The sequence below is a fragment of the Oratosquilla oratoria genome, chromosome 33 (assembly GCF_046742065.1).
Source record: "Oratosquilla oratoria isolate Oo_2021 chromosome 33, ASM4674206v1, whole genome shotgun sequence".
NCBI classification, from domain to species: domain Eukaryota; kingdom Metazoa; phylum Arthropoda; class Malacostraca; order Stomatopoda; family Squillidae; genus Oratosquilla; species Oratosquilla oratoria.
In genome coordinates this window covers 8153118-8213381 of record NC_134809.1, presented here as the reverse complement: position 1 = coordinate 8213381, position 60264 = coordinate 8153118, and the positions used below count along the sequence as shown (strand labels likewise).

Genomic DNA, 60264 nt, shown 5'->3' with positions numbered 1-60264 from the left:
AGAGGATTGGGCATGCACTACAACATAAATGCTAAACTGGTGATCACAGTATATTAGGACTTCTACTTTCATCAGGCCTTTCTGCCATCTCCTTTTCCACTCCCGCTCTCCTCCTCGTTTCTCGCTCTATCCAGCCAAATGACCCCTACATACCTCTCAGGCATTTCATCTCAAACACATTTAAACTTTTCCTCTCTTTAATTCCAAGTCTCTGTCCCACACAATGTCGTCGACACAATCACCCCTTCATACAATCTCCTCTTTGCATCCATTCCCAGATCCCTATTTCTCATAACACTTTTAATCCCTCAAGGCGTTTACTTGCTTCTCTCATTCTACAATTGACCTCTAACTCCACTCCTCCCTTTCCTGCCACCTCAAATACCTAAAGCTATCCACTTCCTCCAGCCTCTCTCCTTTTAGACTTCTAACTTGCTGTCATTCTCTACCCTTGTACATATCATAGCCTTGTTTTACCCACATTTACCTTCATTTTTTCCTATCGCATATCTTCCCAAACACCAGAAGCTCAGCGTTATCAGCAAAGTGGCTCACCTCCCACTTCTCTACATTTTCTTTAACCATCTCCAGTCCCCTGCCCATTACCATCTATTTCCCACACCATCCCATATATGTACATTTGAACAGCCATGGCGACATGACACAGCCCTGATGCAGCCCCACCTTTACCTCAAGCCACTCACTCTCTCCATTCCCCATCCTAACACAGGCTCTACTACTCTCACAGAAACTCTTGACACATGGAAAGAATAAGTGATAAAAGATTAGTAAAAGAGGTGTGGAAGGCAGAGGTGGAGGGAGTGAACTTGAGGGGATGAGTGAGGATGAGATGGATGGATGGGGTGAAAGGGACATTGAGTAAGAGGTGTCTATTGAGCAAGGAAGGGAGAAGGCAGGAGATAGGGATGAGTGGAGAATGACTGTGTATACATAGATGATACTGTTATGCAAGGAAGGGAGAGGCGGGGTAGGAGGTGCTTGAGTGTGAAGGGATTTCTCCCCGCCGTCTTCTCTTTTTCTGCATGAGAGAATGTAGAGAGGAAGTCACAGATTAAATGAAGCGGCCTTGCTGTGGGTGTACTGTGCCTTGTTGTATTACTTCTAACCCTGGGCAATGGATGGGTTACTAGAATGACCCCGTCATCCATGAGGAACTAAGTTGAGAGTGGGGAAAGAGTGGTGGATAGGACAGGAATGGGTGGGAGGAGGTACGTGCTTTTGACTTGGTTGCCTCCCTTATAAGAGGGAAAAGGCTCTCGGTATGTAGATCAAACTTCTACTTCTACTACCACTATTTAAAGATGATAATGACCACCAATCTTGTGAAAGTGTGTTAAAAATGTCAATTTTATTTTTCACAGATACATTTCATTGTAAGTGAGGAGATAGGTAAACAGGTAGTGGAGTGGAAGGAGGTTTCCTCAAGGATAATGTGGATGAAGGTGAAACTGGGAAAGGAGATGTGGGTCTTTGTAAGTGCATATGGGCCTGGCAGTGAGAAGAGCGTGGAAGAAAGGGAGGCCTTTTGGATAGATTTAAATGAGTGCATAGAGGGTTTAGGAAGAAATGTCAATGTAATAGTACTGGGAGACCTTAATGCTAGGGTGGGAAATGGTCCAATCGATGGAGTGGTTGGGAAGTGTGGAGTTCCAGGAAAGAATCGTAGTGGAGAGTTGATGGTGGAAATGTGTCTAGAAAGAGAGTTGATGATAGCAAATACAGTGCTTCGGAAGAAAGTCAAGCATAAGTACACATGGGAGAGGGTGGTGGAGGGAAGGGTGGTAGATAGAGCGCTAATGGATTATGTAGTGGTAAATAGGATTATGATAGGAAGAGTTAAAGATGTACATGTGCTAAGGGGAGAGGGTGGGGGAATATCAGATCATTTTTTGGTGGAAGGTAAGCTGAGAGTGGAGGATAGATGGAGAAAGAGGAAAGGGACAAAAGGTAGGGAGGTTCTTAGAGTGAACTCCTTGAATGAAAAGGAAAAGGAGAAGGAGTACGAAAAGAAGCTGAAGGAGGAGTGGGAGGGAGTAAAGGATAGAGCAGAGATGGGTGTGGAGGAGGAATGGGGATGGTTCAAGAAGGGAGTCTTAAAGTGTGCAAGGATGGTGTGTGGAACAAGAAGGACAGGGGGAAATAGAAGAAAGGGTAGTGAATGGTGGGATGAGGAAACAAAGAAGGTTGTAGAAGAGAAGAAGCGAGCATTCACAGATTGGTTACAAAACAGGACGGGGGAGTCATATGAGACGTACAAAGAAAAGAAAAGAGAAGTAAAGCAAAAGGTAAAGGAGGCAAAGAGGAGAGCAGATGTGAAATGGGGTAAAAGTATGACAGAAAATTTTGAAAGTAATAAAAAGATGTTTTGGAAAGAAATTAAGAGAGGAAGAGGAGGCGAATCAAGTAGGGAAGAAAAGGTAAAAGGTACAGATGGAGAGATGATAATGGAAGAGATGGCAGTAAGGGGAAGATGGGCAGAATATTTTAGGGAGTTGCTAAATGTGAAGGAGGATAGGGAAGGAAAGATAGCTGCAGTGGGAAATGCGAAGAAAATGAGAGTGATGAGTGAGGAGAATGGAGGAGAAATAAGGAAGGATGAGGTGAAGGCAGTTGTAAAGATGATGAAAGCAGGTAAGGCACCTGGTCTGGATGGATGCCATGCAGAATGTCTGAAAAAGGGAGGTTCAGTGATGGTGGACTGGTTGGTGAGATTATTTAATGTTTGCTGGAGAGAGGGTAGAGTACCGGAGGACTGGAGAAGTGCCTGTATAGTTCCTCTTTACAAGGGAAAAGGGGACAAGTGTGAATGTAGTAGTTTCAGAGGGATTAGCCTGTTAAGTGTAGTAGGGAAGGCTTATGGGAGGATCTTAATTGAGAGGATTAGGAGAGGAACAGGAGTAATTGGTGAGGAACAGTGTGGATTTAGGACAGGTAGAGGTTGTGTAGATCAGATCTTTGTGGTAAGACAGATATGTGAGAAAGCTATAGGAAAGGGGAAGGATGTTTTTTGGGCTTTTATGGATCTGGAAAAGGCTTATGATAGGGTAGACAGAAAGGCACTGTGGGAGGTTATGCAGATTTATGGGATAGGAGGAAAGCTTTTGGGAGCTGTCAAGAGTTTTTATGATAGTAGAGCATGTGTCAGGATTAGAAATGGAGAGAGTGAGTGGTTTGAAGTAAAGGTGGGACTTCGTCAAAGATGCGTTATGTCGCCCTGGCTGTTCAACTTATACATGGATGGGGTGGTGCGAGAGGTGAATGCTAGGGTAGTGGGTCAGGGATTGGAGATGGTTAAAGAAAATGGAGAAAAGTGGGAGGTGAGCCAGCTGTTGTTTGCGGACGACACTGCGCTTGTGGCAGGGTCAGAGGAGGGATTGAGGAAGCTGGTGGCAGAGTTTGGGAGAGTATGTGATAGAAGAAAGCTAAAGATAAATGTGGGTAAAAGTAAGGTGATGAGATGTACAAGGGGTGAAAGTGGCAGTAGACTGGAAGTGAACATTAAGGGAGAGCGACTGGAGGAAGTGGATAGTTTTAGATACTTGGGTGCAAGTGTAGCAGGAAAAGGTGGAGTGAAGGTGGAGGTAGAATGTAGATTGAGAGAAGCGAGTAAATGCCTTGGTGGATTAAAGAGTGTAATGAGGAATAGACATTTGGGAATGGATGCGAAGAGGAGACTGTATGAAGGAGTGATTGTGCCAACAGCACTGTATGGGGCAGAAACGTGGAACATAAGAGAAGAAGAGACAAGGAGTTTGAATGTGTTTGAGATGAGGTGTCTGAGAAGTATGGTGGGGGTTACTAGGCTAGATAGAGTGAGAAATGAGGAGGTGAGGAGGAGAACAGGGGTGAAAAAGGATTTGGGAGAGAGGGTTGATGAAAGAATATTAGGATGGTTTGGACACATGGAAAGAATGAGTGAAGAAAGACTAGTAAAAGAGGTATGGAAGGCAGATGTGGAGGGAGTGAACATGAGGGGACGTCCTAGGATGAGATAGATGGATGGGGTGAAGGGGGCTTTGGGGAAGAGGGGAATGTCTGTTGAGGAAGGAAGGGAGAGGACGGAAGACAGAGGTGAGTGGAGAATGGTTGTATATGGATGATGTTGTGATTGCATGAGGAGGAATGGGCGGGGGGGTGGGGGTGAGGTAGTATGTGTGAGTAAATTTTGACGCAGCCCGAAGGGATTTCTCCCCGTCCTCGCCTTATATGCAAAGGGGGACGGAGAGGGGGGGTCGCCGATTAAATGAAGCGGCCTTGCTGTGGATGTACTGTGTCTTGCGACACTGCTTCTGACCCAGGGCGGTGGGCAGGGTGCAGGGATGACCCGTCATCCAGGAGGTGCTCAGATGGGAGGGAGGGTGGGAGGGGTGTGGAGTGTATTTAGGGATGAAATGGGTGGGAGTGTTTTTATGCCTTTCCCTTTTTGGCTACCTCCCTTGTAAGGGGGAAAAAGCCTTGGTATATGTATGTACATTTCATTGATACCCAAATATACAAATGACTGGTCATAAACAATTGTCTTTATTAATCCTCCAACGTTTTCTTGCATTATATTCCCTTTAATTCATTTTTTATCAGATCAGCTGTCAAATACTGTCTGCTCAAAGTTGATGTCCCCTATGTTTTGTTGGTTCTGGGGAAGAGGACTTGCTACCTTTCAGATATCAAATCAAGAGCTAATCATAGAAGTAAGAATGAGAGTTTACACCCCCATTCAAACCATTATACAAATACTACTCTTTAGTTGCTCTTTGTGTTTTTTTTTCGCTAATATTAATCCTACAAATCGAATGCAAAATGTTTTTAATCTAAAACCCATTACCCTTGATATCGTGAAGATTGTAGGAGTGAATAAGAAGGGGTCCATTTTCTACCTGGTCTTAATTTTTTTCATGCATGTTCATTCACAAGATGCCTCAACATCCGAGTCTCTGCCAGGGACCATAGGATAATAAAAAAAAAAAAATGTATTTTACAGGATGCCACAAGCAAGCTAGTTGAAGATCCACACCCTTCTGGATGATTCCCTCAGATAGGAACTTGTCTAGGTCTCTTATTCTCTTTACAAGGCAATGAAAGTACTCTAGACCTGGGGAAATGGAACATCCGGGCCATCAATGGTCTTGCGATTTGGTTTCCTCTTACCCACTTGCTTTGATCTTATAGCACTTTTGATGAATTCCTCTTTAATATAGCCGTCCAACATTACATCAACTCTCATTATGTGTTCTCAAAATTGGTGTCACATTGTGTATAAAGACCTCAGCATAGTCACCAAATGTATGACACTCATGAGTATTTCCATGTGTCTGGATAAGTGCACATCCACCAGTCAACACACAGGTCATCATGTCAGCAACTGGAACCTCTTTAGGTATACTTATTCCTGATATCAAGATACTGACAAGGTCTGCTTTTGGGGTTGAGTTCATCTGAGCTTCAGGCTTAGCCAAGGGCAGGGAAACAGCGAACAGCTAATGCTTGAGAATAGATGCCATTTCCATTGATTCACCTGCAGTTGCAGCATTCAGTAACCGCTCCAACAGCTTTCTGTCAGCCTAGATATATTTCTGCACACACTGCCGAATGGAAATGGCTACTTTGTACATATCTGCTAGTTTTTGACCGGTGCGTTCTGAAAGTCGCATGAAACTGTACACTTCCATCAATGAGACATTAAAATTAGCTATGATATGCTGCTTGCCTCGATCCTCAATTTTGAGACCAGTAACCACATCTAATGGTGCAATGTCTTTGGTTACAGGAGGTATTTTTCTCCTCCGATTCATCTTCTCCTCCTTCTTCGTTTAATGTGCTGTGTAGCCTGAAAACTTTGAATCTTTCCAGTTCCTTTGCAAACTTCTTCACATTATCAACATCATCCTCTGTGTATGATGCATGGTTATCAGAACGGGTTAAAAGGGTTTTTTCCCCGTTGTTAGTAGTCCTCACTCTTGATCCTCACCTCTTCTCTGCCCACGACATTTGACCTCCAGCCCCCCCTCCCCCAAGGGAATCGTTCGTGGGGCCAGCCGGATGACTAACCAGTGCCACATGAGGTACCACAAAGCCCTTTTGAAGGAACTCACGTACGATACCCACCTCATACCCTCCGTCTACGTGAGTCAGCGGCCTAAGAACGTTTTGCGTCCGACTTACTTCGCCTCACACTTGACCTCACGCCAATTAGAAGCACGGGTCATGACCTGCCCATGCCTAAAAAGGATGGACCAGCGCTGAAGATTCAGATCGTCCCGGAGCAGCATACGTGAGCCTGGCTCGCTACTCCTGCATTCTTACCGCCTCCTCCACCCTTGCTCCATCGTCAGCAGATCGCCGGAGACACGACTTGAAACACAGTCGCCACCTTCATCTCGCCTCCCCCCCCCAACTGGCGCCCAACATTCATTGTTCATTAAACCAACTCTCCACCAGAGTTTGCCTTCAACCAACATTTGGCTGCCTAACCTGGGCCAAGACTACCAGCCTAACTGGCTGACCAACGCTTGGGGCCCCCGAACCCGCTCTGCCAATCGACAGCCGCCAGTTGATCTTCCAGATCATCTACCACCAATGTCTGCCACTCGACTGCTGCCAGCCGCCATGTATCTGCCAGATCGACTGCCGCCACGTGTCTGCCAGATCGATTGCCGCCACTGCCTTTCAGTTCGCCTACCAGGTCTTCCAGCTCACCTGCCCACCGCTACTTGTCTGCCAGATCGACTGCCGCCACTCGTCTGCCAGATAGACTGCCGCCACTTGTCTGCCAGATCGGCTGCCACTTGTCTGCCACCGCTATTCACCAGCTCAATAGCTGCCGCTCCCTGCCACTGCCTACCACCGCCAGCACTAGATCATTTTGCGAACTAGAGCTGTGCGCATCCCCACTTTGACCCTCACGCTCAACGGAGATAACAAGGGCCCGTACCTTGACTCCGGTAAAGCTAATGACTAGCAACCTCGACTGTCAGGTCCATCACGCCCTGGGTGGCCTAACGTCCCACTCACTAACCACGACTATTTTCAAGTGCATCTTTTCAGGATGATGTAACCACACTCCAATGCCACCATACGACGTGATCCCAGTACACGTTCCAGGTACGAGATCCCGAGTTGATTCCCAAGATGCACCAACCTTTTTTTGCATCCGACCTAGATATGGATCAAAAGGTCTCCTGTCGGCATGCTCCGCCTTTGTAATCCTTTTTTGTAAACTCCGGTCCCACGGGGGTAGTCGAGCGCCCCGAGGCTTGCTACTCTATGGCAAACGGACCGCCACCTGCTGCTACTACTACATTCTGAGGGCCAGCTTCACCCCCGCCTTCAAGTTCCGACCCAGTCGTGAGGACAACTCCCTTGACGATTTCATGTCGAGGCTCCACACGACTTCACTCCAGCCTCGACTTCCGTGGGGGCGTGTTAGTAGTCCTCACCCCTGATCTTCACCTCTTCTCTGTCCACATTTGACCTCCAAGCCCCCACCCCCAAGGGAATCGTTCGTGGGGGCAGCCGGATGACTAACCAGTGCCACATGAGGTACCACAAAGCCCTTTTGAAGGAACTCGCATGAGATACCCACCTCATATCCTCCGTCTACGTGAGTCAGCGGCCTGAGAACGTTTTGCGTTCGACTTAGCTCGCCTCACACTTGACCTCACGCCAATTAGGACCACGGGTCATGACTTGTCCGTGTATATAAAAGATGGACCAACGCCGAAGATTCAGATCACCCCGGAGCAGCAAACATGAGCCTGGTTCGCGGCTCCTGCATTCTCACCACCTCCCCCACCCTTGCTCCCTCGCCAGCAGATCGCAGGAGACACTTAAAACCCAGTCGTCACCTCCTTCGCCGTCTCGTTCCTCCCCTTCCCCCCACCCAACTGGCGCCCAACATTCATTGTTAAATAAACCAACTCTCCACCAGAGTTTGCCTTCAACCAGCCTAACTGGCTGCCCAACGTGAGGCACACTACCAGCCTAACACTCATCTTCCAAACTAAAAAGATATCTGGTGTCCTGTAATGTGCATGATTATTCTGGCCATGCAATACAAAACATGTCTCTGGCTTGGTTGTTCCTTGTGATGCCTACGATGCCATTCTGCAAATTTTGTTCACCTACTCAGTGGCCTGATCTACAGAAACTTGATTGAATCACTTTCCTGTTCTCTTTACAACAAAATTCCCAATCATGAATTCAGCATACACTTCTGGTGCTGTCGTCTCAAGTGTTCTTATATCTCCAAGATAAACAGGTCCCCATCTTGCATAATTTGTGAGGTCATAGAAAATCAGCCATGGCAGCATTGCACCAAATACCTCAAAGTGCAAATTCCAATTACCACCCCTCATGGCCCTGATGAACTCCAGCAAAATTTGTACCATGTTCATGTATGCTGACTACAACCTGAAATTTGTGTTGTCTGAGTGTTTTCTCAAGCTCTTCCAAAAGATCTTGAAACCTTTTATCACACTGAATTTCTGACAGCTGGTTTACTGTATCTTGGAGGTCTTCTCTAAGACTGTCACTCTTATTATCCTTGATCAACTCTGCAACACTTTGAGCAAGTTTTTACATTTACATCATGTGTCCCACTGCCATCTATGATTCAAACAGTGACCACTTCATCAGCCACAGAGCTTCAGAGGTCATCTGGTGTCCTCTCACAGCATTATAGTAATCTTTCCCATCCAACATTACCTCTGTAGTGTTTGTGGCAAAAACACCAACTTCTTTCCAAAGTTCATCTGTCCTGCACTTTCCACGTGCTGTCCAATGCCTTTCAGGAAGTTGAAGCAGATGTGGAGTCCTCCCATTAGAAAGATAATATTCTCAAACTAGGAATCTACCCAAACTAACTCCTTGCCTCTCCCATATCGTGGTTAATCAGCTGTGATTATTGTGTGATTCTGGCCTACATTATTTGATACATCCACAAAGCAATTGATTGCAATGATGAGTGTTACCATCTGCTGGTGCCTAGAGTATAGGAACCATCACTGCTACTGTTAGGGGGGGGGTCATGGATGTTTATAGCTTCATTCAGTGCTTTCCAACCAGGTACAGATGATCATCTACATCATCATTTATGCAAGACACAACCCATGGCCTGCCTTTGGTATGGGCCTTCTGTCTTTCATCATCCTGAGTATCACTGAACCATTTCATCTCAACCTTCTTGTATCCACTGAATAATGAAGGTTTCTGGCACGTTGGTAAGGTAGCCTGTTCAAACTTTTGAAATTCCTGTAGAGCATCAGCCCTGATCAGTGGTTCCCAAACTGGGGGAAATTTGAACCTACCAGGGGGGAAATAATTACACTACCTACTAACTAAAAAAATCTCAGATGAATTTTCTCATGTCTGAGAGAGAGAGAGAGAGAGAGAGAGAGAGAGAGAATGCCTGTTTATCAGTATATATGTACATTTGAAAAATAAAATAGTAAATAGTCACAGTGTGTTTTAACTACTCTTTCCCTCATACACATGAAAGGGGGAAATCTGGATGGTTGAACTGGGTGTAAGGGGGAAATGACAGAAAAAAGTTTGGGAACCACTGCTCTAGATCTTATGAGTTTCTTGCCAGTTACAGCTTGTCCTTGCTGGGGAGGTGGACCTCTCTGCTGTGGAATGTATATTTGCCATTAAGGGTTGCTTCAAGCACATCTATGTTGTTACATGATCAGTGGATCATCCAATCTTTCATAATGTTGTCTGAAACAAAAACATAGCCATTCTTGAGGAACATGTCTGGGATATAATCAATTATACTTGTGTCAAATCTGCAGAGTGCCAATACCTATGATATGATTGGCTGCATGGAACAGTTCAACTAGAGCTTCAGAGCATGTAGCCTGGTGAAGAGTAAGACCCAGACCAATAGGCTTTGGTGTCAGCTTCCTTTTGTTACCCCATACACAATATCCTGGGCAATACTACACAGTCTATTTGATGCTCTCTTCTTCATTGGTCTCATCATAGTTTCTCTACACCCCCAAAAAGCAAGTGAAGAAACAGATACAGGCTGTTTGGGACCACTTGATCAGCATGCTCTTGATCAAGTCCATACCATATGCTTGAATGGCCAGGGGTGTCAAGGAGAACCACATGTACTATCTCTTGCAAGATGTGACCTTATGCAAACCCTAATGTACCACCACCTTCATCTTCAGATGATTCAGAATCTGTTGAAAAGATCTCATCTTTCATTGACTTTGTTGATGTTTTAGAGATCAAGAAATCTGGTTTGTCTCCAGGTTACATCAGGAGTGATCCTTTTGAAAGAGGTTTCTCATAGCTAGCCTTTACTCCAACCAGCTTTTGGACCACTTTATAAAACGTTCCTCTCCTAGACTGATAACTCAGGGGCACACGTACCTTTTTCTCTATATATACTTTTACATCTTTCAAAGATCACTCATATCATACATACTACCACAAGCCAAACCTATACACAATTCTCTACACAGTTTCATCATGACCTCAACCTCAAGAGCTTCCTGTGATTCTGCAGCTGATGCAAGTATTGTTGAGCATCACTGAAATGATACCAGGCATGCAAAATAACAACCTTTGCCTACAATTAAGTCATTGATTCCTAAGAGCCTTGTACCCATCACTGGGTCAAGTTTAGAATGTTCAATCAATTCTGCAGACTATTCTAGAGTTTCAACTCTGTGGACTTTTCTTTTGCTTCCTTTTGGTAAAAGATATACAAAGACCACTTCATTGGTGTTTAGGAGCTAAGTCTTGTAGGTGCTGAACTAGTGTTGGATCAGAACTATGGTGGGGTGATGTCTCTTCTGATGGCTTGTGATTCTTGCTCAGTCTACACAGCTTACTTTCAGAAGTGAAAGTAGAGTAACAATATTTGCACCATCTCAGTTCTAAGGCACTAAATTCTTCCTCCAAGAAGACCTCAAGTCTCTCAAGAATGTCCACATAGATGACACCACCGTTGATCACCAACAATACTTTTTTGGCCCTTCCTTCCTCTAATGCTGCATGAAGTTCATTTACACTACTCTGACAGAAGAAGCCCAGTTTGTCAATGCCATGACTATCTAATTTATGCTTGATTACTGCAACAGGGTACATGGTGATTGTGTTATCATTTGGTCAATGGAAGGTTATGGATCTGAAAAGACAGAATTAGTTATGCATTAAAAATATGCACATTTTTTGTTTAACTGTGTTTTTATAAACATCTTTAATCATAGAGGGCCCTATTACAATAAAAAATTAGGGAAAAAAAAACATGTTTTGAACCAATGACCTTGATGACCTTCAAAATGAACTTTCAATTAAAATTATGAGACAGCATCCACCCACATCTTTTTTTACCTCCCCATACTGAAAAAGATTCCACATAGATGCTTGCTATTAACATGTGATACCCCTTAAAAAAGACTTGGCTGATCCACTATAGGTTAATGAATCCCCATTGCTCAGAATAACATCCAAATTCACTTGACAAGTACTGAGGTCCATTATCCAGGATTACAGTATCAGGGTAACTATCACACAAAATGGTGCTTCAAACTGGTTATTACAGCTTCAGATGTTGTCTCTGGCAGATAAAGTAAATTTGAAAAAACTGACTAAAACAGCCTACCTGTAATGGTAAAAATATCTGTCCCAACACTCTGCCAAGGGTGACACAGAATGTCATGGAGATGCAAAAGTTCACCAGGCTGTTTGAATATGAAGCACATACATTACATACTTCGACATATTCACAAATTTTAGCAGTGATATCTGGCCAATAAATCAGTTCCCAGACATGACAAAGACAGGAATTTATACCAGTATAGTTGGCCTGAACATTCATTTTCATCTCGATGTGTATTGATGTGAGAATGACAATACTCTCCCCATGCAGTACAATGCAATCTTATATGGACAATTCATCTCAATAGCTGAAGTATGGTGTGTGTGGAATTGGGGCAAAAATATTTAGTTTTGCTACCAACTCACTATAATTACCTGCTTTAAAGTCCTCACAGTGTCATATAACTGCATCTTCATCTGTGTTATATCTAAACAAGATGCCTTGAAAGATGTACATAAATTATTGAATTACACTACTTCTTCACCCTTTGAATCATCAACAGGAGCTTGTGGCAAAGCATCAGCTATGGGAATGTCTTTTCCAGATTTGTATATTGCTCCAGTTATATTCTTGGGTATGCAGGAGCTTGAAGTTGTTTAGGAGCATGCATAATCCTCCTCCTCCTCTATGGACACAATGGGTTTGTGATATGTCACTAATGTTTGCAGCCATATGTAAAATTATAGAATTTGTTCATATCATAAATTACTACAAGCATTTCCTTTTCAATTTGAGCACAGTTTCCTTTAGTGCTGGTTAAAGAGTAACCACTTTGTAAATACATACATAATCACGTAGAACCCACAGTTGGAATAAAAGGAAACTTCGAAGAAAGTATAACTTCTATATTTCGGCTAATAGCTACAGGTATAGCCCTCTTCAGAAAAGTATTTTCCTGAAGAGGGCTATAGCTATTAGCCGAAATATAGAAGTTATACTTTCTTCGAAGTTTCCTTTTATTCTGACTGTGGGCTCTTCGTGATTATTTTTACAAATGTGCCACTACATTTTGTCCAAGTTACCTACATATATATATATACATACATACCAAGGGCTTTTCCCCTTACAAGGGAGGTAGACAAAGTCAAGACATAATTTCACTCCCACCCATTTCATCCCCACCCACTCCACTCCCATTCACCACCCCTCCCTCCCTCCTTCTTTTCTTGGCTCCTCCCGGATGACAGATCATCCCTGCATCTTGCCCATTACCCTGGGTCAGAAGCAAATAAAAGAAGTTTAATTTTACCAGAATTGTTTTTTAGTACTTACCAAAGTCAATAACAGCTAAATTAATTAAACAAACACTAATTTTTCTTATTTATTGCAATTTGGAATCACTGATCCTATCCCCAAAATGTTGTTTGCTTCAGCCATTCTCCTAAAACCTACTCATGGTGCCACCTATTCTGCACTGACATCATAGATTGTGTTCATTCTTCCTGCACTGTCATTGTATTTGATGAAAGGTAATCATGTTGAGTGCCACATGCTATTTGATATAAAACTGAGGAATTATGAATATGAAGAAAGAACTACTGAAGAATATACAATTAGGATGAAAAGAATAAGAGAAAAGAGGCAGAGAATAATATATTAATAACATATAGAACTCAGAGAAAGGTAGGTGCTTATGATAACTGCCCAGCAACTATTATATTATTCATGTACAGAACATACATGGGGAGCTTAATGATGGGGTTAGATTCTCTTACAATTATATTAATGGCCTATCTCTAAGTATATGCCAAATAAATTATAAGAGCTATTGTTTTTGGAATTTCTTATCAAATTGATCAGATAGCTTAGAAAAATAAGACAAGGACAAATTATAAGTGAATAACAATGAAATTACATACAGAATAAACATAAAAGAAAAAGACAGAAGATAAGTTAATTAGGAAAACAGGGGTGTTCAAACAGGGCTGCCATGTCCATAAAGTCAGGGCTTCCAACATCACTAATAATTACATGATTCAAGTTATGTATAACCACGTTCTCTTACAGGCAGGCACAAACAGTTTAACTTTCTATATATTTTTCAAACTACAGAAATTAGAAACTGAATTAATAGAAACAATAAAGACTAAATAATATATGAAACAGCAATTTTCTTTTATTAGACCTATATTGGAACTTAATTTCAGTTTTATGATATGTTCACTATTATCACAGTTTAGCAGCTGGCTTAATAAGGGTGATTATAGGAATAAATGCAAAAAATACTTGTCATTTGCTGGAATGCATTGGTATGTCCTTAGTGATACTTGTAGAGAAGCTTTCATTTTTCATACAGCATAATGTATTGTATTATCTTCTGGTTTAGGTGTTAACACTATGGCCTGTTTGGGGACCCACCACCTTATATATGGTGAAAAGTGTACACAGTCTAAAATAATGTGTTTAACTTGTTGTGTAAAGGATAATTAGTTTTATCTAGTAGTAACAAATCCCCATAATTAACCTTTTTACTGGCACACTAGGGCCAAAATGAAGATTTTTTTTTTTTTATTAGATTGTAGAAATAATTGCTTACAAAGCTTGTGCCATCCAGGAGGTGTAGTGTGAATGTGCTGCAGTTTGTGTTGAAGCACATTGCAAAAATATGTCACATATACTAACCTTGCCTTCTTGAGTATCCAAAGACAGCATTGTACAACCAACATGTACACAGGTAAGCACCAATGATGCACTAATATGAAAACTTCTTCAGAGAGATATTCTGGTTCAAACTATAAGCCCATTACTATGCTGTATATCCACATATCTTGGCTGTTGTTGTTGTTGTTGTCGTTCCCTAGACTGTCTGTCCGAGCAGTCCCGTCTCCCCAAGGAATGCCATAGCCGAAACTGGGTTTTCCCACAAATCCTTTATAGAGCGTATGTTGTGTTGTTTGCGTGCATGATTGTGTATAATGCAGTCTTCCATTATGTGTTGTATGGTATGGGGTGAAGTGTTACATCCTGGGCAGCTGTTCACAATGTGGTCATCCAGCCTCTTCTGGTAGCTTAGAAGTGCTGGGTGGTGACCGCACCGAAGTCTGGCCAAGTGGACTTGTCAAGAGGTATTTAGGGAGTCAAGACTACTTTCAAAAGATGATGAAAAACTCTCAATATCACTGAAGGAATTGTCAGTTTCACCACAGGATGCTTGAGTGGGTACACAAGTCATGACATCATCAAAACTAATTACAAGAGTAAGCTTGTAAGGCGTAAACTATATTTTAGTATGCAAATTAGCAGACAATGAATATTTTTGTCAAAAAGTCCTTCAAATAGTACTTTTGAGATAAGATATTTGTTTTAAACATGGTTCTCTTTTGAAAATATATAACATTACAAAGGAAAAAATACATCGTTGTACTTGGGATTGGTGGTTACTCTTTTAAATTTGGGTTGAACAGAAATAGATACACACCTATCAGGTATAAGAGGTTGAACATCATCTCTTATATCTAATTCGTATTTGCTCCATAAATTTTTCTGAGTGGAGGGGGGGGGGGGTTTAGGTCACCATATACTGAAGTGAAAAGGGTAAACCAACTCCATCTGTTAGGCCCTACTATAGAGGTAATGAGTCTTGCTGCACTGCCATTGACTCCAAGCAGTATGACAGGTGACTAGGCTGACCCTTCAACCATGGAGTGCAAAGATGCGAGAGAAAATGAATGTATTTTGAATGGGTGAGACATGTGTGGGATGGATCTATGCTTTGACTCAATATGTATATGTTTCATTCTATGGTAATTACTTCCCATCTATGCAACTTTACATATCTGCTTATAGTGAAAGTTTTAAAAATTAATCAATAAATCAATGCAAGGATAAAGTAATTTGCAACTGTGTAAGAGAACAATAATATTAATATCCATAACAGAAACAACAGTAATAAAAATATCAACATCAATAAAAAATTACAAGACTATGTATCCCCTATGATGGTGCACACACATTAAAATCTATGATTCACAAACAATAGAAATCTTCTTTACATTATAATGTACAGGTATTTCAGCTTACCAGTTGTTATTCACTTATAAATGTTGCATATATTTACAATACTTGTGCAAAGGTTCTCTTATGTATCAGTGCATACACAAGCCTCCTAAATTCATAATTATGAAGACATGTGTATACATATATAAAAAAAATTCAAGTTTTGAAATAATTTGTGAACTGATGGAATAATTTCTCTCTTCTTCATCCAAGTGCAACATCTAATATCATCATCACAATGAATCCAGCAATGCACCAACCAGAAGCGATTCTACCATTGCCCCTGAATTGAAGAAAAAAAATGATTAGTTAAACATTAAGGGACATATTAAAAAATGGAATTCAAACATGCATCTATAAAAATGATTGTGAGAGCTTGTCGAGTTCACATACATACATACAATACATATACCAAAGGCATTTTTTCCCTTACAAGGGAGGTAGCCAAAAAACAATGGTGTAAAATCCACTCCCACCCATTTCATCCCCACATACTCCACTCCCATTCATCCCCCTCCCTCCCTCTTATCTTGGCTCCTCCTGGATGACAGGTCATCCCTGCATCTCACCCACTGCCCTGGGTCAGAAGCAGTGTAGCAAGACACAGCACATCCACAGCAAGGCCGCTTCATTTAATTGGTGACTCCCCCTCTCTGTCCCCTCATGTAAAAAAAGAGAAGACAGGGACAAATCCCTTCAGGCTGTGTCAATTTATCATTCACACATATTCAGCACTCACTCATCCCTCACCCCCTACTCAGTCCCTTCCATGGATCACAGCACCATTTATACACAGCCATTTTCCATTCACCCCTATCTTCTGTCTTCTCCCTTCCTTCTTCAATGAACATTCCCCTCTTTCCATTCACCCTTATCTTCTGTCTTTTCCCTTCCTTCCTCAACAGACATTCCCCTCTTTCCCAATGCCCCTTTTATCCCATCCATCCATCTCATCCTTGGTCAACCCCTCATGTTCACTCCTTCCACAACTCTTTTACTAAGCAAAGGCAGACTTCACACAAAAAAAAAAAGACATCTTTTTCAATTAGAATTTTTTACTTTACTCACTGCCACACTAGGTGGCACTTTTCATTTTCTTCTGACAGCCACTGGAGATTTTATTCATCATTGTGGCAATCCCCCACGGTGGTGAACAGGATATAGCTTTTATCAATGAGCCCCTTAATGGCTGTCACTTTCCCTATTATTATGGCAGGCACCAAGAAATTTTCTTCATCTATGCAGCATTCCCCCCTCAATGAGGCAGACACACAATAATTAATTCTTATTCTGCTGCAATTTTCCTTTTTTTTTTACTCCAATAAATTGTTTACTGATAAAAACATTTTTATTCTAAATCCTCAGTTATGTAGAGCACAGTTTCATGCTTAGAGAAACATATGATTAATAATAAACACTGTAGCTGGGATGTCCAACATCTGTTCCTACCCTCTCAGGGTAGTAATGATATAATCCTACCTGCTAGGAAATTGAATAATTAAGAAGAGTATATCCAGTAATAGATTAACATACAAAGAGCAAGATCATTAGTACCATCACTCAGTCCCATTCAGTTGCCTTTTAAGACACACGGCAGATAATTTCTTTTCTCTCCTGTGATAGAAAAGGAGATACAACAACAAACAATACTGGATGCAGAAGAACCACAGCATCCTGGAAATTAGCAACAGCCCTGAGGCCACTTAAAGAAAAGATATTGTATTGTTGTCTGGGGATTGTTAATGTGGGGCAATGTAGAAGGGGGTGTTGTGTCTTTTGTATGGTGGCTGCAATTGAGGCATCTTGAATCTGTGGCCAGGACTATTTATCTGTAACGTCTTAATGCTGGATGGTGTTCCAGAGCACAGATGTGCTAGTGAAGTTCTTGTCAAGCATGGGAAGGTTTTCTCTGTGGGGATTATATCTGAGGGCTGTTGTTGAAGTAGTGAGTCTGGTGCTTTCTTGAAGGGTTTGTGTTTGAAGGGTGTGGTAGATTATTATAGATATTTGAGTAGTATGCTACTGGTGTTAATATGTTTGTTGCATCGAGTTGGTGGTGCTATAATGAGGGGCAAAAAAAATCCAAAAAATTTAACACAGATGAGAGCAAATGACTAGTAATCCCAAATGGCACTTCGTTCCTCAGTCTGTCACTGCATGAGAGGATATTCCCCTGCTGTGTTCACCAACAGTTCTTTGTATTACCACTATTATTATTATAAAAAAAAAAAAAAAAAAAAAAAATGAATGTACAAGAACAAGCACTGCCAGCATCATCACCACAAGATGTCAAGACCATTGTAAACCAAGGACTCCCTGTAGGATGAAAATGTGGTACTTAGGGTTCTGGTGTAGAACTGGGTTTCTCCCATTTTCATGTCATGTGGTGCTGCTGTGTCTGATCAGCAAGAGGCTGCACTGCTGGAGTCCTTGGGCAGCCACAATGTGTCCAAGAAGTCCATGAGCACATACACAATTATCCCCATCTCCCCAATCCCCAAGGAGATGTAACCCTAAGGGGCCAGCACCTGGTCTCTGGACTGGGCCAGAAAGTCACCTTATATACTCACACACTACTCCCTCCACTATACCCCTATTTTTTCATACAAAGAGGTTTGTACACCATCAGCAGCCCACATATTTCTCCAATTAGCCAGTGACATATTAGCCAACCCAGGTCCCTACACTTGTTCCCCCTACACTAAACACATTAACTATGCATACACACTTATCAAATTCCACAAAACTATATATCTATATACCAAGAGTTTCTTCACCCTTTTAAGGGAGGTAGCCAAGTCAAAATGCATGCACCCACTCCCACCCATTCTACCCCATACACCACCCTTTCCTCCCTCTCATTTTAGATCTTTGTGGATGGAGGGACATTTTTGTCTCCTGCCCACTGCCCTGGGTCAGAGGCAATGCAGCAAGACACAGTATATCCACAGCAAGGCCACTTAATTTAATCAGTGAGCCCCCTCTCCGCCCCCTCACAGAGGAAAGAGTGAAGATAGGGAGAAATTTCTTCAGGCTGCATGAAAATATCATTCACACACAACCATTCCCTATTTCCCCCCATTCCCCACCACAAATGGTTCTATTTAAAATGTACAACACAAACAAATATACACAAAACTGGAGCTGTAAGCATCCATACATACATGTACCAAGGGAGGTAGCTATAAAGGAAAAGGCATAAAATCATTCCCACCCATTCCATCCCTGAATACACTTCACACCCCTCCACCCTCCCTCTTATCTTAGCGAGCTGTAAGCAACACAAGATAACCTTCACACCCAGAAACACATCGCAACAGACAACTTACACATACTACGGACAAAGATAAATGGACTCACTAACAAACACACACAATTGCTCCAGTTCCTACAGGCCCACAACATACACATTGCACATATACAAGTAACAAAAGTGACATCATAAATAACACTTCCCTTATTAACAGATTACACAACAATAAGAGAAGACAACACAAGACACAAAGGTGGACTCATAAGACAAGTCCACAAAAGCATACCCTTCTTCAATAAAACATGAGAAAACAGATAATCAATCACAGAAACCATCACTGAAATAATAACAATAAAAAATATAGATAAATAAAACAATGTACAAAATCACAAACATACATATTCCTTTAACTACATCAACCCCACAGATCCAACATCTAAACTAAATAACAAACCACTGGCAGGTGCTTTGAATGTGCACCATCCAAACTGGCTTGTCACATAAACAGATCAAAGAGGACAAAATTCTTAAACAACTTCATAACCTAAAGATAATTAAATCCAGCAGTAACCCCATTAGAGAACCTACCACAACAACCAACTTCACCTGACATAATATGTTCACCCTTCATTCATAAACAAACCACATGGGAAACCATACAAGACTTATCAACTGATCATTTCCCAATTAAGATCACCACAGAACTGGAAGAGAAATCACAACCCATGACCAAAAGGACTTTTATAAACTACCACAAAGCTCAGGTCATCACTGAAACTTTCCATGGAGTATGAGTTGCTCCAAGCTAAGATCAAAGTGATGGAGTATTAGTGTAATAGTGGTGCAGGATAATTCTGAAATATTACCAGAAGATGACATACAATCTCTACGATGTAGAATTGTAGCCTAAGAGGAGACTGTTATAAGAGGAGAATAATTCTTCACTCTAAGGCCCAAAACATGGACGTCATTCAGAAATCAGACGATGGTGTGAGGAAAAAGGTGACCAGCAAAGAACAAAGAGATGGAAGAAAGCCTTCACCAAGCCCACTTGAGAGTAAGAACTCACAGGACTGCAGCAGAAGGCAGTGGAGGTCAACCAGCAAAGGACAATGGAGGTGTAAGAGGTCAAGAAGAGGAGGGCTGTCACTAAACCTCTGCCCACAGGTAAAATCCTATTTGTAGGGGATAGCCAGGCAAGATACCTAGAGAGAGCCTTCTGTGATAAAGATGTGAAGCATTGGACACTGGTGTGTTTTCCTGGCATGGGAATAAGTGATGTTAGAGATCCAAGGCATACATGGTTGGCAAAGGGATCAGCCCCAACATCATGTCAGAGCACAGGAAAGAATAACATAGGTAAGTTAAGACAATGAGGAATTGTTTGCATAGGTCCAGGGAGCATTGGATAAGGTTAGGGAAAAGGGTGGGGTTCCTGTTGTGTGTGGTATCTTTGAAGCAGCTGGCAATATGTGGCATTCCAGGGCTATTGCAATGAATTCCAGGTTGCTAATCATTAAAGCTAATGGGTAGGCCTTTGTCAACAATTGGTATCACTTTTATGGCAAGGACATAACATTACAAACATAACATTACATTGGACAGGATGTACTTGTTACCCATAGGATTTTGGCTTCTAGCTAATCCCTTGAGCAAGAAGTAAGCATCCTGAAGGATTTTTTGGTAGAGGGGACTGTAAAAAAAATCACATAAACAGGAGTCATGAGGATAATCTCAATGCTTACTATACGAACAGCAAAACATCACAAATAAAATAGATTTGTTGAGAGGTAAAACTTGTGGAGGTATTTGACATAATAGCTATTACTGAATCCTGGATCAATATGGCTGATAGACATTTCTGTCTTAATTAAGGATGAGGTGGTCATGGAATCAATTTTGGTAGAGCTGACTGACAGGAAGGAGAAACTTACAAATGAGGTTCTCCTAACCTGAATATAGAAGATCCCTGTTGCAAGAAATCTGCTGGGTATTGCAGTACAAATATATAGTGATCATGGGTGACTTAGCTATAGGAACATTGATTGGAACAATTTAGTAGATCAAGAAGCACAATTTGTTTTAAATGTGGTACAAGATAATTTCTTAAAGCAATTGATTACCGAACTTATGAGGGAAGAGAATACTTTGGACTTACTTTTAACAAAGACAATATAATAAGAAAAGTATTAACCCCTTCCATACGGTGCCGCACACGTAGGCGTCATGGACTTAGATCTCGGTGGCAGCAGCCAATGCCAGCCGTACGACGTGTCGTAATAATACTCGCATCATAAAATATAGTCACCGCTTATATTGATCGTTCTCTCTTCACCCGTGAATTCTGATAACCATAGAAAATGCGATTACAAAAGAATTAGAAAGAATGTCATTATGGAGGGGCGACTACAATATATATAATCAAGACGCCGATATGGCAGCCTCGCGAATACACTCGCTCCCCATGACGCCTACGTGTGCGGCACCGTATGGAAGGAGTTAATGGGTGATAGGCTAAGTACTAGAGATCAAGATACAAGATTTACATTTAGAAAGGCTGATTTTGAGGGAATGAGGAAATACCTGAGTAAGCTTGGTACCACACCAGGGGATAATAGATCTGACCTAGGTCATGACACATTAGAAGTAGGGGAACTCCCAAGTGAGATCACTATCAAAGTCAGCCCAGAGGTCACAAACAGGGTCACAGGTCTAGAAGAATTTTACAAAACCCAAACTGCTAGAATTCAGATGAGCCAATGAAAATTTACACCCTCCAGGAAAATTAGACTGCAAACTAATATACCTAATAATATGACAGATAGGTTGGAAAATGAGATTGTAATAAAATGAGGGCTTTATTTTAGAATCAAAAGGGAGAAACACACCTTAGAACTACGTATAATGAAATTGCTAGACTTGTTAAAAAGAACATGCACAGACTCGGTATACTGAAATGGCTTGACAGGTTAAAAAGAACATGCACATAGTGATATGTAACTACAAAATTAAGGCTGCCGGAGAAGTGGAATCTAACCCCAAGGGTTTCTTTCTTCTCTACAGAACTAAAATTAAGGAAAAGATAGACCCAATTAAATCTGATGAGGATGTCTTCATAGATACAGAGGAAATATGAGTGAGGCATTTTATACATATTTACTCTCAGTACAGTATCTACAAAAGAGAAGTATCTGAATGCAACCCAATCTTCAGTGGGGAAGAGATAGACTAACTAGCATTAGCAGGGAAGATGTAGTCAAACAGATATACTTAAAGCTACAAAATCTATGGGTCCAGAAAAATCTATTCAAAGAGTACTAAAAGAATGCATATTTGAAACCTATAAACAGTTAAAGGAAGTATCTAGTAGGTCAGTTGACACTGGATTCATGCCTATTTCTTGGGGGCAGGCAAACATTGCTCCTGTATTCAAAAAGGGTGACAAATCTTCTATGCACAACTACAGACCAAACAGTATGGCATTGGTTATAGGTAAAATGGTGGAATTATTAATAGCAAACAATATCAAGGATCATATTGAGAGGCATACTCTCATTTGTGGTTCACAGCATGGGTTCACCAAGAGAAAGTCATGTTTAACTTATCTTTTATCCTTTTACCACTGTCTACAAAGTGGCAGATAACAATGATAGTTATAAAATTATATACCTCAACTTTAGTAAAGTGTTCAACAAGGTGCCCCACCAGAAACTACTAAATAATTAAAGCCCATGGCATAGGAGGAAAAGTGTAAGTTTGTAAGTTTGTAGACGATACTAAATTGAAATGCCATATTAACTTGGTGGAAGATGCTGGGATACTGTAGCAGGATCTTAACAAATTGTTTGCATGGTCAGAGAAATGGCAAACAGACTTAAATATCTCAAAGTGCAGTGTGTTCAACATAAGATTACACAACCCAGCTAAAAGATATAGCTTAGATAACACCATATCAAAGAAAGCAGAATGTGAAAAGGACTTAGAAATGTTAGTGAATCTGGACCTTAAATCCAGGAAACAAGTGCATTAGTGCAAGTTTTAGGGCTAACAGGGCATTAGAATTTATTGCTAGGACAGTTACAAACAAAAGTGCAGAGGTAATCATCAAACTCTACCTGGTGATATTTAGACCCATCCTTGACTACGTGATACAGTTTTGGTCTCCATCCTATAGAATGGATATTATTTCATTAGAATAAGTACAGAGAAGAATGACCAAGGACTTAATAATTTGTCATATGAAGATAGGATTAGGCACATTAACTTTCTCTGGAAAGACAAGGAGTGCAGGATGATCTAATAGAGGTATTCAAATGGATCAAGGACATTAAACAAGGGTGATGCAGGCAAGGTCATTATATCAAGATGGCAGGGCAGGATTCATAGTACTGGATTTACATCTGGACAAATTTAGGTTGAAGGAAATAGGCAAGAACTGGTTTACCAACAGTGGTTGACAAATGGAATAGACTTAGTAACCATCTAGTAGTGAGTACTGAAACAATGGATTGTTTTAAAAAAAGATTAGATAACTTTAATGATAGAGATAATAGGTGGTAATGGACATGAGACTGCCAAGCATAGGCCTTCTGGTCTCCTGCAGCATCCCTAATTTCTATGTTCTTACATTTAAACTGACAAGATTACTCATAAGACATTAAAAAAACTAGAACACTTTGAAATAGACCAATTCCCATCACTGGATAAAACAGTAAACAAAATAGTAACTATCATCTAGAAAATAAGTAAAATGCACAAAACCAGAGACTGAGAGAGATAGAGAGAGAGAGAGAGAGAGAGATAGAGAGAGAGAATCAACCGCAACTTCACACACAAGATAGCCTCATAAAAGAGAAAAAGGAATAACTCAAAAAATGAAACCTCACATAACAAGAAGAATAAATGAAACAATTCAATATTAATATTACAATCAGTGTATAGGCACTGCAGAACTGCAGCACCCTCCAGTTTCACTCAATATTATCAATAGCATTCAATAACTTTTCTTTGTTTCTTTATGCTTATAATTTATATAATTCTTAAGCTTAGTCAGTAGCCATCCCCTAGTTCATAAAAAATAAAAGTTAATCCAGGGATATTTTGACGATAAATCAATTTTGCATCTACATTAGGTTCTCATCTGAAGAATCACTTACAAACCAGTAGTCTCAAAGGTGTTTCTAAGACCATTTAGAATGAGATACTTGACTATCTGCTACAAATATGCCATGAGGAGATATGCACAGAAATTAGAAAAGCTTTCTTTGTAATTGTCATGGCTAATGGCACAACAGATGTTTTGAAACACACTCAAATGGTCATTGTTCTATGGCACATATTGAATTGAGAAATAATTGAATGTGCTTTGGGATTCTTTATTCCAGAAAATCAAACTGCAAAAGGTATCTCTAAACATTTTCTAGAACAATTAGACATAATAATTGAATGTGCTTTGGGATTCTTTATTCCAGAAAATCAAACTGCAAATAGCATCTCTAAACATTTTCTAGAACAATTAGACATAATCCTTCATGGAAATGGAAAAAAAAAAAGTTCTAGCAAAAATAAAAGCAATTAATCCACATTTCATTCACTATTATGCATATAAACTTAATTTAATAATGATAAATGTGGCAAGTATTACATGGAATGCAAGAATATTTTTCTCTAACATTTTGGCTATTTCGACATTCTTCTCTAGGTCACTGCAATATGTATCCATCCTCAAGAAGCAAATGGAGCTCAGCATTCCACAACCATCCTCTACAAGGTGGAACTTTAACATACAGAGCACAAAGTTCATGAAAATTTGGAACCTTTAAAAGGCTGCCTTACTGAAATTCAGTCAACACCAAATGCAGATTAAACCATTGCAGAAGGAAGAGAAATCTTAAAATACATGGAATCACCTAAACACAAAACTCCACCATATGAAAATTCCAAGGTACAAAAAGGAAAAAGTGGGGAAAATTTTCTCTATACATTTGATGGTACGAAAAGAATGAAAAAAATATGAAAATACTATACAGAACCAAGTTTATCACATGAGTGATTGCCACACCAGTCTCATGTATGGCAATGAAAGTAACTAAATTTTCAATTTGTTCAAATAAACAGACTTAAAAACAGACTTATCCTTAGTCTGTTCCTAGTCACAACAACTGTTATGTGTTCATTTCTTGCCATCTCATTATTTACATACTTTTTGTAAAGCCTCCCATGTGCTAGCATCATCATCATCATGCTTCACTCACTCAACATGCATCATCCCAGGATACTCAAATAATTGGTCCAGTGTCATTCCAGACTCTACCAGTAAATTGCCTTGCCTCACCTATCTCATCCTAGAATTCAGAATAGGCAAGCTGAAGAGTTGTCAGTCACATAACAACCCACCTCTCCTCCCTCACCCCAGCAACGTGCAGTGCAGTGTCACATGCCTCCAAACAGTTGTTTATTTGTTTGATCTTTTATACACTATTTTTGAGTAAATAGCAGTTGGAAGTTCATTTCTCTTTTATTGACATTACAGCTGAAGATGGAATGGGTGGGAATGGTTTTTATGCCTTTATTTTTTGGCTACTTCCCTTGTAAGGGGGAAAAAGCCTTTGGTATATGTATGTATGTACAACTGTAGATTTAAGATCTTTACTATCTGTCTAGTACTTATTCTAGGGTTACTGGTGGGGGCTCATGGAACAATCTCCACATTTTCTTAGCCCTTATGGGATAAATTGCTTTAATATACAAATTATCAAAACACAAGTGTTTAAAGGTACGTATTCCTTTTGTATATAGGGGATTTCCTGTAACTGAATAATGATTATTCAATGGTTTAGTTAGAGTTTTTTCATCAGATTATACATACATACATATACCAAGGCTTTTTCCCCCTTACAAGGGAGGTAGCCAAAAAGTAAAAGGCATAAAATCATTTCCACCCATTCCATCCCTGAATACACTCCACACCCCTCCACCTTCCCTCCCATCCCAGCACCTCCCGGATGACGGGCCACCCCTGCACCCCGCCCACTGCCCTGGGTCAGAAGCAGTGCCGCAAGACACAGCACATCCACAGCAAGGCCGCTTCATTAAATCGGCGACCCCCCCTCTCCGTCCCCCCATTGCATAAAAGGAGAAGACGGTGAGAAATCCCTTCGGGCTGCGTCAAATTTTGCTCACACATACTACCTCAACCCCATTCCACCTCATGCAATCACAACATCATCCATATACAACCATTCTCCATTCACCCGTCTTCTGTCCCCTCCCGTCCTTCCTCAACAGACATTCCCCTCTTCCCCAAAGCCCCCTTAACCCCATCCATCCACCTCATCCCAGGACGTCCCCTCACATTCACTACCCCCACATCTGCCTTCCACACCTCTCCCACCAGTCTCCCCCCACTCATTCTTTCCATGTGTCCAAACCATCCCAACATTCAGATTATGCTTCATTGAAATAATTTATAACCAAATACAATCTCAAGAAATTAATGTGTCCAAATTCAATGAATATATAACAGATTTAAAAATGATATTTCAGATATAATAAATTCAATACACTGTGAGAATCCTTCAGAAACACTCATGGCAGAAGTAAAGGAAGTTTGTGACTGTATCTATGTTGTTATAATGGATAGATATTCTTTCACTAATATATAACTGGTAAACCCCATATGGCACAAGTTGTATGCAATGGCGGGGGGAGGCCACTGGAAAAACCAGAGGTGCAAAACAATAACAATAAATATAACACATTTGTTATCATCCAAAATCAACAATTATCATGAGTATGTGGCTATACAAGGCTATCGTTTCTGCCCGTCTTTGGTTAAGAACATGTCAAATAAAATAATGATCACCTTGCTGGATGTTAATGAATGCATTATGTTTTATTGTGGTTTTACACAGCTGAATTTTCCAATGGCTCTCCTCACTGTTGCATACACCTTATGCCACATGCAGTTTACCAGTGATATGTTTATATTCAGCTTTAAACATGTCCTTGCCACAAATAATGTGAGTCACATTATTCATATCAAAATTATGTTCAGTCCTGTCCTGATTACTGTATAGTAATAAAGATGAATGGGGACCTGGTGGAAACAATTGTGAAGGTGTAATACAGTATGGGCAGGTGGTAGATATCATTTAAGTAATTGAATCATGATATTCGGAAGGCTATGACTACCACCCTGGGCAGCATTTCAGCACATGACGTCACTGATTGGTATGCTTTTCATACATACATATACCAAAGGCTTTTTTCCCCCTTACAAGGGAGGTGGCCAAAATACAAAGGCATAAAAAAACACTCCCACCCATTCCATCCCTATTACATTCCACTCCCCTCCACCCTCCTCCCTCCCTCTTATCTTGGCACCTCCTGGATGACGGGTCATCCCTGTACCTTGTCCACTGCCCTGGGTCAAAAGCAGTGTCGCAAGGCTCAGCATATCCACAGCAAGGCCGCTTCATTAAATCGGCAAACCCCCCTCTCCATCCCCTCATGCAGAAAAGGAGAAGATGGGGAGAAATCCCTTCGGGCTGTATCAAATAATTTCTCACACATACTCCCCAACCCCCATCCACCACCCATTCCATCTCATCCATCACAGCACGAAATATATCTAATAAACAGTGTATACATTAGGCCTATGCAATTTGAATTTAGTTGTTTATATATACATATACCAAGGGCCTTTTTCCCCTTGCAAAGGAGGTGGCCAAAGTCAAAGGCATAAATCCACTTGTTTTATTCTATGAATTGTTTATGAATATTCATTTATATGATAAAAATTTTGATAGGAGTACATGGCTTTAAAATTTTGCCCAATATGCTTGTAGCCCAATCTGGCAACTCTCATCCTCTCCATTGCAATTTATCACCTCCACCATCATCATTTCTCTCTCTCACTCCAAAAATAACTGTATTTTTGCTTACTGAAATATATAATTAAAGTGGAGGTAAAATGTAGATTGAGAGAAGCGAGTAAATGCCTTGGTGGATTAAAAAGTGTAATGAGGAATAGACATTTGGGAATGGATGCTAAGAGGAGACTGTATGAAGGAGTGATTGTGCCAACAACACTGTATGGGGCAGAAACATGGAACATAAGAGAAGAAGAGAGAAGGAGTTTGAATGTGTTTGAGATGAGGTGTCTGAGAAGTATGATGGGGGTTACTAGGCTAGAGTGAGAAATGAGAAGGTGAGGAGGAGAACAGGGGTGGAAAAGGAGTTGGGAGATAGGGTTGATGAAACAATATTAGGATGGTTTGGACACATGGAAAGAATGAATGAAGAAAGACTAGTAAAAGAGGTATGGAAGTCAGATGTGGAGGGAGTGAACATGAGGGGACGTCCTAGGATGAGGTGGATGGATGGGGTGAAGGGAGCTTTGGGGAAGAGGGGAATGTCTGTTGAGGAAGGACGGGAGAGGACAGAAGACAGGGGTGAATGGAGAATGGTTGTATATGGATGATGTTGTGATTGCATGAGGTGGAATGGGCGGGGGGATGGGGGGTGAGGTAGTATGTGTGAGCAAAATTTGACGCAGCCCAAAGGGATTTCTCACCGTCTTCTCCTTTTATGCATGTGGGGACAGAGAGGGGGGGTCGCCGATTTAATGAAGCAGCCTTGCTGTGGATGTGCTGTGTCTTGTGACACTGCTTCTGGCCCAGGGCAGTGGGCGGGGTGCAGGGATGACCCATCATCCAGGAGGTGCTAACATAAGAGGGAGGGTGGAGGGGTGTGGAGTGTATTCAGGGATGGAATGGGTGGAAATTATTTTATGCCTTTTCCTTTTTGGCTACCTCTCTTGTAAGGGGGAGAAAGCCTTGGTATATGTATGTACATTTATCATACATGTGGAGTAAGGTGATGAGATGTACAAGGGGTGAGGATGGCAGCAAATTGGAAGTGAGTATTAAGAGTGAGAGGCTGGAGGAAGTGGATAGTTTTAGATACTTGGATAGAATGAGAAACAAGGAGGTGAGGAGGAGAGCAGGAGTGGAAAGAGAGTTGGGAGACAGGATTGATGAAAGTATTAGGATGGTTTGGACACATGGAAAGAATGAAGAAAGATTAGTAAAAGAAGTGTGGAAAGCAGAGGTGGATGGAGTGAGCAGAAGGGGGCATCTGAGGATGAGATGGATGGATGGGGTAAAAGGGGCACTGAGAAAGAGAGGGATGTCTGTTGAGGAAAGGAAGGGAGAAAACAGAAGATAGGGGTGAGCGGAGATTGGTTGTATGAATGATATTTTGACACAGCCTATAGGGATTTCTCTCCATCTTCTCTTTTCCTGCAAGAAAGGATGGAGAAGGGGGGAGTCACCGATTAATTGAAGTGGCCTTGCTGTGGATTTGTTGAGTCTTGCTGCATTGGTTTTGACCCAGGGCAATGGGCAAAATGCAGGGATGACCCAATATCCAGGAGGAGCCAAGAAAAGTGGGTGGGAGGGAGGGAGGGAGGGAGGGAGGGGTGGTGAATGGTTGTGGAGTGGGTGGGAGTGAAGTTATGCCTTTGGATTTTGGCAACCTCCCTTGTAAGTGGGAAAAAGCCATTGATATATGTATGTATAGAGGTAGGCCATGGAGTGGGGGAGGCAGGTGAATTCTTGAAGGATGTCAAGAGAAATAAACATCTGGGAATGGATGCAAAGAGATTATATGAAGAGGTAATTGTAACTACAACACTTGGAATTTGAGAGAGGAATTTGAGAGAGGCAGAAAGGAGAAGTTTAAATGTGTTTGAGATGAGATGGCTACGGGGCATAGTAGGGGTTACAAAATGGGATAGAGAGAAATGAGGAGATAAGGAGGATAGTGGGGTTAAAAAGGGAGCTGGCAGATAGGGCTGATGATACATTATTTGGATGGTTTGGGCATATGGAAAGAATAATTTAAGAAAGATTAGCAAAATGAGTGTGGAAAGAAGTGGTAGATAGAGTGAACTTTAGGGGATGATCAAAAATGAGATGGATGAATGGTGTTAAAGTGGCTTTGAGCAAGAGGGGAATGTCTGTGCACCAAGGGAGGGAGAAGGCAGGAGACAGGTGTGAGTGGAGAATGGTTGTGTATGAATATTTTGAGACTGCCCAAAGGTTTTTCTCCCCCATCCTCTCTATTTTCCACATGATAAGACAAGGAGGGAAAGCCATTGTGTAAATGAAGCAGCTCACTTGTGGATGTACTGTGTCTTCCTTCACTGCTTCTGATGAGGGCAGTAGGAAAGAGACAGGGATGATCCTTCATCCAAGAGGAGCTAAGATAGGGAAACAATGGGTGATGGAAGTGGAATGGGTGGGAGTGGGTGTGGGCCTTGGCTGGCTACCTCCCTTATACAGGAGAAGAGGACCTTGGTATATAGATGAATAAAAATTCTAGCAGTTCACCTTTCAGACCAAACAAATATCATAAAACTTTTTTTCAAAACTTAATTGAAACAGGTGAGGAACTCTTTACTCACCCAGTGTGTGCTTCTGGTATTATGTCATCTATTACCACAAAAATCATGGCTCCTGCCGCAAAGGCAAGAGCATAAGGCAATATTGGTTCACATAAGGTCACAGTGGCAGCACCAAGTAGTCCCGCAAAGGGTTCAACCATTCCACTCAACTGTCCATACCTAATCAGCAAGGTAATATTTTTTCTTTTTATCAAGGATATTCATCATTATTAATTGACATATTTCTTTTATACACTTGGGAAAACTGGCAAAACATGATCAAAAATCTTCGGAGTTGAGCTTGTCTTTGACTTAAATATCAATAGCCATGATTTGAATGGCTGAACATTTTAGAACAGTTCAGTTTTCCTTAGCTTTCTCTTACATCCTCTTATCTGATAAAAGATGATGTTCATAGTACATACCAAAATGCCCAAAGTGGAGAGTAACCAGCACCCCGTAGTGGCAAGCTGACCGCCATACCTTCTGGAAAGTTTTGTATGCCAATACCAATTGCCAGATTTCTATGTACGAGAAAGTAATAGAATGATTAGTTAAATTACAAATATATATTCATGTATATTACAAAGAATTAAAATATGTATAATACAAATGTGACCAGTGCCAAATTATATAGCATATCAAGAATATTGGTAAAAATATAGGAAAAAAAGTGAATATACAATGTAATCACAAAGTATCATACAAGCAGTTTTTCAAAACCACACTTAAATTATGCAATAATGTCAATGTGCACTGTTTTTTAACAGTACATGACTGGTATTTCATATTTTAACAATACATAAATGGCATACAATTACATACATACATATACATATACCAAGGCTTTTTCCCCCTTACAAGGGAGGTAGCCAAAAAGGAAAAGGCATAAAATCATTCCCACCCATTCCATCCCTGAATACACTCCACACCCCTTCACCCTCCCTCTCATCTTAGCACCTCCTGGATGACGGGTCATCCCTGCACCTTGTCCACTGCCCTGGTTCAGAAGTAGTGTTGCAAGACACAGCACATCCACAGCAATGCCGCTCATTACATTGCCGACCCCCCCTCTCCGTCCCCCCATGCATAAAAGGAGAAGACGGGGAGAAATCCCTTTGGGCTGCATCAAATTTTGCTCACACATACTACCTCACCCCCCATCCCCCCGCCCATTCCACCTCATGCATCACAACATCATTCATATACAACCATTCTCCATTCACCCGTCTTCTGTCCTCTCCCGTCCTTCCTCAACAGACATTCCCCTCTTCCCCAAAGCCCCCTTCACCCCATCCATCCATCTCATCCTAGGACGTCCCCTCATGTTCACTCCCTCCACATCTGCCTTCCATACCTCTTTTACTAGTCTTTCTTCACTCATTCTTTCCATGTGTCCAAACCATCCTAATACTCTTTCATCAACCCTATCTCCCAACTCCTTTTCCACCCCTGTTCTCCTCCTCACCTCCTCATTTCTCACTCTATCTAGCCTAGTGACCCCCATCATACTTCTCAGACACCTCATCTCAAACACATTCAAACTCCTTCTCTCTTCTTCTCTTATGTTCCATGTTTCTGCCCCATACAGTGCTGTTTGGCACAATCACTCCTTCATACAGTCTCCTCTTAGCATCCATTCCCAAATGTCTATTCCTCATTACACTCTTTAATCCACCAAGGCATTTACTTGCTTCTCTCAATCTACATTCTACCTCCACCTTCACTCCACCTTTTCCTGCCACATTTGCACCCAAGTATCTAAAACTATCCACTTCCTCCAGTCACTCTCCCTTAACCACTTCCATACGGTGACGCCTACGTAGGCAGCATGAGGAGCAAGTGGGTACTCGATGATGCCGACGTCGCCATCTTGATTATATTTATTGTAGTCATACCTACGTAATTTCCATTCTCTCTAAACTGGCTTTATCAATTTTCTATGGTTATCAAAATACACGGGTGAAAGAGAACAAACGACTGAGCACTGACTTTATTTTTTATAATGTGATTATTATGATGCAACATCGCACGTCGGGCAGCTAATGCTGCCAGACGTGCGATGTGCCCCGGAGTGAAGAGGTTAATGCTCACTTCCAGTCTACTGCCACTTTCACTCCTTGTACATCTCATCACCTTACTCTTACAAAACCACATTTATCTTTAGCTTTCTTCTATCACATACTCTCCCAAACTCTGTCACCAACTTCCTCAATCCCTCCTCCAATCCTGCCACAAGCGCAGTGTCGTCTGCAAACAACAGCTGGCTCACCTCCCACTTTTCTCCATTTTCTTTAACCATCTCCAATCCTTGACCCACTACCCTTGCATACAGTTGAGTAGTTAAATTAGAGTAAAACATAAAAAAAGGAGGTACAGTGATGGTGGACTGGCTGGTGAGGTTATTTAATGTTTGCTGGAGAGAGGGTAGAGTGCCGGAGGACTGGAGGAGTGCCTGTATAGTTCCACTTTACAAGGGAAAAGGGGACAGTAGTAGTTTCAGAGGGATTAGCTTGTTAAGTGTAGTTGGGAAGGCTTATGGGAGGATCCTGATTGAGAGGATTAGGAGAGGAACAGAGGGAGTAATTGGTGAGGAACAGTGTGGATTTAGGACAGGTAGAGGTTGTGTAGATCAGATTTTTGTGGTAAGACAGATATGTGACAAAGCTATAGGAAAGGGGAAGGATGTTTTTTGGGCCTTTATGGATCTGGAAAAGGTGTACGACAGGGTAGATCTCTTTTGTACATTTTGTCCCCCTACGTCACAGTGATTCACACCAGCCTCCCGTCGTTCATTGACATTATGTCCGGCATCCCTTCCTAAAATTATATTTTGTCCTCCAGTGACATTATATCCTACTGTGATATTTTTCCTCCACTATAATTACATCCCATTGTGATCTTTTGTCTTCCACTGTCATTACATCCCATCATGATATTTTGGCCTTCACTGACATTCTGTCCGGTATCCCTTCCTAAAATTATATTTTGTCCTCCACTGACCTTATATCCTACCGTGATATTTTCTCCTCCATTATCATTACATCCTATCATGATATTTTGTCCTCCACTATCATTACTTCCCATCATGATCTTTTGTCCTCCACTGTCATTACATCCCATTGCAACATTTTGTCCTATGACATTACATCCTAATGTAACATTTCGTCCTCTACCGACATTATATCCTAAAATCATATTTTGTCCTATACTGGCACATTGTTCTACATTAATGCTATACTCTACACTGTTTTCCCATGTACATTCTATTTCCCCTTCTCTTTGGGCTTCTACCCTAAAAAAGGAGCTAGTTCATTACAAACTCCCACAATGAGGTTTGTAAGAACATCTTTGCCTCTGCGGGTAAGGTGGATCCCATCAGAAGCGTAAAGATCATGGCACCTAGAAAAGAGATACCAAGGATCAAGAAATGTAATTTTCGCAGGAAAATTAATTTTTCCCTGATACAAACCTGAGGTACTCCTTACACTAGGATACTCTCACGTAGCGCGAATATTTCTACTGCGAAATTAAAATCCTCACTCTGTGGGTCTGGGCAACGCTTATCCTCAGTAAGGGGCCCCATTGGGGCAAGGGGGGGGGCCCTTGCCCTCCACCACAAGTCTCGCACACTATAACCATTCTCTGAGCCAGGTATGAATTAAGCACAAGGTTTGTCAGGCAAGGAGAAGGAACTGTTTAGAGGGGTGGTTGAGGAGGGCCATTAAAGGTAAGGAGTACCTCAGGTTTGTATCAGGGAAAAATTAATTTTCCTGCGAAAATTACATTTGTTCCGAAGAATACAAACTCTTCGGTACTCCTTACACTAGGAGACTCAGACTTAGGAGGGAAGGAAGTTGTTATTTAGCCTGGGAAACCACTGTAAGGAAAATCTAGTGTGCTAAGACTATGTTGACCAGACCCCTATACATTCCCCTCACTTTGAAGTGCACCCCTTTCTGTTCCCTGGAGTGGAGACAGAAAGGTTATAATCACTTTTGTACCACTGAAGGGCTTGAATTGATTCCCTTGGAATGCTAGAGAGCCCGCGGGTGAGGTAAGGGAATGTAAGAGTATGAGAAGGACTTTAGAAAGTTATCCCTGCAGTTGCCGAGCCAGAACCTGGATGAGTTGTCAGGGTCGGCTGTGTGCTCTTGAGGAGGGGTATATCATTTTCAGGACTTCTTGGGCGGCCACTATGGGGCCCAAAGATAAGTTCCCTAAAGATTCCCGCATAACTTCTTTGAGGTAAAAGGAAGTGAACGTATTCTGGCTCTTCCATATACCTGCTTGAAGAACCTGGTTGACTGACAGATTCTTTCTGATGACTAGGGAGGTCCCTACTGCCCTCAGGTCATGGGCAATCTGTGTGGTTCATGTCGCAGGCTCTGCGGATGACTTCCATTGTCCAGTAAGAAATGGAATTCTTAGTGATGGGCTACCTTTAGTAGAGATGAACAACCTCTTTAATTCTGGTCGAAAATGTTCGGTTCTCTTGAGGTAGGTCCGGATGGCTTGTACCGGGCATAGAACTGTTTCAGTCTATTCTCCCCCTGCAAATTCGTCTAAGGATGGAACACTAAAGGCCCAGAATCTAGGGTCGGATTTGGCAGGATCTTGGTTTTTGGCAATGAATTGAGGCATGAAAGTGAAGGAGACCTCTTTCCATCCTTTGGAATGGGCGACTCTATAAGAGATGGCATGTAACTCCCCTACTCTCTTGGAAGATGCCAGGGCTAGCAGAAAAAACTGTCCTCTAGGAGAGGTCCTTCAGATGTGCCTCTCGGAGAGGTTCGTAAGGGGGACCCCTCAGAGAGTTCAGGACTAATGCCACATCCCACGGAGGAGAACTGATTTCCCTGGGGGGGGGGCATGATCTTTGAAGTGCCTGAAGAGCATGGAAATTTCCTGTGAAAGGGCTAGGACCATGCCCTTCAGAGAAAACACCTGATTTAGAGCTGCCCTATAGCTTTGTACTGCCGAGAGGGAGATCTTCTTGGACTTCCTGAGGAAGTGGAAGGAGGCGATCTCAGGAATGGTGGCTCGAACTGGGACTAACTTCCTGGAGTGGCACCATTTTGCAAAGGCGCATTTCCCTTGATAAAGGTTAGCTGAGGAAGAGCGAATAGGAGCGGACATGTCCTCAACCACTTCTCTGGGAAAACCCTTCTTTAGGAGGATCTGGACCATAGTCTGAACGCGTGAAGATTGAGTGCTGAAGGGTTCTTGTGCCAAGGCCCGTTGATGGGTGGATACAGAAGATCTGGTCTTCCCTGAAGGGCCAGAGGCTCTTCTACTGCTAGCTCGAGGGCGTCCGGAAACCATGGGGCTTCGGGCCACCAAGGAGCGATCAAAGTCATCCGAAGGTAGGATGCGTGTCTTGCTCTGAGGAGTACCTTCTGGAGCAAGGGAAATGGTGGGAAAGCGTAGGAGTCCAGGTTGTCCCAACTTTGCAGAAGAGCGTCTTCTCCTGCTGTCAGAGGATCCAGGAAAGGGCTGAAATATATTGGGAGTTGGTGATTCCATCTCATTGCAAAAAGGTCCACTAGAGGGGAGCCCCATTTGCTGAGGATGAAGTTCGCTACCTCTCAATAGAGGGACCATTCTGTGTTGATTATCTGATTCTTCCTGCCGAGGTGGTCCGCCCAGACATTCCTCTTCCCCGGGATGTAGCAGGCTTTGAGTGACACCTGGAGATTCTTGGCTAGGTTGAGGATGTCCATCATCAGAAGGCATAGTTCCTGGGAGACTGTGCCCCCCTTGCTCGTTCAGGTAGGCTACTACCGAGGAATTGTCCGACATTATGCCCACTACTTTTCCTGAGACTTGATCCTTGAAGTGACGGAGAGCCAGGAGTACTGCTTTCAACTCAAGCCAATTGATATGGGCTGTCCGCTCGAGTGTGGACCAGGAACCGCTGATGTGATCGTCGTTGAGGTGGGCTCCCCAGCCCTCCTTGGAGGCATCGGAGAACAGGAGGACTTCGGGGGGAGATGGGCCGAGGGACATCCCCATGAGAAGGTTGCATGGGCCTTCCACCAGAGAAGAGAATCCTTGACTTCTTCGGTGAGGGAGATGTGTTGTAGGGGTTCTCCCTCTTGCGGGGCCCACTGAGACTTGAGGAGCCACTGTAGCGGTCGCATTCTTTGTCTACTCCTGGGGATTAATTTCTCTATGGAGGCCATATGGCCCAGGAGGATTTGGCATTGTGTAGCTGTCAGGAACCTGGTCGATAGTGCCTGTGCAACTAGAGAAGCAAGATTCGGGATCCCCTTTCCTACTGGGAAGGATTCCATTAGGGAGGAGTCCAGGACCATACCCAGGTACGTGACTCTCTGTTCTGGTAAGAAATCTGACTTTTCTGGGTTGACTACTGTGCCCAATTTCAGGACAAAGGTTAGGACCATTCTCAGGTGTTCTTGGCATAGCTGGGCGGAATGCATCTTGGAGGTCCAGCGACACCATGAAGTTCCCTTCCCTGATAGACGCCCTTACGGACTCTGGGGTGGCCATTCGGAACTTCGTCAGGGAAAGGAACTTGTTGAGTGGAGACAAATAGATGACTGGTCTCCACACCCCTGTTGTCTTTTCTACTAGGAATAGCCTTGAGAAGAACCCTGGGTCCGGAGTCGAGACTTCCTCTAAAGTTCCTGTCTGGAGCAGAACGGAGGATTCCTCCGCTAGGGCCCGCCCGCGAGCCGAATCCGGGTGGAAGCTGCTGACTTGGATGGGATAGAGGGAGAGGTTTGGGACAGTGGAAAAGGGAGACAATAGCCCGTCTTAATGACTTAGTAGGTCCAGTCTTCCGCCCCGGCCTCTTCCCATGCTCTCCAGTAGAGGGAGAGGCAACCCCCTATCTTGTGCGGAGGGGCTGGCGAATTCCTAGGAGTCCTGTGGGGGAGTCCGGAGCCTCTATAATGTTTGCGTCTAGGATCTCGGAGTCCACCAAATCCGGGGGAATCAGCGTGTGGGTGAGCATAAATCTCCCTGAGGAGGGGTTACTGGGGTCCCCGAGGATGGTGTCTCTCCTGCGGGACTCGTAGTTGGCCCAGGACGTTGAGAGACAGGAAACCTGATGCTTCAGGGCTCTGCTCGCGCTTGCCAAAAAGCCTGGAGGTCGCATTCTTCCTGGGGTTGTAGTGCGGGTAAGAACTCCCACGCCGAGGCAAGGAGGCGTTCTAGCTAGGAGTTCACCGCCAGGGACAGAGCCAGTGATTGAAGGTGGTCGCTGACTTCCCTGCCAGAGAGGAGGACGTTTCGTCTGCGCAGCGACTCGGCGTCCGCCTAACCAGCTCTGGTAACCTCGCCGGGATCGAGGCTGCTCCGAGGGTTGACCCCGATGGGGTGTAGAAGCGCTTCTGGTGTTCCAATGGGACCGGAAGCCAACGCGTCTTCTCGGTCGTCCTTGTTGCGAGAGCGTCGGAGGCCTGGGCCATGGCTCTCGCCGTCTGCGTACTCCATGGAAGGTGGAGGGGAGGAGGCTGGGCTTTCTGAGAGTTGGCCGTCATGAAGATGTCAGACTCGAATGTGGCTTCCTCTTCTTTCGGGTGGCCCAGTCGATTCGCCCTCCGAACCCTCGCGAGGACGTCCGAGAAGGAAGGTGGGACCACCATCGAGGATTCCGACTGGGAAACGGGAGGGGAAAGGGAGCGTGGCCCCCCCCCCCCTACGGAGCTGTGGACATCGTCGTCGGCGTAGGAGGGGTCGGCACGGGCAGAGAGGAACCTCACGCTACCATCCCTGTCACTGATGGGTACAGAGGGGGGCCGAGCAAGTGGAAGATGGTCGAGGGGGGCCCTTGGGGGCGGTGACTCCTCACGAGCTTCCGTGCGGTGCACGAACCGCGCTTGAGAAGCGCGGAAAAATTCCCGTTGGGCCTCCATCTGTTCCTTCAACGTAGTGACGAGTGAACAGAGAGTGGGGAGGAGGTCCGGGGAATGTCCGCTTGATGAGTCCCGCCTGGGTGCGGATGGTCCGGGAGACGCCAAGGGGAGACTGCCTTCTCTGGACGAAGCTGAGTCACCTACGACGAACGCGCGCTTTGGCACATCTCGGGCTTCCTGCCCACCGGGCATAGAAAGGGTTCCGGCGATGACCCGGCTCGTCTGACGACGGGTGGAAGGTGGATGTGGGGGCCACCCGAGGAGGAGAGGCCGACGCGCTCCGAATCTCCGAACTCGGCTCCTTTGTCCGTGGGGGGGCGGAGCCGCCGGCAGCGTCGCGGGGCCGGCGGACGCATCCGGGAAAAATCTCGTACCCGGGGGGGTTCGCGGGGGCCAGAGGCGCGTGCCCGTCGAAGCTAACCACCCTGTGGGAAGGAACAGGAGACAATTGGCCTGAGACTGACTCGGGGCGGCTATTGTACAACCTTTCCGTTTACTACGCTTAGGAGGGGGGAGACAACTGCCCGCGTCCTCCGCCGACGTAGCATGCCTTCTCTTTGTGTCGGGTGAGGGGGGAAGCCATCTACCCTGCCCTCGTACTGTGGACGTCGTCGCCGTCGTAGCTGGCGCCTGTCCGGTCAGCGAGAAACACCGCGTCTGCAACCTCGTCCCTGATCTCTGTCCCTGTGAGCAAAGGGCATGGAAAGGTCACCGTTGATCACCCGGCTCTTCCTACGGTGGGTGTTGTGCGTACTGCGGGATTCCTGAGTAGCAGAGACTAAGGGGCTCTTTGCCCCCCCCCCCCTTTGTCCGTGCCGGGGTCGAGTTTCGGGGGCAGCCACAAGCGACCACATCCGGGAAAAATGTCATACAGGAACGGTAGCTAGCGGTGGCCTGAGGCGCATGTCCGTCTACGCTAACCGTCCTGGTTGAAGGAAGAGGACAACTTGGCCTGAGAATGACTCGAAGTGGACGTTGTACCACCTTCCTGGCGACTGTCGAGTTTCTGGGATGGGTCGAGGGCAAGCCGTATGCGACCTCATCCGGGAAAAAGCTCGTACAGGAACGGTAGCTAGAGGTGGCCTGAGGCGCATGTCCGTCTACGCTAACCGTCCTGGTTAAAGGAATAAAGGACAACTTGGCTTCCTGTCTACTACGCCGTGGAGGAGGGAGAGAATTGCTCGTCTCCTCTGAAGCCGTAGGCCGCCTTCTCTTGTTTTTGGGGGGTGAAGAGGGAAGCCATTTTCTATGCTTGCGCACCTTTCCCCTTATCTCCCTTCGGCGAAACCACAACAATACTGGAACCAGATTCCATACTTACAGTGAAGGGTAGGATACCCGGTGGCGGTTAAGGGAATAATACAGGAAATGGAGAAGCACTTAATAATTCCAGGACACAGGATGGCGTAGGGAAAACCCCGATGAAATTGAAGGACGACGAACTCCTTAGCATCCTTAGAGTGAGCTGGCGACAATCGAAGCGGATTGCTTGATTTTCGGCACCGATGTAAACATAGAACCGCTGAGTAATTAACGGTTCGCTGCCGCGCTAATAATGGAGTTTGACTGAGAATTGGCCCATTAAGGGGGAAACAGATAAAAACTAAACATGTATAGTAGAGAGATGTTAACGCGGTCACTACTGCGAAGAGAATGGTTATAGTGTGCGAGACTTGTGGTGGAGGGCAAGGGCCCCCCCCCCTTGCCCCAATGGGGCCCCTTACTGAGGATAAGCGTTGCCCAGACCCACAGAATGAGGATTTTAATTTCGCAGTAGAAATATTCGCGCTACGCGAGAGTATCCTAGTGTAAGGAGTACCGAAGAGTTTGTATTCTTCGGAACAAAGTGGTATCCCAATTGTGTGCACAACTGCAATATCCTATCATTGATCCCTATGGCTCTACTATTCCAACACGAGCCTGCGTAGATCCTCGGGAGGATCCCACAGACTACGTGACGGCTCCCACGTTCCTTCATCTCCTGAAGGAGGCCCTTGTAATTCCGAACAAGTTCCTCTGATCTCACCCTACCTACATCGTTACTTCCTGTATGAACAATTGTAACCGTGTTCTTCCGTCCTTGCTCCCTGATGGACTGGGTGCAATCAGCGATCCCATGGCCCGGTTGACATACAAGCTTGCAACGTCGCTTAGTCTTCCTCTGCAGGATGTTGTCATAGCCTCGCAACATGGAGTCCCCCATCACCAAGAACTCCTGGTTTTCAGCCACTTCATCCTCCAGTAGAGCAAAACGATTGGCTAGAGTCAGCGGTTGCTCCACAGGGCACACGTCTACCAAATGCGGGCTCAACAAACGGGACCCCTTGGAGCGCCACTCGCTCACGGCAGTGACAGTAGCGGAAGAAGTGGAACGCTCTTTGGGTTGTGGGGAGGGTTCACTCTTCTCACAGAGCGCACTCCTGAGAAGACGAATTTCCTCCTCACACATCCTGAGATGGACCTCTAGGTTCACGCAACCTTCACAAGCCATTTCGCTCCTCCTTTAGCAATAAAAACGGCAAAGAGAAAATACAAATCAATGACAACAAAAAAACAAAAAAACAAAGCGGTCTCTAATAAACTAAATACGTGAAGCTTACTCTGCTTACCTTATACTATTTCTCCTACCTTTTGAGTACAGTAACAGAAAACTGTTTTGAATTTAAATAGAACACTGCACTTTATCTTAAATCTGTAACTGTATAGCGCTATACGTATACAATTACAAAAAACACAACACAATTACTTAACACTATTCGGAGATATAGATTTCACAGGTATTCGCTAGCTGGTGTCTGTGCAGAAAAACGAGCTCTCTAGCTGAGGTCACAAAATATCAGCAACATTCATCGGTACCAGATGAGCTTGTTACTGTAATCACGTAGGATATTTCGGTCACAGCTGAAGTGTGTAATGTACTGCTAACTTGCTTTAAAGATTACATGCTTAAATGCACTAAAAAAAATTTTTCCTAAATATGCCCGTGCATTTTATATGCCATAAAACGTTGTAGTGCACAAATGAGAAAGTAGTGTTATTGTGTGATACAACACTCCATGAACATGAACCTACTTTGCTTTGTTAAAGGTTGCAAGGGGTGTCTTTCCAACTGCGCCAAAACCAACTCCAACAGCAAGCCCCTCTGAGAATAAACAGTTTATATATTACTATATCATTATATATTTGATAACCTGAAAATAAAATATATACAAGTACTGATAATTATTTATAACCTGAAGACATCAATATAAGCATAAATAATTATAGTCAAAATCATCATCAGCAGTCCTTGTGGAACAGTATGAAAAATTCCTGCCTACAAAGTGGGAGGCCCATGTTCAATTCAATTGAGGTGCCAGGAAACTGTTTAAGTCACATTTTCATGGTTTCCTAACCCCTCTCTGAAATGATGAGCATCAGAAGTGCAATATACTAGTGTCACATTGCAATACTGGCACCTAATGATTATAATCAAGCTGCCTACACTGGTTTCACATAACCATAGCCATTCCAATATGCTGAACACATCACACCATCCATACAATCTTACCAAGCCAGATTAAGCCACTCCCATCATGGGAGAATGTGGTTACAATGGACTTCCAAATCTAAAGTCCCACACTGGAGGACTGGAGGAGTGCATGTATAGTTTCGCTTTACAAGGGAAAAGGGGACAAGCGTGAGTGTTGATAGTTTCAGAGGGATCATTTTTTGTTAAGTGTAGTTGGGAAGGCTTATGGGAAGGTCCTGATTGAGAGAATTTGGAGAGGAACAGAGGGAGTAACTAGTGAGGAACAGTGTGGGTTTAGGAAAGGTAGGGGTTGCGTGGATCAGATTTTTGTGATAAGGAAAAGCTAAGAATGTTTTTTTGGGCCTTTATGGATTTGGAAAAGGCTTATGACTAGGTAGATAAGAAGGCACTGTGGGAGGTATTGCATATATATGGAATAGGAGGATTGCTGTTAAGAGCAGTCAAGAGTTTTTTACAAGAGTAGTAGAGCCTAAGTTAGAATTAGAAATGGAGAGGTAAAGATGGGACTTCGCCAGGGATGTGTTATGTCATAACGACTGTTCAATTTATACATGTATAGAGTGATGTGAGAAGTAAGTGCAAGGGTAATGGGCCAGGGGTTGGAGATGGTTAAAAAAAAATGGAGAAAAGTGGAAGGTAAGCCAGTTGTTGTTTGCTGATGACACTGCACTTGTGGTAGGGTCAGAGGAGGGATTAACCCCTTCCATACGGTGCCGCACACGTAGGCGTCATGGACTTAGATCTCGGTGGCAGCAGCCAATGCCAGCCGTACGACGTGTCGTAATAATAATCGCATCATAAAATATAGTCACCGCTTATATCGATCGTTCTCTCTTCACCCGTGAATTTTGGTAACCATAGAAAATGCGATTACAAAAGAATTAGAAAGAATGTCATTATGGAGGGGCGACTACAATAAATATAATCAAGACGCCGATATGGCAGCCTCGCGAATACACTCGCTCCCCATGACGCCTACGTGTGCGGCCCCGTATGGAAGGGGTTAAAGAAGTTAGTGATAAAGTTTGGGAAGATCTGTGAAAGAAGAAAGTTAAAGATAAATGTGGGTAAAAGTAAGGTGATGAGATGACAGCAAATTGGAACCGAGTATTAACCACTTCAGTACAATGACACCTACATAAGCATCATGGGGCACGAGTAGGTACACGAGGATGCCGGCATCAGCATCTTTATTATATATTTTCTTGTAGTTGTGCATGAGTTACCCCCGAATTCTATGAACTGGTTTGATCACTATTTCTGTGTTTATCATTACTCAGAGTAAAAGAGAATGAGTAATGCAGCAGTGATTTTATATTTTATAATGCAAGTAGTGTGATACAAAGTACATATGGCAGCCAATGCTGCATGTGAGAATTTGAGTTGCAATGAAGTGGTTAAGGGAGAAAGACTAGAGGAAGTGGATAGCTTTATATACTTGGGTGCAAATGTGGTGGGAATGGGAGAAGTGGAGGTGGAATGTAGATTGAGAAAAGCAAGTAAATGCCTTGGGGGATAAAAAGTGTAATGAGAAATAGACATTTGGGAATGGATGCTAAGAGGATATTGTATGAAAGGGTTATTGTACTGACAGCACTGTATGTGCCAGAAACATGGAAGAGTTTAAATGTATTTGAGATAAAATGCCTGAGAAGTATGGTTGGGGTAACTAGGCTGGATAGAGTGAGAAATGAAGAGGTGAGGAGGAGAGCAGGAGTGGAGAGGGAGTTGGGACATAGGGTTGATGAAAGTATTAGGATGGTTTGGACACATGGAAAGAATGAGTGAAGAAAGATTAGTAAAAGAGGTGTGGAAGGCAGGGGTGGGGGGAGTGAATATGAGCGGGTGACCAAGGATGAGATGGATGCATAGAATAAAAGGAGCATTGGGAAAAAAGGGGATGTCTGTTGAGGAAGGAAGAGAGATGACAGAAGATAGGGGTGAGTGGAGAATGGTTGTGTATGGATGATGCTCTGATGCATAGAAGGGAGTGGATGGGGGATAGGGTGGGTGAGGGAGTATGTATGAATGATATTTTAATGCAGCATGAAGGGATTTCTCCCTGTTTTCTCTTTCTCTACATGAGAGGAGAGTGGGAGTCGCCAATTAAATGAAGCAGCCCTGTTGTTGATGTGCTGTGTCTTGCTGCATTGCCTCTGACCCAGGGCAGTGGGCAAGATGCGGGGATGACCCATCATCTAGAAGGAGACAAGAAAAGAGGGAGGGAGGGATCATGAAATGGGTGGGAGTGGATTTATGCCTTTGACTTTGGCTACCTCCCTTGTAAGGGGGAAAAAGCCCTTGGTATATGTATGTATGTTGTTGTTGTCATTCCCTAGACTGTCTGTCCGAGCAGTCCCGTCTCCCCAAGGAAGGCCACAGCCGAAACTGGGTTTTCCCACAAATCCTTTATAGAGTGTATGTTGGGTTGTTTGCGTGCATGATTGTGTATAATGCAGTCTTCCATTATGTGTTGTATGGTATGGGGTGAAGTGTTACATCCTGGGCAGTTGTTCACAACACGGTCGTCCAGCCTCTTCTGGTAGCTTAGAAGTGCTGGGTGGTGACCGCATCGCAGTCTGGCCAAGTGGACTCTGTCCTTACGTGGGATAGAGGATTCAGAAGGGTGGATATCAGGGGGTCTGGCATGCAGCAGTGTGTTGTCTTTCAGTGTGTTAATGGAGCGGTGAGTGATATGATTATGAATATGTTTCCGGAGGCTGGTATTTGGTGGTTGTGGAGGAAGAGAAGAGAGTATCTGTGTGTAATAAAGGTCTATGGGTGTAGTTTTAATGTTTCTTGGTGTGTGTGGGTGTTCTGCTATGTAGTGTAGCGGGTGTGATGTGTTTGTGGTGGCTGCAGCAAGTGTTTGTGTGCCTCTCATGTCGAGGTGGTCCTTGACTTTGAGGACTTTTGTTTCATGGTGTAAATGGTCTGTAGGTGATGTATTTGTGCAGCCTGTAATTGTTTTTAGGGCTTTGTTTTGTATGATTTGAAGGGTGTTGTGGTGTGTCTCACTGAGATTAGGAGCCCATGCAGGACTCGCATAATTCATCACTGAGCGTATGCATTGTTTGTATATTGTTATATTAGTTTCTTTGTTTTGTCCAAATGTTGTTCCAGTGATTGACTTAAGTGCGTTAAGTCTAGGAGTGCATTTGTTTTTTATGTTTGTGAGGTGTTGTTTGAAAGACATGGATGTATCGTATGTTACACCAAGAATTTTCGGTGTGTTTGTGTGTGGTATTAGAGTGTTGTTGATGTAGAGATGAGGTATGTATTTGTGTTCTTTTGTCCAGTTGGTGAGAAGTGTTGCTGTAGATTTGGTTGGAGCTATTTTGAGTCTGTTCGTGATGAACCATGTGTTGAGTGTGTCAAGGTAAGGCTGTATGTATGTAGATAGGGCTTAGTGTATATATCATGCAATGCATAATGAAATGAGTTTATGATACAGTATAGATAAATGGTATAAAAAATTCAAAGGAAAAAAAATAATTAAATTAATACATGTAATTTTTTCACAAAATGACAATGAATTCCAGCCCCAGGCAACATTTTCATACACTACACTTTTGAACCAAGTCATATAGGGTATTGACCATGTCTCCTGAAAGTTTCCTATTGACTGATATAGTCATTTTGCTGTAATGGTGCTGGCTGACAAATACATGCAAACAAAATTGACCAAAGTCAACCCTCAATGTATGATTTGAAACAAAAGATATGTAATCCATAACACATTCATGATGTGGGTTGCATTACTACTTATATATTTAGATATGTACCATGCAATTCCACCCTGCAGAAAAATCATTACAGTGATTATAAAATTACCATTTGCATGACCAGAAAAAAGTGGCTTACCTGGAATATTATGCATTGTTATGGCAACAATGAGAAGTAAAATTCTTCTCCACTGCTGACTCACAAATATTCTATGATTCTCCATCCCTTCTTCTTCATCTCCTACATTTGTTTCCAGTCTTTGTTGTAAACCTGAGAGGTGAACATCATGACATATTATTAAGTTCTTTTTAACTAAATTTCTAGGAACTGGTTTGTTATGTATATTAGTAACATACACATATACAGTACATATACCAATGGCTTTTTCCCCTTTACAAGGGAGGCAGCCAAAAAACAAAGGCATAAAATCCACTGCCACCCATTCCATCCCCACAGACTCCACTTCCATTCGTCATCCCTGCATCTCACCCACTACCCTGGGTCAGAAGCAGTGTTGCAAGACACAGCACATCCACAGCAAGGCCACTTCATTAAATTGGCAACTCCCCCTTTCCATCCCCTCATGCTAACAATAACGATAATTGCTGCCTTGAGCTTCACTGACAAGAAACTCACAGCTCATAGTGGCTGACATGCTGTAGTTGGCTAGATATGCCTATAGCTACTCACAAGAGGTGGGCCCCATCAGTCTGGCCCAATCAGAAAAATTACTTTTATAAACAGTTCATAAGAACCACCCTAAAATACAACTCGACAGCATGGTTTCCAACAATCAGCAAATGTTTCTCACAGCTGCACCTTCAGATGGAGGTGGGGGTGTTGACAGGCTTTGAAAAGGGGCAGCTTTGTTGTCCGTCTTGTGAGGACCATCACATGCAGGTACCTGTCATTGGTCCCTGCAGAGCCAGTAAAGCCCCAATCACACATTCATGATTCTTGTCAAATGTTATGAATTTGAAAAGCAGCAAGACAACTTCACTTGCAGTACTCTAGACTTACCTAAGGACAATTCAACAATGTGTCTAATATTCATATATGTTTATCTTCTCTTAGTTTGTCATTTAGCTTCTCAATATATGATGCAAAGGTGATTTAATATTTGGAGATTTGAAAAATAAAATATTGTAAATAATGTTGTTTCTACTCAAACAAATTCACTTGAGTTGCATATGAGTGACCATTGCTTTAAAGAAAGGAAGTGGAACTGGGTAGGAAAGTTAGTGCGAAAGAATGATGGGAGATGGAGCAAGTGCATCATTTTGTGGATGCTGCAGGATGGAAACTGTGGAAGAGGGAGAGTTCAGACAGAAGTTTGCAGGAATGACATGCCAGAAGTTGGCACAGTCATGTGAGTCATGGAATGATACCAGAGCCCTTTCTTCAGCAGAAGACTTGAAAGGGTTGATTCTAGGATTGATAGAAACTTTTATATATTCATTCAATGACATGCACATATACATAACTCAAACACATAATTGCTTACCTTTATCATTATTAATATAAACAGGATGAGTGAATGGTAACTTAGCATCAGTCTTCTTCTCCAAAGCTGTAAATGAGAGAAGCAAATTATCAATTTCTCTACCTGTATGAAAGATGTAAATATAGAAGAGATATAACAAGGGAATATGTTCTCAGTGTGCTGAACAATCTGGACATTTGCTCCACTGGGATGGGGTCAAGGTCCTACATACAGGATTAAAAAGGGACATGAGAAAAATGGTTGTAGCTGCCTGTATTAACTCTTATGAAAATAACAATGACAGGGAAGCTTTCGTATGTTTATCGAAGGCAGTAAGCAAATTGATAATAAATGCAATTGGGAAACATATACATGCTACGGGAATAGGAATCCCCAGACAGCCAGCGGGATGACCTGTCTGTGTCCCCATCTTCGAGTGTAAATTTTAAGGTTCAAGATGTTTGTAGACAGCTTACTGAAGAAGACTGAGTTGGTCAAAACGTATAAACAATAAAGGAGTTCCAGCTCATCTTCACTTATTCTTCCATCACCCACACTCTCATCTGTCTAGACCATTCATCCAATATATATATATATATATATTATATATATATATATATATATATATATATACATACATACATATATACACATATACATTTATATGTGTACATGAGAATAGTTGTGAGCAATTGTTTGTAGATTCATGCACATACTTAGTATTGGCTGACACAGGACAGAGAGGGAACCTGGGCAGCCTCTCATGCTACCTCCCCCAGTTGCAAAGACAAGAAATATGAAGAATTTTTTGAACACTGTATCTCATCATACCCCTGAAGGCAGTCCTAGGACTAAGACCAAAATGCCAGGCAATAAACCTCCCTCACTGAGTCTGGTGTTTAAGCTTGCCCCTTCAACATGGATCCCAGACTTCAGATCTTCACACATATTGAATACATATAAATCATTAATTTGGGGCACATGCCAGGGAGGGCATTGCCTCAGTCACATGTCTGCACCAGTCCTCACAGTCCCTCTGAGCAAGCTCCTATGCAGCCCCCTTCCCTTCCCTTCCCTTTCCACTCCAAACAACTCTCAACAGGTTTGATCAATTTGCCTCAGCCATGAATTCTGTGGGTGTTCCCTTCATCACCTCCATCAAGGGTTGTCTCTTGTGGAGACGACCTTGTGAATAGGATCAACATCAGGGAAATATGTGACATGCCCATATAGCTGGCATTGATATTCATGAATTATGCTGGTAATTGTCCAAGACTGAGTCTCACAATATAGTCTCTAGTTTGATATAAAGTCATTCCATTAAAACCCCATGATACTCTGGAGGCATTTAGTACCAGATATCAAGACGCCTTTTCAAGTCAGCATTCAATGTCCATATCTCACAGCTGCACTGCAAGGCAGGGAGCCCAAGTGACTTGAAGATCCAAAACCTAGTCCTCAGGCATAAACAATGAAAATGCCATATACTATGTTTGAGCTAGTCCATAACACCATTGGTGATGCCAATCCTTCAAAGTGCTTCTTTACATGACCCATCACTGTTACGCACCACACTACCAAAGATGGGAGTCCTCAACTTATTTCTACGAAGAAAAAGTTGACAATTCCCTTCTATTCCTAGCCACTCACATCTTCAAGGTAATCAGCTGGTATTCAAAGTATACAGAAAACCCACAAATAAAAATGTCATGAACCTGGCGTGTTTTTGATTAAATGTCCCAACCTGGCCAAGATTTTGGACAATTTCTATCAATCCATGTACAGTATGAATATTTCCCCCTTTTCTTTAGGGTTTTTCATTTTACCAGGGAGAAACAAAGTTGAGGTACAAAAATAACTTTACTTACATCTAGGTGAAGGTGGGGTTGGGAGAGAGTTTGAATGGTGTGCAACCCGCTAAATATAGGGCATTTACAGATGTCGTTGAGCAGAATTTCTATACATATAACCAACATTTTTTTATTTGCCTGTCTTCACACATTCACTTCATTTTTTATTTTGCATGAGGAAGGTGTACAAGTATTTATCAGCTACTTATTTACTTCCTGTTTGACACACAGTCGAAATCATACTGGCACTACTTTTAGGTGCCATCCTTGTTCCCGACCTTTTGACCTGATAACACAGTCACTCATCCCTTTTGCTTTGTGTCTTCGGGTGACACCGTGGCTTCACAACTTTTTTTTTCTTAGGGTATACCTGTGGCTCACAACCTTATTTTAGTGTAATTCCATTATATCCTAGCTCATTTTGTGTCATTCTTCTGACATAGAATTTTGATATTAATCTATTTGAAGTATATCATGGCATACAAAACACATCACACATGATCGTTACATGACAAATGACTTGTTACATTTCTACTCCCACCATGACTAAGAATTAAAAGAGGTGTAGTAATAGGGTTCTTTCTAGGAGCAGTCAGGGTCTGTTACAAGTGATAAATACCTTGACAAAGAGTCTTGGTATGTCCATGAAACATTCACCCAACTAAAATTCCCAGAGATTATCATCAAAGAGTGCAAAAATAAAGCAGCAAATTTAATAAACAACCAAGAACAATGAAAAGATCCAGCTACAAGAATCATAATTCCAATCAACAATATCACCACAACCCTTGCTCAAACACTCAAACCCAGCAACATAGATGTAGTATGTCAGACCAACAAGAAAATCAGAGAATTCATGAAAGCAAAAGAGAACAAGGAAGAAAACAACAAAGCCATCATCTACAAAACTCCATGCAAAGGATGTAGCATGTCTTACGTTGGCAAAACATCTCATGATATAAAAACCTGCATACATGAATATCACAATGATGTGCAAAACAACAAGACCACCAATTCCTGTGTCACACACCAAAACATCACCACCTACTAGAGTGGGACCATGCTGAATTGATTTTACGTGAAACCAACAAGATACGGAGAAGATATCTAGAAACAGCAATTATTTAGAGTTCAAACACTACAGAACAAAACAAGAGGCATGTTCAATATTGCATCCCCTTTAATTAAATTCTATTCCTGAAGAGGCACCCTATGGAATGCCCTGTCCTAATATACCTTCCTCATTCATTCCAGGATATATGAACAAGTTAGAGGTCATATTCTGCATCTATGTACTCAAAAAAGCTTCAACAAGTGAAACATTGTACTTTCAATAAAAGTTCCGTCCTCACATGGTGTCTACTCTGACCATCTTTCCTTTACCCCCCTTACCAACTGATTGGATACAGTCTCCAACTTACCAAGTGAAATGTTGTGAACATGAATTCCATATCTGGTCATATATTCATCTGCAGCATAAACAAATAGAGCTCCAAGCAAGAAACCTATAGATACAGGTATAAAGGTGTATTCCCCTTCACTGCCATAAATTCCTGATGACTCTGCAAGTTCTATTGCTGGTGCAAGCAGGGACCAGAAGGAAGCTGCTGTCATAACACCAGCAGCAAATCCAAGACTTGCATCAAGGACATCTCGCTGCAATACACAAATCACATATGGTACATGAGTGCTAAGCAATTTGCATCCTTATCAAAACCATGATTAGCTTCTGGTTAAATCACATGAAATAAAATAAAAAGTTTAAATACAATGTTAGGTCTAACATGGATGTCAAACTTGTTTCCTGTAGCAAGTTCTTGATCACAAATATACTTCATCTGTAGTCACTCTCCAATTCTGTTTTTCACTGCTCCTGAAATCAGCTACACTAATAGTCTCCAGATCCTATTGTACAGATACATATACATTATGGGAGCCAGACAGATTTCTGACTGCCATTGTCCCAACACCCATTACCCTGACTGCCAACATCCTGACACACAAAAATATCAACAAGCCCAAAATCACAACAACCAAATTTCCAACATAAATGATATTAGTGAGTAGTAAAGTCCAAAACAGACCAAAATGGACCTTAAATCTATATTAAAACTACTAAAATGGACCAACCATGGTGACATGATACATCCCTGATACAGCCCCACCTTTACCTCAAACCACTCACTCTCTCCATTTTCCATTCCAATACAGGCTCTACTACTCTTGTAAAACCTCTTGACTGCCCTTAACAGCTTTCCCCCAATCCCATATATCTACAAAACTTCCCACAGTGCCCTCCTATCTACCGTCATAAGCCTTTCCAAATCCATGATGGCCCAAAAAAACATCCTTCCTTTTCCTAAAGCTTTCTCACATATCTACCTTACCACAAAAATCTGATCCACACAACCCGAACTTTTCCTAAACCTACACTGTTCCTCACCATTTACTCCCTCTGTACCTCTCCTAATCCTTTCAAGGCCAGGTATATGCAATTAGGTAAATACTTCCATATAGAAGGCCATGAGGGCCTGGTGCTTGGTCTCAGGACTTTGTTCAAGATCTATCTATCAACTCCAACTATGTTTCCTCCATCCTTTCGAGTAAAGAAAGTTGACAACCAGCAACTGCTCTCCTCCTCCAATTTATAAAAGGTGATGACATAGAAAGTCCCTCACAAATACAACACACCAATCCAATGCTTTTTCCCATAGAAAGCTAAAGAAATGCATGAGGACTTGTACTATTCTGCTGTAAAAAATCAAAACTCATTAACTCCAAAATCCTTGTTTTGAGAAAGTCAATGGCAAAGGTTTGACCACCCATCGCTTTTTTTGCTACATATATCTGCATCTTGTACTTTTACAAACCTGGGGATGTGCATGAGAACTGTTGCTTTATGACATTTGATTCCCACAAAATGTTAAGCAAATAGTAAATACGCTATGCCCTCTAATTATGTAGAACATATGTGGAGTTAATGTAGTCTGCCTGTTGAGATCCCGATGAAATGGTAAGACAGAGTTAACCCACCTTAAGAATAATGTCTGTCTCTTTCTGCTGACTCCATAGACACCAAATTAAAAAAAAAAAAAAAAAAAAAAAAAAAAGTTAATATGTTCTGCCTTTTCACAATAGCATTGATTGCAGCTGTGGGTTTTCAATTACTGAAACCCATGGCAACAATTATCACCATTACAAAACTATGTGGTGGTATCCAAAGAAAGGATAGGAAGAGTTCTGGATGTTCATGTTTTCAGGAGAGAGAGTGGGATAGTGTCAGATAATTTTTTGATAGGGGGGAAATTGAGAGTTGAAGAAAACAGGTGGAAAAGAGTGTGAGGTAAAGAGTGGATGCAAGTTAACAAATTAAACAGGAAGGAAAAGGAGAAGGAATACAAAGAGAATCTGAGGGGAGTGTGGGAGGTAGTGAGGAATAGAGGGGAGGTAGGAGTAGAGGGATGGTTATGTTTCAAGGAGGAAGTGACAAAGTGTGCAAAGATGGTATGTGGGATGAGGAAGATGGGAGGTAATAGAAGGGTAGTGAATGGTGGGATGAAGAAGTGAAGGTAGCAGTGGAAGAAAAGTGAACATATGTGGATTGGTTGCAAGGTAGAACTAGGACAATGGAAGCAAATACTAGAAGAAGAGAGGAGGAGCAAAATGTAAGGTGAATGAGGCAAACAGGAGGGCATAAGAAATAAATGCAAGGGTGATGGGCACAGCACTGGAGATGGTTAGTGAAAGTAGAGAGAAGTGAAAGGTGAGCCAGTTGTAATTTACTGATGACATTGCTTTTGTGATTGGATCTGAGGTAGGTCTGTGGTACTCAGTGACAGAATTTGGGAAAGTATGTAATAGGCGAAAGTTGACAGAAAATGTGGGTAAAATGAAGGTGATAAAATGTACAAGGAGAGAGGGTGGCAGTAAGTTGGAAGCAGGTCTTAAAGGAGAGAGGTTAGAGGAAGTCGATAGTTTTATGCATTTAGGATCACATGTAGTAAGGAATGGAATGGGGATAGAGGTAAACTATAGAGTGAAAGAAACAACTAAATGTCTTGGGAGAATGACAAGTGTCATGAGAGAGAGGTATCCAGGGATGGATGCAAAGAGAAAATTACATGAAGGACTGATTGTGTCAATGACATTGTAGGGGAAAGAGACTTGAAATTTAACTAAGGTGGAAAGGAAAAAATTTAAATGTGTTTGAGATGATGTGTTTGAGAAGTATGGTGGGTATTACAAGGACAGATAGAGTGAGAAATGAGGTGAGGAAGAGAGTAATGTTAAGAAAGGGAGATGCCAGATATGATTGATGAAAGAATATTGGGATGGTTTGGACACATGGAAAGAGTAAAGAAAGACTACCAAAATGAATATGGAAGGCACAGATAGATGGAGTGAACTTGAGGTGATGACCAAGAATGAGATGGATGGGTGGAATGAAAGGGGCCCTAAGTAAAAGGGGAATGTCTGTTGTGCAGGAAAGAAGCAGACAATAGGTGTGAGAGGCGAATGGTTGTGAATGGACAATACACTGAATTAGCCCAAAAGGATTTCTCCTCGTCTTCTCAATTCTTGCATGAGGGGATGAAGAGGGTGGGTTGCCAAGTGGTGGGGCCCTGCTCTGGACATGCTATGTCTTTTTGAATTGCTTTTGACCCAAGCAATGGGTGGGAGACAGAGATAAAGGAATAACTCTTCATCCACAATGAGCTAAGATGAAACAAACAAATAGGTGATAGTTGGGAGTGGGGTGGGGGCATGCCTTGGATAATTACTTCCCTTATAAGGGGAAAGAAGCCTTTGCTATATAGATAAATAGGCAACACAATTTTATCCAGCTTACAGTTAACACTCATTCAAAAGGCCTTAACCATGGGAGAAGGAAAATAAAACCACAATCAACTTACCCTTGTCTCTTTAACTAAGAACACCACTGCTGCCCCAGCAGCTGTTAGCCCCCATGTAAGAAGAGTACCAAGTAAGGCTTGTAAGGTAGGAGCTATGTGCTCCTTCATGTTGCTCTTCTGGTAAAAGAAAATGCATAAAATTAATAAAAAGAAATGGTCTACAAGTCTATTTATCTTTTATGTAAAAGAGACTATTCTTGGTGAACAACAAGCAAGGCAGAGCAATGATGGACCACATCTTCATACTGAAGATGATAAAGTAATGGGAATACAATAAAGATCTGCACTTACTATTTTTTTTTACAACAGGCAAGCATATGACAGCATACACTCTGGAACAAAGAAGAGAGAGAGGCAATTTGATTACCATCTACAGAATTATGAAAGGGATGGAAATCCTTGATAGGGATGATCTACTTAAATGGGACAGAAGAAATACAAGAAGACATTTAAGGACAGTTACACAAGAGCTTTGAAAAAAAAAAAAAAAAAAAAAAAAAAAGTTTTCCACACAGAGTAATTGATACATGGAACAAATTGAAAGAGAAAACAGTGAGTGCTAAAAATATACATGATTTTATGAAAGAACTGGATGTGGAAAGATACAACTGCAGGTCACTGCAAGCATAGCTCTTCTCCCACAAAATACAACTAGGTAAATACAGACCAACATCATGGAACATATTGAGAGCTACACATTCCCAATAAAACTTATATCACTCATCAAAGCATGCTATTCTATCAGCATATATGCTGTGAAAGCAAGTGCACAAATAAGAAAAAAAAGAATACTAGCAATAGTTTAAAAATCACTACTGACATTACTATATGTGTAGTACTCATTTATGGGGTTCAAAAGTACTCAGAATGATATGAGCTATTTGATGATATAAATATGAACTGCATCTATGAGACTGGCAAACATCATTATATCTACCATTTATACATAAATCATATGTAAAGGTTTTTCCCCCATTATAAGGGAGGTCTATCTACCTATATACCATGGGCTTCTTCCCTCTTATATGGGATGTAGCCAAGTCAAAAAGAAAGCACCCACTCCCATCCACCACCCTTTCCTCCCTCTCATTTTATCTCCTCATCGATGAAGGGTCACCTCTGCATCCTGCCCACTGCCATGGATCAGAAGCAATACAACAAAAGACAGTACATCCACGGCAAGGCCACTTCACTTAATCGTCAACACCCACTCCCAATCCCCTTGTGCAAAAAATAGAGAAGACAAGGAGAAATCCCTTCAGGCTGTGTCAAAATATCATCCACACACAACCATTCCCTATTCCCACACACCACACACCCCTTTCCTTCCTTTCATTAAAGTTATCATTTATAATAGAGAGCCATTCTCCTCCACTCATTCCTATTCCCTGCCTTTTCCCTTCCTTGCTCAACAGATACTCCAATCTTGTTCAAATTCCCTTGGTCATCCCCTCATGTTCACTCCATCCTCCCCTATCTTCCACACCTTTTATCATTGTTTCTTTACTCATTCTTTCTGTGTCCAAACCATCCCAATACTCCTTCATCAGCCCTTTGTTATCTCCTTTTCCACCCCCATTCTCCTCCTCAATTCCTCATCTCCCTCTATCCAACCTTGCAACCCCTACTATACATCTCAGACATTTCTTCTCAAATACATTTCAACTTCTCCTTTCTGCCTCTCTTAAATTCCACTTCCCTGTCCATACAGTATCACTATCACAATCACCCCTTCATATAATTTCTTTTTTGCATCCATTCCCAGATGCATATTTCTCATTATACTTTTTAATCCCCTACGGCATTTATTTGCATTTCTCAACCTATAATTTACTTTCACCTCCACTCCTCCCTTTCATGCCACATGCAACCCCAAATACCTAAAGTTATCCACTTCCTTCAGTCTCTCACCTTTAACCCCTTCCATACGGTGCCGCACACGTAGGCGTCATGGACTTAGATCTCGGTGGCAGCAGCCAATGCCAGCCGTACGACGTGTCGTAATAATACTCGCATCATAAAATATAGTCACCGCTTATATCGATCGTTCTCTCTTCACCCGTGAATTTTGATAACCATAGAAAATGCGATTACAAAAGAATTAGAAAGAATGTCATTATGGAGGGGCGACTACAATAAATATAATCAAGACGCCGATATGGCAGCCTCGCGAATACACTCGCTCCCCATGACGCCTACGTGTGCGGCACCGTATGGAAGGGGTTAAGACTCACTTCAAACTCACTGCCACCATATATATATATATATATATATATATATATATATATATATATATATATAATATAATATCCTCTGAGTTCCAGGGAGTTTACTAAATATCATCCATTGAGAATTTGCAAATCAAGCAGACATGTACTTCAATAGGTTCTATTCCAGTATCACGCAATCAAATTTTCTTTTCTTTTTTTCCATTTGAAAGACCTGTTATTTTCTATGGAATGGTTATGTTAAGTTAGATTAGTTAAGTTAGAAGATATTGTGCAACATAAGTTTCATGTAAACATCTGCACATGTGTGAAGGGGGCAATGAGCAAGGAACAGAAAGGCAGGAGCTAGGGATGAGTGGAGAATCAGTTTATAAAAGATACTTTTATGCAAGGGAGGGATGGGGGATAGTAGGGCATGGGGTGTTTATGTGTGAATGATATTTTAACACAGCCCAAAGGGATTTCTCCCTGTCCTCTCTTTTTCTGCATGAGGGGATGGAGAGGGGGAGGATTGCCGACTAGGTGAAATAGCCTTGCTGCAGATGTGCTGTCTTGCTGCACTGCATTTGACCCAGGGCAGTTGGTGGATGCAGGGATGACCCATCATCCATAAGGAGTTGAGATTGGATGGGTGGAAAGGGTGGTGGAATCGGGGGAGTGAAATGGGTGGGAATGGGTACGTGCCTCTGACTTAGCTACCTCCCTTATAAGGGGGAAAAACATCTCAGTATATAGATATTTATAAATCTATTTTTCAAATGTTGGTGAATCTCCCTTTAATAAGTAAATTCTTTTGTTAATTATTGTTGACTTGTGTAAACTTGCAAGCTTCAACCGGTCAGTGGAGAGCAGTTCATTCTAACCGCTCATAAGAACAACACCATAAGCTCTGCCACAAATTTATTCTCAATGGTTCCCACTTTTTTCTCTTCTCTACATACAGTGAGTCAAATAAGTAGAAACTTACCAATTCTCTTTGTTTATAAAAACCTGTTCATACTTTTACCAAAACACTCATTCTCTTTTACTTCTCTATCCCTTGTTCTCCTTGATATCTGCATCTCTATTGATATATTTATACTTACAAAACAGGTAAGTTCTCACTGAGTTATTAAAACTTTTCTACAGTTACACCAAAGAGATTTGCCAATAATTTTTTGTTTGGTTCAAATACATTTCATCAAATCTTATTTGAATTATGATTATCACAAAGTAAAAAGTTTCCCATGATTATATGCTGCAGTAACAATTGCAATGACAACATTATGTCCAATTTTATCAACCGTTTCTCTTTCAGTATCACTCCCATTTTTCACTTTCTTTTTTTCCATTTGAAAGGTTATTTTTTTCTATGAGTATGAAATTACGTTTGGTTGTAATTTTACATAGACTTAACATAGTAATAATTACAGTATAATAATATAGTAGATTTCATGTTAAATAGCCATGCTTCTGAAATGTTATCAAATAACTCACTTTAAGCAAAATATCACTGAACAGTTAAGCCAAATACTTGTCTGCAATTGCCATATTGCCCCAATTTCCCAACCACATACAGTGTTGAGTGTACATCGACAGTAATAACAAACCTTACTTGGGAGAGGTTATCGTATCAAAATGTGACTACAATGGAAAACGTTACGTCTAATATTTTGTAATTAATCTTAGCCTTCACTTATGGACCTCTGAACATAATCTCTCGCTCGTTTAAAGTTTTATGATCACTCTTGCGATCTAAGTAAAATCCCGTAATCCCACTTGTTTGAACTGTCGTCGCCACCATAACAGCTGATTAGTAAACAAACAATGCATGATGCATCGAATAAACTTCATCACTGACATTCAATCTTAGCTACAAATAAATTATCTATTAGGTGAATATCACATTGACTGATACATAATAATCAGACAAGTGTTTTCCATTACCAATTGTCCATAATGCGTTTAAATAAATAGAAACAAATAATTGAATAAGAATGAAACATAATAACAAAAAAGACGATAAAGAAAAAAATCTCAAATTCCAAATAACCCAGCAGTAATTTGATCAGCTTTGTGAGAACATATATAAGGTCTGGAAAATTGCAAACGTCACACGTATTTTTGAGACCGCTTCTAAGCGCCTTGCTGCTAACTACTAACTTAACGTCTGAAACTTGTATAACTTAATATATGGAGCATAACATGGATTCCTTTCAGCCAAGCCATGTCTGACTGACCTGTTGATTGTTGAAGTATATGAGGGGTCATCATCATGATCACCAATTAAGAGCATAATGGTGCATTTGAATCTAGGTATGTTGGAAAATTAGAGAATAGGAAACGGGACCTAACGAACGTTGTTCCTTTTCTGTATGCTAAAATAAGGTAAATACAGAGAACACTAGTTCCGACCCAGGTTTTTTCCGGCGCTCGTAAGTGATCACAATGTACGCAGGTAATCTGATCCGACCAGCGTGAGGAGCACAGGTGTATCCTTACTATGTGGTGAAAAGATTGACATATTTTCCTCACTAACCAAGGGGGTTTCCATGTCATCCATTTGGTATCGTGTCTGGGGTGACCTGGGTATTGCGGTTTCAGCAGCATCACTCGCTAGTAGACTGCAGAAATGACCTGCACGTTGAAGCTCTGGGTTTCACATCTTCCATGGAATTCAGTAAATGGAAATACTGCCACTTTATTTGAGTATCACCTGCAGCATCATATGATTGAGGTGGGGGTAATGTCCTAAGCTCCGCAACAAGTTGGTCTCGAAGATATTTCCATTTCTTCTTCACTAGTGTCTGAAAGGCCAAAATTATTCTATTATGGTGGTTTCTCAAGAATGGTCCGGGGGAATCAGGAAAGCTGGCAGCCAACGTCGATACGCTGGAACCCGCTTCCTTTGTACCCTTACTCAACCTCACGAGGAACGGCAGTGAACCCAATTGCAGACCAGTTCCAATACGCGAAGCTAAGGCAGAGATGTAAGAGTGGTGTGTCCTCAGACTGGTCATCGTGTTAACACCAAAACCTGCCTGCAAGGGCAAGGGTGGGAGGAGGCGTTGTTTCAGTGGCAGGTCCCTATGAGATTGTGTGTGCAAGGCGGGGGGGGGGGGGAGATAGGGTTGATGAAAGAGTATTGGGATGGTTTGGACACATGGAAAGAATGAGTGAAGAAAGATTAGTAAAAGAGGTGTGGAAGGTGTGAACATGAGGGGGCGACCAAGGATGAGATGGATGGATGGGGTAAAAGGGCCACTGGGAGAGGGGGATGTTTGTTGAGGAAGGAAAGTAAAAGACAGACGATAGGGGTGAGTGGAGAATGGTTGTGTATGGATGATACTGTGATGCATGGAAGGGAGTGGGTGGGGGATGGGGTGAGGGAGTATGTAAGAATACTCCGTCACCCCGTCTCTTTTTCTGCATGAGGGGACGGAGAGAGGGGATCGCCGATTGAATGAAGCGGCCTTGCTGTGGATGTGCTGTATCTTCCTCCACTGCTTCTGACCCAGGGCAGTGGGCGAGATGCAGGGATGACCCATCATCCAGAAGGAGCCAAGAAAAGAGGGAAGAATTCTATAGTTACATTAGAGATAAAAAGGTTGTTAGGAATCACATTGGTCCACTATTATCTGCTGACGGTCAACTTGAATATTCAAATGAAGGAATGTGTAATATCTTAAACAATTATTTTAGCTCGGTATTCGTAAACGAAACACCTCAAAGTGAATTCCAAACTGAAACCTGTGAAAAGTCTAGGGTAAACTTACTCACTACGGTAAATATAACAAAAGAAAAAATTAAAAGGTGTATAGATAAACTCAAAGTTAATAAAACACCAGGGCCTGATGGTTGGCATCCAAGAATCTTAAAGGAAATGAAAAATGAGATTGTTGTTCCATTAGAAATTATTTTCAAGAAATCCATAATATCCGGAGATGTCCCAAGAGAATGGAAGCTAGCTAATGTTACTCCCATATCCAAAAAAGGTGACAAAAAGAAGCCAAATAACTATAGGCCTATAAGTTTGACTTCAATCGTAGGAAAAATAATGGAAACTATCATCAGAGATGCTATCGAACATCATTTAGAAAGTAACCGTTTGATAAATGATAGCCAGCATGGTTTCAGACGGAAACGTTCTTGCGTGACTAACTTACTCGAATTCTACAACACATTTATCTCGAATTATGACAAAAGAAACAATATAGATTTAATATATCTAGACTTTGCAAAAGCTTTTGATACCGTCCCACACGAAAGACTAATTACTAAATTAGCTTTACACGGAATAAGTGGTAGCCTATTAGGTTGGACTAGTAATTGGTTGAATG

General features: G+C 42.2%; 1 protein-coding gene across 9 annotated transcripts; it reads right to left on the bottom strand.

Moving 5' to 3' along the window:
- Positions 1-12940: 12940 nt before the first annotated feature.
- Positions 12941-57771, bottom strand: Zip48C (Zinc/iron regulated transporter-related protein 48C). 9 transcript variants are annotated; one of them, XM_076172586.1, is made up of 11 exons: positions 57535-57752; positions 54009-54049; positions 53718-53834; positions 50226-50460; positions 46976-47041; positions 45610-45741; positions 41286-41355; positions 30756-30854; positions 30352-30510; positions 22997-23049; positions 12941-15911 (listed from the first exon to the last, which is right to left on the bottom strand). In XM_076172586.1, the coding sequence occupies exons 3-10, from the start codon at positions 53823-53825 to the stop codon at positions 23007-23009; spliced, it is 912 nt and encodes a 303-aa protein (XP_076028701.1). In that variant the 5' UTR covers positions 53826-53834; positions 54009-54049; positions 57535-57752; the 3' UTR covers positions 12941-15911; positions 22997-23006. The 9 variants fall into 9 exon arrangements, with proteins under 9 accessions (XP_076028701.1, XP_076028694.1, XP_076028695.1 ...); XM_076172579.1 differs by lacking the exon at positions 22997-23049 and having other exon boundaries at positions 57540-57771; XM_076172580.1 differs by lacking the exon at positions 22997-23049 and having other exon boundaries at positions 57422-57750.
- Between the last annotated feature and the right edge of the window lie 2493 nt (positions 57772-60264).

Excerpts from the sequence above, each read along its gene's own strand:
- Zip48C (XM_076172579.1), bottom strand. The coding sequence starts at position 53,825 with ATGAAGGAGCACATAGCTCCTACCTTACAAGCCTTACTTGGTACTCTT. Across the intron at positions 47,042-50,225 it reads TGTTCACAACATTTCACTTG|CTTTGGAGAAGAAGACTGAT; the intron begins GTAAGTTGGAGA and ends TCTCATTTACAG. Across the intron at positions 41,356-45,609 it reads AACAATGCATAATATTCCAG|AGGGGCTTGCTGTTGGAGTT; the intron begins GTAAGCCACTTT and ends GTTTATTCTCAG.